This window comes from Hyperoodon ampullatus (genome assembly GCF_949752795.1).
Source record: "Hyperoodon ampullatus genome assembly, chromosome: 16".
Taxonomy (NCBI): domain Eukaryota; kingdom Metazoa; phylum Chordata; class Mammalia; order Artiodactyla; family Ziphiidae; genus Hyperoodon; species Hyperoodon ampullatus.
In genome coordinates, this window is record NC_136929.1 from 15,364,053 (window position 1) to 15,436,141 (window position 72,089).

The 72,089-nt window shown below is 42.8% G+C and overlaps 1 protein-coding gene across 1 annotated transcript; it reads left to right on the forward strand.

The window, feature by feature from the left end:
* Positions 1 to 33,437: 33,437 nt before the first annotated feature.
* Positions 33,438 to 34,268, forward strand: SOX21 (SRY-box transcription factor 21; the record flags this gene model as incomplete). The annotated part of the gene is made up of 1 exon (XM_079721669.1): positions 33,438 to 34,268. The coding sequence occupies one exon, from the start codon at positions 33,438 to 33,440 to the stop codon at positions 34,266 to 34,268; it is 831 nt and encodes a 276-aa protein (XP_079577795.1).
* Between the last annotated feature and the right edge of the window lie 37,821 nt (positions 34,269 to 72,089).

Sequence of the window (72,089 nt, forward strand, 5' to 3'; positions counted from 1 at the left end):
TTTTTAAAAAGATAGCATTTTGCCTATGAAATTAGTTTAAAATGTTTACAATTATAACAACAGTGTTGTCAAGGAAATAGGAAAAAGAGCATTCCTGTCAAAGTCAGTAAAATTGGCATATTTTGGAGGTAATATAGCAATATGTATAGATATGCTGAAAGACAACAAAAAATATTCTTTGACTTGGTAATCCTCTTAGCAATCTGTTCTAAGAATTTAATTACAAGTGCTTCCAAATTTTTATATAAAAGGTTATTCAACATATTTTTAACATAGCATTATTTTTAATAGAAAAAAATGGAAATTAAATGAATCATGGTCTGGAAATTATGGCCCACTCCTATGCAGATATGAAGAGTCGTGGTTTTTGAAGAATATTTTAAGATATAGGGAGATACACTTGCCCTAATGTTTATTGTGGGGAAGAAGGAACCCTATAATCAATGTGATCCTAATTTTTATAAATTGCCAAACTTTAAGAGATTTGTTGTTATCTACCACTGATTTCCCCCTTGCACGTTAAAGACATTCAATAATTTTTACTGAATTTCAAGAATATATGTGCAAGAAAAGGGAGTAAAATTAAACACAGAATACCAACATTAGTTTATTTTAGGTGACAGGATTATAGGTGATTCTTATTTTCTTCTGTATAATTTATTTTCAAGTTCTCTACAGGAAGTTTTATAACTATTATGAGTGAAGAAAGTAATTTTATTGACTTGAGTTATAAAAGATGTTCACAGAATATTTTAAAGGAGGCAAGAGAGAATTTTTGGTGGTTGTATGAATTTTTCTTTTTCTTTTTGTGGTACGCTGGTTTCTCACTGTTGTGGCCCCTCCTGTTGTGGAGCACAGGCTCCGCACGCGCAGGCTCAGCAGCCATGGCTCATGGACCCAGCCGCTCTGCGGCATGTGGGATCTTCCCGGACCGGGGCACGAACCCGTGTCCCTTGCATCAGCAGGCAGACTCTCAACCACTGTGCCACCAGGGAAGCCCGTATGAATTTTTAAGGGACAACTTTGTTAGACAAATCAGAATATTGTCTTTAAGATCATACAAGAAGATGACTCTCTGGGATGACGTGTTATAATGTGTCCTAGTGTCGGCAGCATCTTTACATTTGGTGAGTGGATGGGCAACAAAAATGGGAACAGGGAAGCAAGGTGAGTCTGTCCATTGTATTAAAGGCAACTTGAAACTGACCTATGAATCCATCCTGGGTCTTTATTTTCTCTTGACCCTTGACTAAGAAATAAAGAGAAATTGAGTGTAAAAACTGAGCATGCGGTTGAAGGTAAAGATGAGAGCCTTGTGTAGCCTGATCCCAGTTCTGGGTTATGCAGGCCATGTCACCCTGGCAATAACGTAATAGGGGCCATTATTTGGTATTTGTAAATAGTACAGCAGAGAAAATGGAGACAGAATCAAGAAGAACACATGTTGCGTGTACTGTGTACAGTATATGTTTATCAAGCCTGATTGTCCTACAATATTATGACCTCCACGGGGGCAGAAAGGTTTTCTTCCTTTTTATCTTCATCTACTTTATCACGGGGAATAACATGTAGTGAAGGAAGCCAGATGCAAAAAGCCACATATTGTATGACTCCATTTATGTGAAATGTCCAGGATAGGCAAATCCAGAGAAAGAACGAGGATTAGTGGTGGCCAGGGCTGGGAGTCGGGGGAAATGGGGAGTGACCAGTAACAGGTAAGGGTTTCTTTCTGGGGTGAAGAAAGTGTTCTGCAACTAGATAGTGATGAAGGCTGCATAGCTCTGTGAATATACAAAACTCACTGAACTGCAGGCTTGAAAGTGGTGAATTTGATGATACGTAAATTATACCTAGATTTTTTAAAAAATCATCTTTGAATAGAGTATGAGATCAGAAAGACCTATATGGAAGAGGTTTCATTGGGCAAAGGAGAGAAGAAGAGATCTGGCAGGATCTACCCAGTCTAACCATTCTTTAGTGACAAAACCTGGAGGAGTATTTTAACCTTGAAATTATGGAAACAACAGAAGGAATCATCCATAGCAAATGACTCAAGCTACAATGTATGTTGTAAGGACAAAGGATATTTTATTACATATATAATATTGTCATATCTATATGTGTACTTAGTATATAAGAATATATCTTAGTATCTAAAACTTGCAGAACTGATTCTGATGTTCACCTTCAGTTTCTCTTCACTGAAAGGCTGATGGGGAGATTGAGGAGGGCTGCTTAGAGAGAAGTTTCTGTTATAAAACACTCTGGATTCGTCTTCTCTCTATTCTTGTCCATCCTCTCCTATGTGTCACACTGTTAGTGTCTGCATGACATCTGCTCTGCAATCATTATGTCTACATCCTGCCCATTATTTTCTACATTTTAATGAGCGTGTTACACAAATCAGACATCTTTGCACCACCATTGATTGCCAACATTTGATCACAAACATTTATGTCTTCCTAAAGAACTAAATACCAGAATGAACTTAAAATGGATATGCTCATCAAAGCAAATGATTAAAAATATTGTGTCGGGCTTCCCTGGTGGCTCAGTGGTTGAGAGTCCGCCTGCTGATGCAGGGGACATGGGTTCGTGCCCCGGTCCGGGAAGATCCCACATGCCGCGGAGCGGCTGGGCCCGTGAGCCATGGCCGCTGAGCCTGCGCGTCCGGAACCTGTGCTCCGCAACGGGAGAGGCCACAACAGTGAGAGGCCCGCGTACTGCAAAAAAACAAACAAACAAACAAAAATATTGTGTCATTATAAGCACTTTTAGACACAATTTAATGGACTGCAAAACAATAAAATTTTTCAGGATTTTTGGATGCAAATAAATACTAAGGCAACTATAATTCACATTTCACTAAAGAATAATGAACAGCAGAAAGTTCACCAAACTGTGACATGGTTATTGAACCATGTCAAAAACCCATATCTTTTTTTTCTCCTCTTGTGATTTTTATTTCTTCTGCATGTTAGTAGCAAGGAAGTGAGGGGAAAAAAATAAGTTACTTTAAAGAAATGAAAATTATATAACAAATTTTTCACTCCAGTGCTTATTAAAGCTTTTAAACTGGTTAAAAATTCCATATGTGGAAACTGCACCTTAAATGTTTCTGTTAACTATGAGTGAAGTTTAAAATTCAGAACCAAGCAACAAGGATACATTGTACAGCACAGAGAAATATAGCCATTATTTTGTAAGAACTTTAAATGGAGTATAATTGATAAAAATATTGAATCACTGTGTTGTCCATCTGAAACTAATATAATATCGCAAATCAACTATACTTCAATACACAATAAATAAATAAAAATGAAATTCAGAACCAGTAGGCAAAAAAAAGAATCAAGGTCACATAGATGTGATTTTTTTAAAGCATCAATGAAATAAATTGTATATAAAAACAAATTTCAAATAAAATATAAATAAATGAAACAGATCACTTGCAAGACTGTAGTAACTGGCAATTGGTCCTATTAAATTCTAGTTTGTTCCGGAATGTACACATGCATATTTCTTTCCCCCGCATCAGGAACAAGACATTTATAAAAAGTCTTGACATAGACATCTTTTAATGGTGACTGAAGATTTAAGCATGAAGTCGATTCTAGAGATGCTTGCCAACCATTGTGGGGGGGATAAACCCTGCAAATAGTGCTTGGTACTCCCTAGCACCCAGTTTTCATGCGCTGTTATATTCTAAAGTCCTTACTACTTGGTGATGTATGTAGTCTAGTGTAACACCATTCCAGACTTGGTTCCTCTGCTTATGTAACTGATCGGTGGGCTGAAGTCCGCTAGTCCTCTATTCAGTTTGGTAAACAAGGGCTTGCCTGTCACCCTTCATTGTGCTTCTTCAAAGAACGGTTGCCACTTTATCTGGTAACAGCTTTCTTTATGAGTGCTATTCAGGTGAAATACACCAAGGCCGCTATTTCCTCAGCACAAGAAGAGACATTTATCTTGCCACTAATGGATAATTAATTTTAAAAATGTATATTATGACACAATTAGAAAAAAAGAAAAAAAGGCAAAAGCTGGACAATGGGACTAAATGTCCCTTCTTCAAATTGACTCCTATTTAGCTCTTCCAATGTCATCCCAAACACAGATAAGTTTTCTTTCATGAATTGTTCCCCTGAATGATTTATATGTGTCGTGTTATCTGAGGCTCTCTCCAGTCCCCCGGTGGATTTAGTCAGCCATCAGCTGCATAATTGTTAATTTTAACACTATAAAAGGTTCTGATGCAGAAGAGATAAGGTGTTGGTGGAAGAATTAATTGAAATGTATCTCCCAATCACACTAGTCTCCCACTACTGGTTTCCCACACACAAAAATTATACTTTAGATTTAAGGCTAAAATAAATTTACATCTTTGTTACTCATAAAGCTCGGGGTCTAGTTGTAAATGGAAATGTTAATTGTTTCTAACACTCATGAAGGTTTTTCACCCTGAGAACAATTCCAGGGACTATACAGGCCACGGTCCAATGCACATTTTCATAGGTAGGGAAGCTCCTGCAGGCAAAAGCAGACAAGAGATAGGGTGGGAAGGGAGGGTTATGGGACAGGAAATGAGGGAGAGAGGAGAAATGAGGAAGACTGAGAAGAAATCAAATAATATGGGTGATTTATGACTAAATGTGCAAACCTCTTTTTTATACCTCTCAATACTCCTTATAATTTTCCAGACTTTCTATGCAGCCAAGGAAAGCAGTATAAGCTAATTATACAGGCAACATTTTGATCCCTACACTTGCTTTCTAAGAATGTAAGTGTACCTAAGGGATGATCTAAAAGGCCTTTGTGACAATTATATTTGGATATTTGAAGTCATAGGGGAAAAAAGCATGTTAAATGTAAGTTATTGGTCACTTTTAGTTTCCAGTCTACAAATCTGAATGCTTGTGGATGCTTCTCTCAAGTCAATCAAGCAACAAACCTCTGAGTATTTGTGATGTGCTAGGAACAGTGAAGGGTTTGGTCCATGGAGCTCATAGATGGGAGTCTAAGAATATCTCAAGAGAAACTCGTTATATTCATTCCTTCACTCAACAAACATTTCATGAACACCTACTAAGTGCCAGGCACTGAGCCAACCACTGTGACTGGGCTACTTATAGAAACTGGGTCCTTGCCCCGAAGGAGCTCATAGAATAACAGGGCAGAGGGACAGTATGGAAACTATCACAGGGAGTAAGAAGCCCTGGCTACTAGGGGAAGCCCAGGGGAGGGACACCAGGAATATTTTAAACTCTTACTCTCGCTGTTTTCAAATGAAAATGACACTGGATTTTGTAAATCAGGCCAATCTCTAGGCATATTTTCCTACATACCCAAACTTTCCCCAGTGCCCATTTCTGCCCAGCTTGCAGTTCTAAACTGGCATATTCGGGTATGCCAATTTAGAACCCCAAAACTGTAAGGAAGCGCTTTCAAAGCCCCCTTACCTTTAGCTGGACTTAACCAGGCCTTCTAGTCTGTTTTTCTTAAACATGAAAGCCAGAAACTGTTCAGTGGTGAAGGGTATTATCACTTGAATGACATTTTATTGCTTAGTAAAATATTAACAGTTTGCTTTCATATTGCATATTGAGTCTTCAGCAAACAAAAAGGGCATGCTCACCTTTTTTTTTTTTTTTTTTTGGCCACACAGCAGATTCACGGATTATGTGCCTATAATTTTAGGACACAAAGGCTCAGTTTCTTGAAGCCCAAAGAAATGCCAACTGATCTGTGAACATACTTTTATATATTATGTGTTTTATTAAGACATAAGAGTATCATCCAAGTCTTTCTATAATGAGGCTCAAAGATGGCCTATCTGGGGTCAGGAATGGGGAAACTTTACTCATTACTGTCAGTAGAATATAATTCTTCCTTCACGGCAATCTGTGTCTTTAACTGCATTTTCTTTTTAAAGCTCAATGTAGGTAGGTAGATCTATAGACAGAATTACAATACAGCAATTGGGAACCAATGATTTTCTAAGCCAGCGATATTAGGTATTTAATTTTGCTTTTTAAATCCATGCTATGATGGGCTTTTATGAATGCAATAGAGAAGGAGTTATGTCCTAATCAGTTTATAAGATAGTATGGAGAAAATGGACACTAGACCAACCAGATGTATAAATACAATAATACGAAGAAACCGAATCTACTGCAAACCTATAATTTAATCCTTCTATAACACAAGAGTATTGAAAACTGGCTTATGATTAGCTCAAGAATGCGTAAACTGAACTTTATAGCCTTGGCTATGTTAAAAATGTTCAATTCTAACTTATAATTTATACAAATTATTATTTAATTTTTATGTAAAGAAGAAATCATGGAGTATACCTAAAGAAGAGATTATTTATAAATAGTATCCAAAATATTTAAAAATAGTGCAAGACCAAGTTCTTAAGGTCAGCAAGGTTGAAAATGACTTGCCCATGCATCAGGATCTGTGTGCATATGTATGTTTGTCTAACAAAAGGTGAAAATGAATGAATATAATGTGAAATAGCAAAACGTCACCTTTTAATATTTTGCTTTATTACTTGATGTGAATAACAATAGTAAAAGATAGCCAAGGTTGCATTTATAAAATAATATCTACAAAAGAAGGTGACCTTGTAACCAATGCAAGTACTACTTGACTTTTTTTCTTTTTAAGAATAATGAAGGGCTTCCCTGGTGGTGCAGTGGTTGGGAGTCTGCCTGCCGATGCAGGGGACGGGGGTTCGTGTCCCGGTCCGGGAAGATCCCACATGCCGCAGAGCGGCTGGGCCCGTGAGCCATGGCCGCTGGGCCTGCCCGTCCAGAGCCTGTGCTCCGCAACGGGAGAGGCCACAGCACTGAGAGGCCCGCGTACCAGAAAAAAAAAAAAAAAGAATAATGAAAAGCTGAGCTAGTGAACACAATGCAACTTTAAAATACTATAATAAAATAAAGAGAAGTCTGTTTACGATTTAGAAAAGATTATCTTCTAATCAAACCCAATATTTGCAATTTATGCAAACTTTTGTTAGTGAGCTTTTGAGTTCCTCTTTCTAAAGTTCAGCTCCACACTAACAGTATTTTCCTCGTGTTTCTTGTCTCCATTGGTTTTCTCATTATTTACACACAGTCTCTTGACCCTCCTCTTCTTCTTCTTCTTCTTTTTTTTTTTTTTTTTTTTTGCGATACGCGGGCCTCTCACTGTTGTGGCCTCTCCCGCCACGGAGCACAGGCTCCTGACGCGCAGGCTCAGCGGCCATGGCTCACGGGCCCAGCCGCTCCGCGGCATGTGGGATCTTCCCAGACCGGGGCACCAACCCGTGTCCCCTGCATCGGCAGGCGGACTCTCAACCACTGCGCCACCAGGGAAGGCCCCCTCCTCTTCTTTTTAGCCCTCCATTATTCTCTTTCATCCTTTAACCCCCCTGCCACCCCATAACTGAATGAAGTTGTAACAAACATCATCTCATCAGCTTTCAACAGCACTGCGCTTCCTAGTGTACAGGTTAAATCTCTTTGTCCTAACTTACTGGAAACACAAGAAGAGTAGATAAGGAGGAGAGTGCCGAAGAGAAAGATGCCTCTGAACTGCACCTCCTGGCTTTTCCACGATCTCTTTCTCAACTCCCTATAAATAAGGAAGTTCAGATATATTTTAAGTGTATATTGCCAGTAGCATATATATAGTATATACATTATAGTTATTTGATCAATAATGATATACCTAATGGAAGCCAATCGAGTGAAAGTAAAACATCTCAGCTGTTGCGTTGGTTTCCTTACTTTACTGGATAATATAACAGAAGGAAAAGTTCAGGGTCTGAAAACTTCTCAAATGAAATAAAAACATAGGTGCTAACTGCATCAGAGATAGATCCTGGCTATAAAAGTGGGAGTAAACACATACAGTACACATTGGAATGAAACAGTCACGTGTTTGTGATGGTGATGAAGGAAGTGCTAAATAAGGGTTTTGGTCTCTGCAGATCATGGTCATGTTTTGTGTTCAGCATATAAGTGACTCCTGACAATTTTTTAATCTCTCCATATCAAATCCAAATATATCATCAGTTTAGCAGGAGTTCCATTTGATACCTGTACACATGTATGTGTTTCAGAGACCATCTGCCTTGCAGTCTTATTTGCTTATAATATTTTTCTGAACAATCTGAAGAGGGACATCAATGTCATCAAATTAAGAAAATATAACACAGTGACCACTGCTATACCAAAATGCTTTGGTGGAATTTGGATCAATAAAGGGTAGCATGGTTAAAGGCTATTATTTGTGGGGTTTTTCCGTTAAATCTGAATACCCTCAGGGGAATTGAACAAAAGTGGGGTTATAAAGATGTGGCAATGTACCCAAATCACTTTACCAAAACTTTTTTGCAGAACGTAAAAAGTACCTTTCAAGCAGTTGTAACTGGGTGTCAAAAATAATACAACTATACTAACTGAAGTCTAATTAAAGTGGCTATATGATGGCAAAGTGCATAATATTTGGCATGTGAATAGGCAAAATAATTTTTTTAACAGACATTTAAAGATTTAAAATTAAAAATGGAAAAAGAACTTGGTTATTTCAGCAGGTTGTTTGGCTCTCATTTCCAGTCCCACTTCCTCTCCAAACAAACTAACCAAGAAATAAGCAGCATGAAAAAATAAATAAACAAGTAACATGAAAACAAGAGGGAAGGAAACTGTTTAGATTAAAAGATACTAAAGAAAAGCAATCATATGTAATATGCGAGGCTTGTCGGGATTCTGATTTGAGTAAATCCGCAACTAAAAAAAAATTTTTTAAGAGAAAATGGATATAGACTGAGTATTAGATTACACTGAATTATTATTGCAAATTTTGTTGAATGTGCTAAGATATTGTGGTTCTGCTGAGAAAAAAAAAGTATGTATCTTTTGGAGACACATCCTGAAGTATTATTACTTGAGAGATTTCATGATCTCTTGGATTTGCTTTAAAATACTATAGAAAAAAAACGTGGGATAACTAGATTAAAAAGACGGCAGAATGTTGATTTTTTTTTTTTTTTTTTTTTGCGGTACACGGGGCTCTCACTGTTGTGGCCTCTCCTGTTTCAGAGCACAGGCTCCGGACGTGCAGGCTCAGCGGCCATGGCTCACGGGCCCAGCCGCTCTGCGGCATGTGGGATCTTCCCGGACTGGGGCACGAGCCCATGTCCCCTGCATCGGCAGGCGGACTGTCAACCACTGCGCCATCAGGGAAGCCCATTGATAATTATTGAAGCTGATGATAGGCTCGTCGTGCTATTTTCTCTGCTTTTGTTTCTGTTTGAAGATTTTTGTAACACAAGAATGAAAAAGAAACAATAGCTAAAACTCTTGACAATCTTCCAGGCCAGAAGTAGAATCCCCATGGTGCTGGCAGGAAAGGTAGGACGGTGATGATTTCCAGGTCAATTATTAGGGGACAGAAGCACTAGGGTCACGTGGCTGCCATTCCTCAAGCCAGTTCTCAGCTTCTTCCTTTACTGGTACCATCACGGGGCACATGTCTAGCACTCCATCAGTTTCAGGACCGTGCACCTTAGCTTCCAAGCAACCAAAACTTTCCCCAGACATCTTGTTGGTAATGGATTAAACACACACTAGCTGTGGGGTTAAAGGTTAACACCTTCAATAGGTGTTCATGCCTGCAGCTCTCTCACACGCATGCGTGCACACCTAGGGACTGTTAGACCATCCTGAATCCTTGTGGATAGAACGTGAGATTATCTGTTCTATGGCTACTAATCCTCACTCCAGGCTTCCATACCCTTCCTTACAACAGTTTAACCTCTAAGTCCATGTGTCTGGTGTTTCTGTCTTTAAAAGTGTCTCAGCATTCAGTGTGTATCATTGTCTCTTCAAAGACAGGTCTGACTGCCAGTCTTTCCAGGGTGGAAGCTGTGGGCTGTACTGAAGAACGCTGTGATGTAACGCCTGGATTCACTTTCCCTGAGACGCCTCTGTACTGAGGAAGGAAAATTTCCCCACTGACCATCTGGTTCGTGCCCTGACAGTTTGTTTGCCTGTCTGGCCACACCCTGGTCAATAGTTCTGTCAAAGGAGTCAGCAAAGAATAATGACTGTAGCTCATTATCTAATTGTCAAGGCTTTGGTAGATGGGTGACCTTAGAGCTAACCTATGTAAACAGTATGAGCTGTGCTTTTCCTCTTGTCTTTTAGATTTTTTAACCTAAATTCTCAGTCTGGTTCTCCTTATCTGCAAAATGAAAAAAAAAAGTACAAAAAAGTACATACTTCCTAAAGTAGTTATGAGTATTAAATGAGCTCATTTGAGTACAACTTTTAGCACAGATTTCAACATGTAGTTCTCAATAATATAGAAGAAAGAGGAGGAGAAGAAGCGTGATACATGCCCTAAAATAAGTAGAAATAAATGATAACATCTGGTTGGCCATTAATAAGTGAAATTATCTTCTTCTTGCAAAAATATACTCATTATCTGAGTCAAAATAGCAGCACTGGTACCAGGGAAAATGTTGAGTTTTGATCCATGAGAAAAATTCTTAAGAATCACAAAAATCTGTAGATATCCATTGCCAGAAATCTGACAGTGGGATGGATGGTCATAAGAAGTTATTTTGGGGAACTAAACTTTAGGAAGCCTATCTGAGTATCTTTTAAATTCTTCTCTCTCCTCACCCTTATCTGTCTTCAATGCAATAAAAAGAAAGCCCTTTGCATTCATGACTTTAATTGAATCTTTGATGAATTCCCCTTGCTGATTGGTCTATGGTAGTGTATTTCTACGTATGGTTGTTATAAGAGAATACCTAGACTGGATGGCTTAAGCAAAAGACATTTACTTTTGGGACTTCCCTGGCAGTCCAGTGGTTAAGCCTCTGCTTCCACTGTTCAACCTAATTACCTACCCAAAGCCCCACCTCCAGATACTACCACACTGGGCATTAAGACTTCAACACAGGGATTTGGGAGGACATAAGCACTGTCCATAGCAGGTAGCTATTATTATTGTTGTTGTTGTAAAGACTGCTGAGAACTGGAAGTCAGAGAAGAACCAAAAGCAAAAAAAAAAAAAATAAAGGAATGAAATGGCTTTTAACGTTTGCCTAGGAGTAGAATTCATTCTAGACTCTGGAACTGACCTGAACCTACCGGTAGGGGGTTAAGTGGCCTAAGCTTCAAGTTAAAGGAATGGAAGGAGAGGAAGCCAGGTGGGCCCTTATGGGTGCTAGCACCAGTAATTCATTTTTTGAGTAGAGAGGCATCTGGATTTTTGTCCAAACTTTTAAGTATTTAACATTCTAAGGAGCAGAAAACTGTCTAGAAAATACAAGAAAGACAATTGGTTCAGATGTCACAATATCATAACAAAACTTAAGATATATGGCAACAGGATTTTTTCACTGTAATTTTCAGAGAAGCCAAAAGTTTTCAAGCCATTCGCATCAGTAGCCAGCTGTGCTGTCACATTCTCAATCAAGCACAAGACTAAGCTCTTTCTGTGCAGGGAACAGTGTGAATGTTCTCCACACCAGATACCCTTTCCTGTATCCAGTCACCATGGAAATGGTGCATATCCGTGCCAGTCATGTGACACAATGCTTTCCTATAAGCCACATGAGTGTAACAGAATGAACTTAAAAAAAATGCTTCCCAATAGCCAAACACTCCCCAAATCACACATTGATTATGGATAGTGCATTCTCTTTTTCTGATATTCTCTATGTTGTATTCCACGTACAATTTTAGATGGCATGATGATCAAGATGATTAGGACAAAGCCCAAGTTTTACTATTTTTCTCTGAGCCAACTCAGACCCTTTGAGCTGAGCAGAGCTTACCTTAAGAACATTTCTCTGTTCCTGGCTTAGCCCTGAACTATTTGCCATACCTACTCCATACTCTACGCCCCTCAACCTGCTCTCTCCTTCCTTGCAATCATCCACAGTAAATGTTATTATCCATTAGAACCAGAGCCTGAATCATTAACATCCGAAAGACTAGTTCTTCTTTCTAGGACGGATCTCCCAGGAGGTGAGGGTAAATGTTTGCATTCTATCCTCCTTACACAGAGAAGAAAAATAAAAACTAAGATGTTGCTCTATAATAAAGCAGAGCAGCCAACGAGGGCCACAGTCATAATTCTCACTGTGCTGGCCATGTTAACAATTGCCCTCAATGACACCCAAAGCTTATTTCCAGGAACCTGTGGATATGTTACCTTACATGGCAAAAGGGCCTTTGCAGACGTGATTACGTTAATGTCTTTGAGATACAAGGGTTATTCTGGATTATCTGGGTGGGCCCAACGTAATCACAACAGTCCTTCTAAGGACAGAAACAGAAGAGTCAGTGTCAGAGAAGGAGATGTGACCATGGACGCAGAAGTTGGAGGGATGCATGGACAAGAGTCAAGAAGTGCAGGTGGCCTCTAGAAACTGGAAAAAGGAAGGAAACAGACACTTTCCTAGGGATTTAAGAGACTTTGAAAAGCCAGTGGCAGAAAGGAGTCACCTCAGGTTGGGAGAGAGGATGGGCTGCATGTAAGAGAAGAACCCATGAGCCCTGGAGCAGCAAGAATGCCAGGGACATGGTCCCCTAGTAAGCCTGTTATTTACCTAATGATCTCAGCTCTGAATCACCCTTATATTTTTCTACCTGTGATACAGAAACTGGGATTCTGCAAATTTCATTTCCCAGACTCCTTTGTCATCTGGCCTCCTTGCTATGTTCTGCCATAGGAGGCTCTGGGGGCAGATTGAAAGATCGAAGGAGGGGGGGATAATCTCCCCCCGTCTTATTTTGATCTTGTCAACATGACCCCAGCAACAGCAGTTGGCCTCAGCTTTCATTTTCTTTCGATGCTACCAACACCAGCTTCATCATTCCACGTGGTACCTCCCACTCAGAAGTCTGAGAATAGACTCTGGACCCCTTCCAGGCTCCTAGATCCTGGTACCCCCCATTTCCCTTCTATTTTCCTAGTGCTAGGGGTAGTAGTGGCTTCCTATAGTAAGTATGTCTGTTTTCTCAGTGACCCCTGTTCACTCTTTCAGTCTTTCATCACTTGTGAAACAAATTCCATATCAAGTCCCTTCTATTTGAACAACCTAGTGTGGCTTCTGCTTTCCTGATGAGACCTGACTGATACCCAAGTCCCATACTTGACTCAGACCCCTGAGTCCCAGACACAGCATGGAAGTCACAGAGGGATCTGAGGGGTTGAATGGCACTGCATACAACCCAAGAATTTGATGAGACCCCCAGAACAACTGATGTTCACATTCTGCCACCCTGGCTGTCCTCAAAGCCGAGATCAAATTCATTCATGGAAAATAAAAAGAAGCAGCAGTTCCTTCACACCTGAGCATGCACACTGAGGTGAAACACAGCTATACTATTATTAAAAACCATCTCCTCAGGCAAATACATTTTCTTGCCTCTCAGCTCTTGAGATAATCATAAATATGCCCAAATTTCCCACATTTGGTATTCATTTCTTTAAAAAAAAATAGAAGTTTAGGGTTTTTATTTCAAGAACTAATCTTCCAGGCTGGTACATTTTTTATTCTTATTTTTCCTTGTCCTCATTTTAGAAACCATGTAAACATATATTGTCTGGTTAAGTTGTAAGCATCTTTATAAGGTGTATTAAATGATTTTAGGCATGAAGTAAAGTTTTAATTTATTAGTTATTAATTAGCTTCCCCATCATTCTATTAGCAAATATTATCCACTTAATTTTCTGTATATCTTTCAAATCATTCACTTCATTCCATCCTCACACACACCCAGTGCAGACCATCTAGATACTTCATAGACTTCCAGTTTACCCTCTGCTCCACAGCCAGTGTCATCATTTTAAAGACAAATCCAATTCAGCTTAGATAGCCTGCTATTGTCTGTAGGTGAAGTAACCATCTCTTTAAGCAACTGACATAAGGCTCTCTGTGGTCTCCCTCCCTCCCATCCAACCTCATTTCTATCCACTTTTGGCCTTGAATTCTGGCCATGTTGGACTTTTATAAGTTCCTCAAACCCCTTAGGCTATCTCTTGTCCCTGGGCTTCGAACATGTTTTTACCACTTTCTAGAACTTTCTTCCCATACCATCCCCTTTTACACGGTCTCTTTTCAGTTAACTCTTACTCATCCTTCAAGTAGCAGCATCGAGTTCACTTCCTCAGGAAAATCTTCTTTGAAAGATCTCCTATTCCACCAGGGTTGATTAGAAAATTCTGATTTATATCCTACAGCAGACTATGCTTTCCCTTTCATGAAAGCCATCAGTCTTTTTATTATTTGTTTACATGTATGATACTTTCATGAAGGCAGGAATTACGTCTACCATGTTCACTGTTTCTAAAACAATGCTTCACACCTAGTAGATAATCAAGAAATATTTGCTGAATTAATGAAGAAGTGATCACTTCAACTATGTCATTTAAAATCTTGGGATTTTAGGGCAGGAAAAATATCCTTAGAGATTACCAAATCCAATCCTTTCATTTTATGAATAAGAAGTTAAATAGTATGTCTAAGAAAAGTCATATAGTTCCTTATAGTTACAAAGTGTTTTAAGCATAATGAATAAAAAAATTGAGTGAAGAAATAATGGCAGAGGCAGATCTAGAATTTACCTCTAAGTTTGAAATATTATTCTTGGAGATTCCATATAATTCCATGGACACTGATAAATTACACCAGCACTAAGAAAATAATTGCATCTACTAATAATTTGAGTTCTTGTAGTTTTTTATAAATTATATGTCAGCTTTTCACAGACAAATATTCCTTCTTAAGTTAATTCTCAATGCATTCAATCATAATATTTTTAACCTTTAAGCAGAATTTCCTGTTTCATATAATAACATCTGTATTTCCTCTCTGCATTCTTTCATGCCATAGGAATAGTGCTCTCTCTTATTTATTATTTATCTAATAATATCTCCCTTTGTGTTGATAAAAATGCCTGAATAATTCACATAATAGTGGTGATAGATTTATACATATACCCTCTCTTAGCCCCATCCCAATAGGCAATTAATTTAAGGAATTAAAATGTTAAACTAGAAATATTCACATAGTGCAAAAGAAAGTAGTTAAGAAAGAATAGAGGAACAAAAGGGCAAGAGACATATAGAAAATAAAAAGTAATTTGGCAGACATAAATTCAAGTATATCAATAATAACATTAAGTTCTAATTGGTTAAATGATCTAATCAAAAGGCAGAGATTGTCAGACTGAATTAAAAAAAAAAGATCCAAGTATATGATGTATTTAGGCAATACATGTCAGATCCAAAGATTCGAATAGGTAACAAGTTAAAAGGATTGAAAAAGATACATCCTGCAAATAGCAACCATAAGAAAACTAGAGTGGATATATTAATATCAGACAAAATATACTTTAAAAATTTTTGATAGAAATATAAATAGAGATATAATATAATGATAAAAGAGTCAATAAATCAGGAAGATATAACAATTATAAATATGTATGTACCTAACAACAAAGCCCAAAATACATAAAGCAAAAAATGACAGAATTGAAGGAAAAGATAAACAATTCAACAATACTTGGAGACTTTAATACCCCACTTTCAATAATAGATAGAACAACTAAAAGATTAAGAAATATAAAACTTGAACAACACTATAAACTAACTAGACCAGATAGACATCTATAGAACACCCCACTCAGTAACAACAGAGTATATATTCTTTTCAAGTGCAAATGGAATATTCTCCAGGATACCATATGATAGGTCATGAAATAATCCAAAATAAATTTTAAAGTTTTGAAATTATACAAAGTATGCAAATCAAATCAAAACCACAATGACAAACTATTTCACACTAACTAGGATAATAGGATAACTGTAATCAAAAACACAGATAATAAGTTGACCAGAATGTGGAAAACTTGGAACCCTCATACACTGCTAATAGGAATTTACAATGATACAATTGCTTTGGAAAATAGACAGCTAAGACAGTTATTATTATTTTCATTTTGTGGATGAGGAGTTCATCAAAAGGTTAAACACAGAGTTACCGTATGACCAGCAAGTTCACTCCTAGGCATATATACAAGAAAAATTAAAATGTATGTCCACGCAAAAACTTCTACATAAATGTTCATAGCAACACTCTTCATAATAGCCAAATTATAGAAACAACCTAAATGTCTATCAAGTGATTAACTGATAAATAAAATATGGTATACTTATACAATGGAATATATTTAACAATAAAACTGAATAAACCATTGCTACATGCTACAACATGCTACAAGCATGAAAACAGTGTGCTAAGTGAAAGAAGCCTCTCACAAAACCCCACTTATTAAGTTACTATATTTATATGATATGTCCAGAATAGGCAAATCTATAGTGACAGAAAAGAGATTAGTGGTTGCCTAGGGCTGAGTGGAGGTGAGGCAGCTAGGGAATAATGGGAGTGATTCCTAATAAATATATGTTTTCTTTTTGTAGTGATAAAAATGTTCTAAAATTGAGTGTTGTAATGATTGCACAACTCTGTGACTATGCTAAAACCCATTGACGTGTACATCTCAAATGGGTGAATTTAGGTTTGTAGATTATATCTTAATAAAGAAGTTATTTTATCAAAATGGATTAAAGACCGAAATGGAAGACTGGATACTGTAAAACTGCTAGAGGAAAACATAGGCAGAACACTCTTTGACATGAATCGCAGTAATATTTTTTTGGATCCATCTCCTAAAGTAAAGGAAATAAACGCAAAAATAAACAAATGGGACCTAATTAAAGGATATAGCAAAGGCAACCATGGACAAAACAAAAAGACAACCTACCAAATAGGAGAAGATATTTGCAAATGATTGACTGATAAGAGATTAATATCCAACATATATAAACAGCTTATACAAGTCAACATCAAAAACAAACAACCCAATTTAAAAATGGGTAGAAGATAAAAAGACAACCTATGGACTGGGAGAAAATATTTGCAAACGATGCAATCACCAAGGGCTTAAATTCCAAAATATACAAACAGCTCATACAACTCAATAACAAAAAAACAAACAACCCAATCAAAAAATGGGCAGAAGACTTAAATAGATATATCTCCAAAGAAGACATACAGATGGCCAATAGGCACATGAAAAGATGCTCAACATCACTAATTATTAGAGAAATGCAAATCAAAAACACAATGCAAATCAAAACCTCATACCAGTCAGAATGGCATCATTAAAAAGTTTACAAATAACAAATGCTGGAGAGAGTGTGGAGAAAAGGGAACCCTCCTACACTCTCAGTGGGAATGTAAATTGGTGCAGCCAGTATGTAAAACAGTATGGAGGTTCCTCAAAAAACTAAAAATAGAGTTGCCATATAATGCAGCAATCCCACTCCTTGGCATATATCCAGAGAAAACTCTAATTCGAAAAGGTACATGCAACCCTATGTTCACAGCAGCGCTATTTACAATAGCCAAGACATGGAAACAGCCTAAATGTCCAATGTCAGATGAATGAGTAAAGAAGATGTGGTATATATACACAATGGAATACTACTCAGCCATAAAGAAGAATGAAACAACGTCATTTGCAGCAACATGGATGGACATAAAGATTATCATACTGAGGGAAGTGAGTCAGAATGAGAAAGACAAATACCATATGATAGGGGCTTTCCTGGTGGCACAGTGGTTAGGAGTCTGCCTGCCAATGCAGCGGATGGGTTTGAGCCCTGGTCCAGGAGGATCCCACATGCCGTGGAACAACTAGGCCATGTGCCACAACTACTGAGCCTGTGCTCTAGAGCCCATGCTCTGCAATAAGAGAAGCCACTGCAATGAGAAGCCCGGGCACTGCAATGAAGAGTAGCCCCCGCTCCCCACAACTAGAGAAAGCCCGCGTGCAGCAATGAAGACCCAATGCAGCCAAAAATAAATAAATAAAATTTAAAAAATACCATATGATATCACTTATATGTGGAATCTAAAATATGACACAAATGAACTTATTTATGAAACAGAAACAGACTCACAGACACAGAAAACAAACTTATGGTTACCAATTTTTCCAAAGAGGAAATGCAGATGGCCAACGGGCACATGAAAAGATTCTCAACATTGCTAATCATCAGAGAAATGCAAATCAAAACCACAATGAGATATCACCTCACACCTGTCTGTCATCAAAAAGAACACAAATAACAAATATTGGTGAGGATGCGAAGAAAAGGAACACCCATACACTGTTGGTGGGAATGTAAATTGGTGCAATCCCTGTGGGAAACGTTATAGAGGTTTCTCAAAAAACTAAAAATAGAACTACCATGTGACCCAGCAATTCCACTCCAAGCTATATATTTGAAAAAAACAAAAACACTAATTCGAAAAGATACATGCATTCAGTGTTCACAGCAGCATTATTTATAATTGTCAAGATATGGAAGCAACCTAAGTGTCTATCAACAAATGACTGGATAAAGAAGCTGTGATATATATATATATATAATTAAATATATATACACAATAGGATACTACTCAACCATAGAAAAACAAAATTTTGTCATTTGCAGCAACATGTATGGACTTGGAGGGCCCTATGCTAAGTGAAATAAGTCAGAGAAAGACAAATACTGTATGATATCACTTATATGTGAAATCTGAAAAATACAGCAAACTAGTGAATATAACATAAAAGAAGCAGACTCACAGATACAGAGAACAAACTAGTGGTTACCAGTGGGGAGAGGGAAGGGAGGAGGAAAATAGAGGGGTAGGGAAGTAAAAGGTATAAACTATGAGCTATAAAATAAGCTACAAAGATATATTGTATGACATGGGAAATATAGCCAATACTTTATAATAACTATAAATGGAGTTTAACCTTTAAAAATTGTGAATAACTATATTATACACCTGTCACATATAATATTGTACAGCAACCATACTTCAATTTTTTAAAAAGCTATTATAAAAAAAACCCATCCTCCTCCTATGACATGATAATTCACTTTGATAGATGACTGAGTTCTGGAGCTAGGGAAAGAGAAGGGTGTTGAGAATCAGTGAGTGTGGAGGAGATAGAGTAAACAAGCCTTATAATGTGCCTTAAAGTAAAAGCAAACATCCTGTGGGAAAAAGTAGCATGAACGGTTCTAGCCAACTCAACCTCAAGAGATTTCTCCTTATCAAGCTTCTTCCCTTACTCCCCCAGTTCAGCCAGATACACCTCTGATTCTACTCTTGGTTTGGCTAGGTAAGAGATATTTTATCTGAAAAAAATAACACTTTACTATTTATTTGCATTGCCTCATTTCATTCTAATCTTCACAACAACCTTATGAGTTAGCTAAGACAGGTATTACTATTTTCATTTTACAGACGAACAGACGGAGGCTCCAAACATTAAGCTAGCAGTGAGTACAAAGCCAATGTGGAACCCAAACAGGATCGCTGGATTCCCAGTTCAGTGTTCCTTATATTGTGCTGCTCCTATCTGCCTTTTAAACGCATATTGTTTATCCTGTATGATAGTGTCCTATTCAGAGTGTTTATAATTAAAAACTCATTAACTGCAGTATGTATTTTAATTGATGGACTCCGCTGATGTCAGAAACCACAAAGCCACTGATTCATCAGATTGAGTAGGAGTTCAGTCAGCTATGGAATTTATTAAACCATCTCTGCAGACATTACTAATATTTTCCTTAAGCAACATATCCTCGAAAAGAGATGAAAGCAAAAGATCATGGCTAAAGCAAAGGGAGTGGAACCCCACCAAAGAAATATCATTGAAATATATTGTTACATGTTAATTTTTTGGTAAAGCTTTTGTGTCCTCTAGCGATGTTTTCTGCTTCTATTTAAAAATATGTATATATCATTGTTAGATGTGTAATTGGCTCTCATAAAATATTATTTTCTCAGTTCAATGAAGAGGATTTATTCATATATATTTCAAAATAATAAAATTAGAAATTAAGAGCTTGAAAAGAAGAAGAAATGTAATCCTGAATATAACCTCTAAAACTGGAGCTATGTTGAGCGACTCTAGAATCTTCCTGACACTAGAATAATATTACCAAGGAATATACAATATTTGAAGTCTGTGTGTTCATCTTTATAATTTAGATATCCTAATACTCTAGATTTGGAGCATTGATTTTTTTAAAGGATTTCCTGTCAACTATAATCATACAGGTGAAAAGTGACATGTGGGTCATAGAACTAGTTGCTCTCTCTCCTTGTGAAAAGCAAAGGGTTTATGCCTGACTGGCTAATCCCAGAAAATCTGGAAGAGAATACTTAATTTGATCTAGGCAGTGACTGACGAAAGGCTAATTTTTTTTTTTCGGGATTGAAAATTAAGGTCCATTATTGGGAACCAGAAGAGATTACCACAGAGAGACCCCAGGTAGGCATAGGGGATCTTAGCTTCTCCCTCTTCCTCCCCCCAAAACTGGCTTTAATTTCATCAGGGTGGGGGCATGGGCTGTCAACTACAGAATTTCTCCAGCTGTTGAGCCATTCCCCTTGCACCAAGAAAAAGTCTTCTCCTGCAGGCTTCCTCCTTTGATTGTTATTGATTTATTAAATCTGGCTTCTCTGGGTTAAAGGGAACTAAGAAATATTCAGCAGAATCAACTTGTAAAGTAGTAAATTGGTTTGTTTAGTTAATTATGTACCTCTGGACTTTGATGTCCAGATGAAGGCCGTCCCAGTTATCCACTGCTGCATACAAGCTATCCCAAAACTTAGTGGCTTAATATAAGTATTTTATTATAAATCATGATATTGTACAATAGGTCAGATATTCGGGCAGGGCTCAGCTGGGTGATTCTTCTGTCCCACATGGTGTGGCATAGGTTGTTTGGTGGTATTCTGCTGGTGGATGAGCTGCTCTGGAGGATCCAAGAGTGTCCAGAAGGTTTGAATTGACAGGTACTGACTATCACAGAATATCTCTAAATAGGTGGTCTCAGACTAATGGGAATTTTCGCATGGCAGCTCAGGGCTCCCAGAGACCAAGCGACCCAGGTGGAAGCTGCAAGGCTTCTTACAACCAAGACTCAGAAGTCCCAGAATGACCCTTTTGCTGTTTCCTATTGACCAAGCAAGTTGCTAAGGTAAGCCTAAGTTCATAGGGTAAGTTATCAGACTTCACTTCTTAATGAAGGAGTAACAAAGAATTTGCCTCGATTTTTAATCTATCATAAAGTCTGTAGCCATTGAGCACAGGTTGCTGGAAACAGTCAATTAAGTTTCTGTGGTAACACAAAAATAAAGATTCACACACTTACTCCTCAGCCTGTCATCCCAACTCCATGTAGACTTAATTGCAATAATTCTTGAAAAGTAGTGCAGTGTGAATGAATGCTCATAGTAGCTTTCTTCACCCACCCCCATACAAACAAATTTTGCCTCTCTGATCATTACCTTAAGCATTGCAGAGTCACCCAAACACAGTCCTGCCTCAAAGACTATGCCTGTACTCCTAGATAGAGCCCCTCAGTCCCAGCTCAGAATCCCAGAACTCTACTTATCTAAGAAAGAAAGATCAAAAACATGACCGGTGTGGGGGGGGCTTCCCTGGTGGCGCAGTGGTTGGGAGTCTGCCTGCCGACGCAGGGGACACGGGTTCGTGCCCCGGCCTGGGAAGATCCCACATGCCGTGGAGCGGCTGGGCCCGTGAGCCATGGCCGCTGAGCCTGCATGTCCGGAGCCTGTGCTCTGCAACGGGAGAGGCCGCAACAGTGAGAGGCCCGCGTACCGCAAAAAAAAAAAAACATGACCAGGGTCTTCCCTGGTGGCGCAATGTTTAAGAATCTGCCTGTCAATGCAGGCGACATGGGTTTGAGCCCTGGTCCGGGAAGATCCCACATGACATGGAGCAACTAAGCCTGTGCGCCACAACTACTGAGCCTGCACTCTAGAGCCTGCAAGCCACAACTACTGAGTCTACATGCCACAACTACTGAAGCCCACACGCCATGCTCTGCCATGAGAAGCCACCACAATGAGAAGCCTGTGCACCACAACAAAGAGTAACCCCTGCTCATGCAACTAAAGAAAGCCTGGGCAGAGCAATGAAGAACCAACACAGCCAAAAATAAATAAATTTATTAAAAAAAAAAAAACATGACCAATTCTCAGTTTATGTCACTAAACTATTCTGTACTTATCAATGGAACCAGCATAATTTGAGGATAATGAAGGACATTCTCTACCCCAGAATGAGAACATTAATTTCTGGGGTGAGGAGAAGTTGTCAGTGGGTGGGAGTTTCATTTATTTTGTGTGTGTGTGACAAAAATAATACAAAAATAAAATTTTGATGTAAAATATCAAACATTACAGAAGCGTATATATAGAACCTAAGTTGGCTCAGGTTGCCATAACAAAATACCTCAGACTGGGTGGCTTAAAGAACAGAATTTTTTTTTCTACAGTTCTGGAGGCTGGGAAATCTAAGATCAAAGTTCCATCAGGGTTCTCTCCTCCTGGCCTGCAGACAGCCACTTTGTCCTCACATGGCCTTTCTTCGTTCAAAGTTCACTCAGAGAGAGTAAGGAAGCTCTCTGGTGTCTCTTCGTACAAGGACACTAAGCCTATGGGCTCAGGGCCCCACCTTTATGAGCATATTTAATTTTAATTACTTCCTTAGAGGACCCATCTCCAAATACAGCCATTCTGGGGGTTGGGGTTTCAACATATGAATTTGAGGAGGCTACGGCTCAATTCAGTCCATAGCAGAAGTTCAGAGCAAAAATCTTTGTCACCCTTCACCTGCCCCCTTTCCAAGCCCCTGTTTTGTGACTCAAATGTGGTATTGGAAAGGGGCTGCTCTTGGCACACCTGGGAGTCTGACATACTTAAGAGCTCCTTGAGGATTCATTGCCCCAGATCCAAATGCATTAAAAAAAATTTCTTTTAGCAAATCCAGTGTATTACATCAGATACAATCACCAGTCATTTAAGTAGTCCATTCATTTTATAAAAATATAAGAGTGTATGTTGATTTAATTCAACTGTAAATTTTCATTTTTATGGTCAAGGAACTTTAAAAACCAGAGGTGAAACAACTTCTATAGTCAAATTTAAAAGCTGTTGCCTTTGTTACAGACATGTCCTCAATAGCAATTTAAGATTAAGGACTTAAATAATGACCAAATTATTTGTGGGTGGGACAGAGATTATACTTGAAATATCCTGATGATAGAGGGTAAGTATGTGGGAGTTTCACTAGGGGTATCAAAAACATTACTTAAGTCATCTCACTTCCAGCACTACTCTAGACTTCATTAAGATTAATTAATTAAATAATTAATTAAGATCAGGTTAATAATCCTGGACCTGAATCATGCAGTTAAATCCTCAACCTCTCCTTGGCTGTGCACACACAGACTTAGAGCATGTGGCTGACTCATTCATTCAACAATTTACTGAGCACCTATTCAATACCAGGAGCCTCTCTATGTACTAAGGTATCAAGATCAAATAAGATATGGTCTTTGCCCTTAGTATGTTTAAAGTTAGGTAAGGAAGCACGTAATGAGTTAATAGTTGCACCACGAAGTACTGACACTAGAATAATAGTTGGTCCAGGGTATGGAGAAGCGTAAAGCTGGGTGTAGTCAATCAGCTTCTTGGAGATACATTTATAGAAAAAGCAACTTCAAATTATTATTAATGAATCCATCGGATAATATTTTCTTGTCAGGCTGTTGCCAGCCTCTTAACTCACTCCCATATGCCCCAATAATAGAGGCAGAGTTTTATTAAAAAGCAAGCCCTGTGACACAGTGAAAGCCCCCTTTGCCTCGAGTACATAAACAAAGACAAATTTTTATCAAACACAGAGCTTTGTTTAACAGCAATGGGTTTATTTGCTAGCAGACAATGTACAGGCATAAACGTCAAATACTGTTTTCAAAGTGCACTGAAAAGCGGCTCTGCAGGCATGCCTGTGACCGTAGGGCCCGGCCACTCCTGACTACGGCCTGGAATGTGAAATTGGAGGCTGATAGTGAACAAAAGGACACGTCAACTAGGAAGTTAGTGCATAGAAACACTTTAGTGCACAAACAAAGCATTAAAATACAATTCGGCTCTACAAATACCGGGGGGGCGATAAGTCCACTGAGGTCATGAGTCAACTTTTCAGGCAGCTGGAATGATCGGATGCCGATTGCTATCAGACAAACCACCACCCTTTAATGCTTCTGATTCCTACCTTGTGCCCTCTTACCACATTCAAGTCTCAAAAATTAGAAGGAATTATCACATTTGCTTGCTTCTGGGATATTTTACCCTGTCTCTAGGGAAAGGGAACATTATGCTGCTGAGTAAAGCAAACGTCCCCGTTTAGGAATGGACTATGTGGATGGATGGGGGGGGCGTGGCCTCTCCTACGCACACTGAGAGCTAAGGCTGGACCAAGCAGTCACCCTCCCCTTAGGTGGCACAAAAAACTAGGGGAAATTGGTCCCACAACCCAGCGCCTAGTGGTGCAGGTACAGAGGCTGCAGGTTTCCTAATGCAAGGAATGCAAAATAGCACAGTGGCATAAAAACAAGTTGGGGCAAATAGTCTAGCACGGCAATCTGGCAGGTGGTAAGCAACGATACTTGGCAAAAACCTCTGCTTGTCTGATAAAGGAATGGAGGGTGGAGAAATTTATACCAATGGAGTTATTCCTCTAGTATGCAGGGTTCGTGGACCCAAGCACATGGAGACCTTGTTCTAGAGAAAGACTGGATGGTTTGATTGGTCAAGTAACTGTCCAAACTAAGAAAAGCATAACCAAGTAGAATTCCAGGAAAATGTGTAGATGTGTGTGATTGGGTGGCAGTGTGACTAGCACTGAACTAGATCATTAAAAGACCCAAGCTCTGGGACTTCCCTGGTGGCACAGTGGTTAAGACTCCGTGCTCCCAATGCAGTGGGCTCGGGTTCAATCCCTGGTCAGGGAACTAGATCCCACATGCATGTCACAACTAAGGAGCCTGCCAGACACAACTAAGGAGCACATGTGCTGCAACTAAAGGAACCAGCGGGCTGCAACTAAAGAGCCCGCCTGCTGCAACTAAGACCTGGCTCAACCAAATAAATAAATTTAAAAATTAAATAATATAAGATAAATATTTTTTTTAAAAGATCAAATTCTTAAAAAAGAAGCCCCAAACTCTCTGAAAAGAGTTTGGAAACTCTCTCTCCCACTATACCATGCATTTGTCAGGAAAAAGATAAGATCACCTACTATTATAACTTATCGTTCAACAATGAACCGAAGAGTCTAGGCAGTGCAGAAAGGTAAGAAAAAGAAATAGTATGTATAAGAATTGGAAAGGAAGAAAGAAAACTCTCAATAGTCACAGATGATATGATTTTGTATGCATAAAGTCCAAAGTAAACTACAAATAAGTTACTTGAATTAAACATGGCTTCACAAGGTTGCCACCTGCAAAGCCAATACACAAAAATCAATTGTATTCTGTATACCAGCAACAAACAGAAAATAAAATTATTTTTTAAAAAGAAAATTATTTAAAAGACATTATCTTCTTATAATCTTAAAAACACACTATTCATATAGTATCAAAAAATAATTTTTAAAACCTAGGAATAGTAGATGAGTAAAAATTCTACCAGAAAATTGTAGGATGTTACTCAGAGAAATTAAAGAATAACAAAATTAACTGAAGGACACTAGGCTCATCGGTTAGAAGTGCTAAATTTGTAAAGATATCAGTTCTCCCTAAATCAACCTAGAGATTCATAACAATCTTAATTAAAAGGCTTTTTAAAAATATTTGGCTTTTAGTAAATCTTAAAAGTTCTCATCACAAGAAAAAAAATTTTAGAACTATATTCTGTGACGAATGTTAACTAGACTTATTGTAGTGATCATTCCACAATATATACAAGTATCAAATCATTATGTTTTCATCTGAAAAGAGTTTGGAGACCCTCCCTCCCATTATAATACAATGTTATATGTCAATTATACCTCAATTTAAATTTTTTAATAAAAAATTAAAGATATTTGGGTTTTTAAAGAATATTTAGAACCTGACAATCTTTTCTACAGTTTATATGGAAATGCAAAGGCCAAGAATAGCCATGATACTTTTGAATAGGAAGAAAATGAAAGTACTTGCTCTGCCAGAGTTAGGATAGTGCAAAAATTGAAAAATATGAAGCAAAGTAGAGAGCTCAGAAACCCAACTCACATCATATGGCAAAAGGACCACTAGTGAGCAGTATAAAAAAGCAGTCTTTACAATGAATGGTTCTAGAAAATTGAGTGTCCATATGGAAAGAAATCAAGTCTTATACTACACACAGAAGTCAATTTCAGATGGATTCTGGAAATGGAGAAATAGCTCCTATATGACCAAACTTCCCTTAGATAAGAACCATAAACTTTGGCCAAAATATTTTTCTAAGAAACCTCTCTGAATACCTGCAGAAAAACCAAAAGCAAACAGAAACACAAGGGAACACACTTGGGAAAAGGGTACAGTACTAAGTGAGTTTCCCATTTTTATAGTTTTTTGCTTGTAAAATATCTTGCATGTATACAACAGTAGACATGAACAAGAATGCCTATGGCAGCAAGTACACATGGTTAAAAACTGGAAACAACCCCCATGCTCATCAGCAGGAGAGTATAAGCAAATACACTGTGGTATATTTGCAACTCTTAAATATTAGACAGCAGATGAATAAACTCAGTGACATGCAGTAACAGTGAATCCAAACAACATGATTAAATGAAAAAAGTTAATCAATAAAGATTACATACAAAAGTTTAACTTATAATAACATTTAAAGTTAAAACAAAAAGAAAAACATGCATTTAAAGGATACACATAGATGAGAAAGGTTATATAGCTAAATTTAAAAATCAAGGGAATGAAAATTGTTACATTGGGTTAGGGAAGGCAAGTGTAGAGTTTTCTGGGGAGAGGATTTGATTTAATATAGGTTTACCAGCAGATTTTATTTTGGATGGTAGATTCATAGGTATTTATTACGTGATGAAAGAAAGAAAGAGAGGGAGGAAGGAAGGAAGAAAGTCACTGATGGAGCAGTTATGAGAGTGTATCATGCACACCAGCAATTGTGATTAAAACAATTCTGTGTACTTGGATCTTACAAAAGAAAGGTAGAAAGAGAGGGATGAGGGAAGGAAGGAAAGAGGGAAGGAGAGAGGGTGGGTTGGACAACTAGGGTTAGGGGAACATACAGACTGAGATTAGATATCATTGTTATAAGGTTCCCTTTTAGCAGCCCTTGGCTATCAGAAAAAAGGTAGAGATTGGGTTCTGTTTGGCGCTGGCAATTGTTCAGTGTTTGCAGTGGGAAGCCAGGGAGTGAGGGATAGTGAGTTACAGCTGAGACCAAACCTGTGCTGACAACCACAAGAGCCAGGGGGACCCTGGCTGCCCGGCACCAGAACTGGACGTTGGGGTGCTGTTGTTACGGGCTTGGAATGCATTACTGAAGAGATTACCATTGGGCACCCCACACAGAGGCTGCGCAGCACTGAGTGAGTCACAGAAGGCTTGAGGAAGTAGGTGGAACCGAGAATCTGAGCCAGGAAGGAGCTGAGCCTTCAGCTGGGACTCAGAGTGGTGGTGGTAAAGAGCATCAGCTTAGTTCAGATCCCATTTCTTCCACTTATGGTTGTGTGACTTTGGGTGAGTTGCTTATTCATCAGCTCTAAGGCTCTCTTCCCCAACTGCAAACTGAGGTAACTCTTACCTCCTAGGATTTTCCTAAAAATTAAAGAAGATAGTGTATGTAAAAGGGATAGTATCTCAGGAACTCAATAAATGAGAGTTATAATCAAACTGCTCAACCAAGCAGACTCATGCTTAGATAGGAGACTGAATCTGGGAGGGAGGAGCACACAGGCCAGAGCAATCTGGAAGCTGGAAAGCAGGACAGCCAGACCTCCTCATTCATTTCTGGTTTTGTTCACGGCTAGCTCTCTCCCACTTACAAAAAGCACTTATCCTAGAGGAAAGTCAATCCCTCCATAGCTTTTATAGGATTCTCAGAATCTGAAATCAGTACTTTGTGAAGCTGTCTGTCTTGCATTATTTGTATTGTCTTTTTTCCCTTAGGTGTTTTATTTGGGGGTGGGTGGGGGGGAGGGAAGGATGGGGTGAAAGGGAGCTGCTTTTTATTTTGTATTTCTTGCTCTGTCATCTAGGTAAAGCTCTTTTAGAAAATGCCAGCCTGGGGCTTCCCTGGTGGCGCAGTGGTTGAGAGTCCGCCTGCCGATGCAGGGGACGCGGGTTCGTGCCCCGGTCCGGGAAGATCCCACGTGCCGCGGAGCGGCTGGGCCCGTGAGCCATGGCCGCTGAGCCTGCGCGTCCGGGGCCTGTGCTCCGCAACGGGAGAGGCCACAACAGTGAGAGGCCCGCGTACAGCAAAAAAAAAAAAAAAAAAAAAAAGCCAGCCTGAGTGAGTACTGCTAAGGAGGAATGAAGAAAGGCATTCTCATAATTAATCTGTATAGTCCCAGCTTCCCAGTATGGCAGGAGCAGTGAGAATAAAGGGACAGAAACCTCACAAGGATGAAAACGTAGTAGTAACCAGTCAAGGGCCACTCTTGCAGCCATTCGCTCTAACCAGGACTGCCTGACCTAATTCCTCATCTCTTGGGCTTTATGTGGACCTGTGTTTGGGATCTTTTCCCCTTATGGAGGCTGATGGAGGTGGGGCTGATAGGAGTACAACTAGGGAACTAGTTGTAGTAACTAATCCTAGGAGCTGTGACAAAAGCCTGAGACTGGCTTTTGTCAGTTTGCTCATTTCCTCCTTAACAGGACAAACAGGCTGTATTACTTTTCTAGGCAGGTTTGAAAGCTTACGAATTCTTTCCGTGCACTTGCTTAAGACCAGGAGCCCGAAGCTCTCTAACTGCAGCTGTCTGTTCCCAGTGCTTCAGGTGCCACGACTTGGCCCCTGCACTTTGAAGGCATCACCTCTCCCACCCTGTCACTTCCACTTGGTCACTTCTCAGTACCCCACTGGTTTGCTTTCTTTGCTGTGGTTTCACCTCCATGGTTCTAGAAAAATGTGACAATGAGCCATCTGGGTGAAAATCCAGTGAGAAAATGGAGATGGAATGGATGGAGGAAAATGATTTAGTTCACTCTGATCCCTTGTCTTCTGTTGGGATCCAAATATTCTCCCCTCTTTTATGGACGAGAAAGAGAAAGAGGAAGAAAGCCAGTCAGTCTGGTGCTGCCAAGGTATTTTTTTTCAATTCCCCCAACAACCTCATTGCTGCCTCCTAGTGAAAGTTTTAGAATTGAAAAAAGACCATTTACAGGGAGGACCTAAGGGGAAAAGAAGAAACTGACTTTACACAGACGCCCAAACTTTTTCTGAGCGAGTGTCTGCCTCTCTGCTTCTGATTAGATATATTTGTGATCACGGGTATTCCTTGGCCACAAGGCAAATACGGAGCCCGCACAGACTCCACTGATCGACGTCCACTGTTCTTTGGGTGCTCACAATTGAGTTGGCAATATAAAGCCCATAGAACTTCTAATTCTCTTTCAATTTATTTTTCCTTCACTCTTCACTCACACAGACTACTCTCTTTCCGAAATCTTGGTATTTTTTCACTTTTAGATCAAAATGTACAAGAACAAATAGATAACATTGTATCAATTCAAACAGAAGGTCTGTGGACACTAAAATTGAACTGTCATTTCAGTATATAAGAAAGAGAACGGCAAGGAAACTTACTTGGTGAAAGGCTCAACCAGATTTGGGCAAGAGGTGTGAAGGCTGGTTAATAACAGCCATGCTTTGCTGCCTTCCCCTCACGCAGGGCTCATTGTGAAGGTCTCTCCCTGGACGGGAAGGCTGTAGGCCAAGAATACTGATCCCCCAAAAACCAAATCTCTCCTATTTTGAAGTTTCATTTGTTGAAGAACAAACAAGCACACAAACAGCCGTTTTCTTCTTAGGTATGGGAACACCTTTTCCCCCCCACAGTTCAACATTCATGGACTTAAGAACTTTCAGATTTGGTTCATTTAATAACACTAAACAGGCGATACTGCACAATTTATGAAACTATATCCCAGGAAGCTTACGCATTTTATTTTTATAAGATATTGCACAAACAAGCATACATTTCAATCATATATGCAAACATTTCTTTTCATGGTAATAATTTATTGCAACTGATTTTTAAACTTAAATTTGAAAAGAATGCATAATAATTTAACTCACCAATATAACATTTTTTCTCAATCCTTATCCTTTTGTATATATCAAAATAATTTTCGGGATTAGACTCAACTTGATTCACAATGTTTTTAATGAATAACAGTTTTCATAACTTGCATCCTTATACATATGCTCTTTGTATGACAGTGTGTAATATTTTTGTGTCAAACCTATCTTACAAGTTAGTAGGCTAAAAGCTGAGGGATGATACTTTTCTAGTTTATCATCACAAAACAGTATATTTAATATTCTAGTCTATGTAATTGCACCTGCCAGGGTTTTAACATTGCTCCACCCAGAGTCTGTGAGCCACAGAGAGTCTTTATAGAGCCTGTAAAGGAATATGGTTCTAAAGAAATCAGTCCAATTGTTTTAGCAATACAAGGGCTGATACAAAGTAAACATTTGCAGTGTGGTATCTTAAGAAAGATAGCCACTCCCATACATTTCACTGCTGATTTGCATTTCTATAGGTCCTCACAGCAGCTAAAAAAAAGAAAAGCAATAATCACTATTCTTTTATTAAAATGAGCAATAAAACGAACCTAACTTTAAACTAAAACTGATGGCCTAACAACTTTTTATTTAAGTTCAATCAGTACTTTGTGTCTGCATATGTGTCTGTGTATGAATTGAACGTGAAGTGCTGGGAAGACTTAAAGAGTTAACTGATTATAGAACTTCCTGCTTGTACACACCACATGGCTAGGTCAGATCCAAACTGCCAAAGAAAGAAGGCAAGCAAGTTGTCCCTGAAGGGCAGGCCAACCGGTGAATGGAATCTCCAGACTGAGCATGCTATAAGTGAGCTGCAGCATGCCAAGAAGTCCGGAAAATATGCGAACAAAATCATGCTGCTTGATTTTTGCATGATGTCAAATATAAAGAAAAAAACTGCTCTTACTAAAGAAAATTGTGCTTAACAGCATAAAAATATTCCAATGTAGAGTGATTAGTATGTTTCACTTTTGTCTTTCAGAGAAACGTTTTATACTTCTTACTGATTTTGAACACCTCACCCTATCCGTGCATTTAAGTGAGATACTGTGAGTTAACTGTACCTTGAAGAGATCGGCATAGGGATGGCTGATGACTAGAACAGAAACAAAACAAACCCCCAGAATTTTAAAAGATCGGAATAGTCAGCCAAGGATGCCTGGGCTAGGTCCTTTTCGAAAGGGTTGCCAAGAGCACGCTCAGTCCCGCCTCAGTTATTTTTCACTCCACTACCTCTGACTGGATGCATCACCAGTGCAAGAAAATTCGGGAAGCATCTGCTGCAAGCAACATCTGGACCTCCAAGGAAAATGAGCCCTTTCTTGCTAGGAAAAGTCTCCAGCGTTTTTTAGGGTGGGTCCCCTCTTCCTCCGAAGCTCGTGAGACTCCCCTCCCCGTGCGCGCCTCCTTCCTCCTGGCAGAGGCTCCCACAGCCGCGACCAGTGCTGCTCCAGCCGGCCAGGGTAGCCGGGATGACGCTAGGGGGTTGCCAACGCCAAACAGTGCGCAAACTCGGCGGCGCGCTCCGGACTCTCCACTCGCCTAAACCTGCTCTCAAGTGAAAAGGGGTGGGAGGAGGAGTGTGAGGGGGGCGGAGGGGATCCTGTTTAATTCGCGGTCCTGGGGGTGTGGGAGCGGAAGGAGGCTCCGCGGGGCCCTCCTCCCTCCTGGAGTCCTGGGCTCCACCTCCTTCTCATGGCCCCAGATATACACACACTCAGCCGCGGCTGGACATGCACACCCAGCGCCGGCTCCGGGCGCGTGCACACGCAGGTAGCGACACTCACCTGAGCCCGTGCACAGGGCTCCTGTCGCCTCTGGAGCGGCGGACTGGCGGCCTGGGCCGCGGAGGGGCCCCCTGTGCTGCGGGACTGCGGGAATCGGGAGCAGCCCCAGCGCGGACCTGCGAACTGAGGTGATGGCGCGTCTTCCTTAAATCCCTCCCCCACCCCGCACCTCCGCCCTCTAGGCTCTCGCCGGGGAAGCCAGGAGAGAGGGGCCCCGGGCGCGGAGCACACGCGGGCGCACGCCCCGAGGCGAGCGCGCCGAGAGGGGCGCCGCGGCGCCGGCGCAGGAAACTTGGGCGAAGTTAGTTGCAAGTCCCGGGCGGAGGCCCAGAGGACCGAGGAGGGGACGCGGCCGGTGCTGGGCCCGCCGCGCTGCCCGGAAGCCGGGCCGCGCTCCACGCCCGGTGCGCTCCGGGAGCCCGAGTCGGCCGGAGAGCCAGGAGGGGCTTGGAGCGAGCGGAGCCGGCATGGCTCGAGGGACAGCGAGACGCGGCGCTTCGGCGAGCCACGAGGATCTCCTTTGAGGCCCGGAGATCCTAGGCTCGCTCAAGCCTCATCCAACCTCCTTCCCCGACCGGCAGCCGTAGAGGAAGACCCACGAGGCAGGTGCTGGGGCGCGGACAGCTCCCCCCGCAAAACCCCAGCTCACTAGGGGTGTTCCCGTCAGCGCGCCCTGCCTGCCCCGAGTGAGGAAGACCGGCTGGTGCTGCAGTATTTGTATTTATATCCATTGCTGCGCTCTGCGTTCCCTTGGTGCGCCCGGACCCTCCTCCGTCTCCCCCCTCCTCTTCCTCCTCCGGGGCCACCTCCCCTCCTCCCCCCACCCCCATCTGCTACTGTCAAATGAGAAAGTCACCGAGGAGAACCCAAACACTCCAGCCGCCGAGAGCCCCCTTTGGCACTTGGCAGCGCGCGGCGGCTGACTCCTCTGCTCAACCTGGTGGAGCCTCCGCGACGCAAGTTTCCCGGCTGCTGTGCCTTTAACAGAGAAAAGACCGAGGACGGGGACAGCGCTGCCCGGTGGCGGCTACCTGCGGGGAGTTCGCGAGCGAACGCAACTGGAGAGGAAGGACAAAAAGAAAGCAAAGGGCAGGCTGCCCCCGTGGGGTGGGGACACCGCCGAGAAGTTATCGCGCCCCGGAGAGGATTTTCCCGAGCGCCTGGCCGGAGAGAGCAGGGCGGCTAGGGGAGCGGCGCGGCCCGGGGCTGGTCCCCCGGCCCCCTCCTCCCGGGCGGGAGCGACGCCGGGGTGCGAAGTGGGGCGCAGCGAGCGCGGCGGGCCGAAAGGGTCCCCGCGGACGGCCAACATTGATTTCCTCCGGGCCGACGGCGACAGCGCGGGCGGCGGCGGCGGCGGGCGGCAGCCGCGGCACGGCGAGAGCATGTCCAAGCCGGTGGACCACGTCAAGCGGCCCATGAATGCCTTCATGGTCTGGTCGCGGGCTCAGCGGCGCAAGATGGCCCAGGAGAACCCCAAGATGCACAACTCGGAGATCAGCAAGCGCCTGGGCGCCGAGTGGAAGCTGCTCACCGAATCGGAGAAGCGGCCGTTCATCGACGAGGCGAAGCGCCTGCGCGCCATGCACATGAAGGAGCACCCAGACTACAAGTACCGGCCGAGGCGCAAGCCCAAGACGCTGCTCAAGAAGGACAAGTTCGCCTTCCCTGTGCCCTACGGCCTGGGCGGCGTGACCGACGCCGAGCACCCGGCACTCAAGGCGGGCGCCGGGCTGCACGCGGGCGCGGGTGGCGGCCTGGTGCCCGAGTCGCTGCTCGCCAACCCCGAGAAGGCGGCCGCCGCCGCCGCCGCGGCTGCCGCCCGCGTCTTCTTCCCGCAGTCGGCCGCCGCCGCCGCCGCAGCCGCCGCCGCCGCCGCCGCCGGCAGCCCCTACTCGCTGCTCGACCTGGGCTCCAAGATGGCAGAGATCTCGTCCTCCTCGTCCGGCCTCCCGTACGCGTCGTCGCTGGGCTACCCGACCGCGGGCGCGGGCGCCTTCCACGGCGCGGCGGCGGCGGCTGCAGCGGCGGCCGCGGCCGCCGGGGGGCACACGCACTCGCACCCCAGCCCGGGCAACCCGGGCTATATGATCCCGTGCAACTGCAGCGCGTGGCCCAGCCCCGGGTTGCAGCCGCCGCTCGCCTACATCCTACTGCCCGGCATGGGCAAGCCTCAGCTGGACCCCTACCCCGCGGCCTACGCCGCCGCGCTATGACCCCGCGGGGCCGCCTCGCGAGGACCGGTGTGCGCACGTGTACATATGTATAGGTACGAGCTCTGCGGCCTCCCCGAGCGCCCTCCCGCGACGGGGGCCCCGGTTTGTATGTACATAAGATGTATAGGTGCCAGGCGGAGGCAGAGAGACCAGTCGGGGCGCGAGTGGCCGAGCGCGCGAGTGCGCGGGCGAGTGTGCGTGTGAATTCACAGGGTCATTTCAGACCTGCACCCCCGGCAGACAACTTTAAAGAGGGCAGTTGTATCTCGCAGCAGTTGATGTTTGCTTTGCACTTCGGAACCTGTTGCGTTATGGCCCACAGAGGTGGAGGAGTAACTTTTGGATATGTTGGGCTCTCCAGCTTTCTTTGTTGGAAGTTTATTGTCGGTTTTGTTTTTGTTTCCCATTATCTTTCTTTTATTGTCATTATTCTTTTCTCCTGGTCGCTGTTGCATGCACTCTGTTCAAATGTTGGGTCTGAAATGGTTGGCACAAGGGAAAAGCTGATCTGTGTTATTAGTTTCTCGGAGCGGGATGGCTCTGAACAGCCTTGCTCCCTATTTGTACCATTTGAACTTTGCAAATCTCTGTTCTCTCAAGCAGAACCCCCAGGCCGGATCCATTCTTGACCAGTGACCGGCTCGAATCTGGCCTTTTGTGTGTGAGATGATCACGGTTTCTTTTGTTTATCATAGCATATGCAAATCAGAGCAAGAGCTCTTTCTCAAGAGCAAGGACGGCAAACAAGAAATATGTGTGAGATGAAAAGTTGTCAATTGGATTTTCTCCCTTAAAAAACAAACAAACAAACAAACAAACAAACAAAAAACCGCTAGAAGTCTCCCTGAGTCCACTCGCTTGGATTTTTGACACAGTTTACACAGAAAGAGAAAAGGCATTATTCCTATTTCCCCCTTATGACTTGAGTTTCACTTTAAGATTGTAAATGTGTATATGTCCTTGAAAACATTAAGTCTGAAAATGTGTTATTTGCGTTGCCCTAAATCTGAGTCGGTTTTAGACTCTAAAACATTTTGAACAAATGTCAGTTAACTTTTAAAAATTGCGGGACTATTTCAGAACCGCAATTTTATCTAAGATTAAATCAGACTTTTTTTGTCTGAGTGGTAATTATATATTTATTATTTAGCAAAACAAAACAAAAACCAGAATTGTTTTGACAGATGCCTCTCTGTTTCAGCTAGCATTTCTCCAACTCAAACCGTTTAAATGTGTTTTGGACTTCCCTCCCTAACTAGCTTATTTTTTAGATCACCTGCAATTCATTTGCAAAATATGATAAAACACATTTTAGAGAAAAGAACCTCATTTGTAGCTTTTTTTCTTTTTAAATGTATATATTTTGACTAATGTTTGTGAATGAAGTTGGCTAACATGTATTTAGTCTCATTTTGGCTTTATGTAATATAAAGTTTTAAAAAGTTTAAGTATTGGTTTTAACCTTTATGTGTAAATGGTTTTCTTGTGTGATCTTCTAATTTAATATTAGACGTCTAAGCTATATCTGTAAATTAGAATCCGACTATCACTCTGTTCATTTTTTTTGAACAAAGAGTTTAAATAAAGCCTGAACCAGGGAAAAGAGAAAATCCTTTATTTCTTGTTGAGTTCCTAACAAGATTTTTATCTGAATTGCCCTTACGTGCCTGGTCCAGGTGAAGTGTAAGGTATCCTCCAAAGGCAGCCTTTGTTTCACTTTTGAATAGATTTACTAGGAAATCTAAATCAAGCCATTGTTATTCAGAGCCAAAAACCTGATTTATCACATTTTTAATCGTGAATAGGAAAGAAGATAAAAAAAAAAAAAACCAAGTAGTTGTATTATCTTGGGGGGCCGGCGGGGGGGCAGGGAAGGCATTCATGAACCAGTAGAACGGAGCCCATTGAAAACATCCAGACCGTTTAAAGCATTTCACTAGTTTCCAGTAACATTTTAAGAGGAGAAAGTTGCCTGACCACTTTATCCTGTTAGTTGGAGAGCTCCACCGCTTAAATCAGTGTAATTTGTTCGTGTATCTCTGGCATATTCCTTATTTACACCTTAAGAGTTTAGTTGTAAGGATAATCACTGCTAACGACATTTTACAACTCTGGGCCTCTTTAAGGCTTTATTCTGTCATGCTAGTGGCATTAAAAATAGAAATATAACAAATTCTAATGGAGAGGGTTGAATTTCCAAGGCTGGACAAGTTTCCACTGGAGAAAGGTTTGAAATCGTAAAGGATTTTAATATTAGAAAAGAAATTATAGGGCGCCAGGAAGAATATCAGAGAGAAAAAAAAATTAACTGTAGGGACATCTTTATTTTCGCCCCACCAAGCTAGAAATTCTCAAGATACGAGACTCAACTAGTCCTAAACTAGTTTCTCTACAGACAGAGACCGTCTCCGGAGCTCCACGTCTTTATAAGCGATCCAACTCTTTAAAGTCATTGTTTTCCCCCAACGGAATAATATCTTAAGAACCATGAAAAGTTTTGGAAATGTGAAAAATAGGCTCTGCTGGTTTGACCCTGATTCACTAATTAAAACGATCCCTCTCCTGTTATTCCCCGAGCTCTTTGCAATATTATAAGTTAATTCATATGGTTCTGAGCGATTATGCAAAACTAATTTGGACTGTCCAGGGGTAATTATCCCTGACACGGTTAATTAAATCCTTTCAAGGCTTCGTCTTTCCCTTTTGTAGCAGCCCATCACTTCTCAACACGGAACTTCCTGCGGCTCGCTGGAAATCACCCCAGTCCTAAATCTTTAGTCACCTCCCAGAGCCTTCCAGCTCGGCCCCGCCGGCCGAAGATTCCCCGCCCCCTCCCGTCCCCTCCCCTTTTCCCTAATGATCGGCGTTTTCTGGGAGCAACGCTCCGGAGTGTTGATGAACGAGAACAGGGCTAGAAAGACGGATGAGGGAGGGGGGGGAGGATGCCGCGGGTGAGCACACGGGGTCACACAGCCAACAGACTGCGCGGCTGTCTGAGTAGTCCTACCGGGGGGACTGGTTTATCCCCCCCACCCCGACTCCAGTGGTCTTGCTAACAAGTTGCGCCTGGAGAAAGTCTCCCTCCGAGTTAGACTGTGCAGAAGTAAGGGGGCGCGACTCGGGGGCAAGAGGGCGTGGAGAAAGGGCCGGGTGTGTGTGTGAGGGTCACAAAGTGACCCGTAAATACAGCCCTCGGACTAGGCAAAGAGCTGCTGCGTGCTCGAGATCTGTCTCTCTCTGTCCATCTCTATCTCTTTCCCCTCTTCTCTCCTCTCCTTCTTCCCTTCCTTCCCTTCCTTCTTTTTGCTCTTCTACATTTTCGTTCCTCTTTAAGGTTTAAAAAAGCTACGACATTCCTTAAGTAGTCTCTCGGTTGCCTAACGGCTTTAAACAACCCTCACACCCGAGGGGCCAGGGGTGTTGCCCTCGGGCTTTGAGCAAACAGGTGGAATTGTTCTGTTGCAGCCGTAAGGACCAGAGCTGGGGGACGCTGCCGTGCGAGGGATGGCTTCCAGGGAGCAGTGGGGCTGGCTGCCGTTGTCACTTCATTTGACAATTTCCTCCTCCTCTTCTCGCCCCCCCCCCCCGAAGAAAGTAGAACGAAACAGCATGGATCTCTCTCTCCCTCCCCGGCTCGGGGTAGCCTAGGCGTGGGGCGCAGAAGATGGAGAGAAGATTCGACCATCTTCCCTGAGAGGAGAGGGACCCGCGCGCCAGCCAATCAGAGCGCGGCTCGGCCGCTCCCCGCCGCCGCCGCCGCACCCTCGGGGAGAGTGAAGTTCCCGCAACTGGCCCGCCCGAAGGATGCGTGTCTTTCTTGTGCTCACAGCCCAGCGGAGGCAGAGAGAGCGCCAACCAAACTTTATTAATCTCTCCCCGTTCTTTCTCTCTCAGCCCAGTGCATCTCAAAGGTCAGCCCTCTTCTTTTAAAAGACTGATATCATTAATTCACTGACAATCCCTCCCCCCCATTCTTTTTTTCTCTCTTGCAGGAAAAAGAAACGGGGGAGGGGGGAATAGTGAAAAGAGGTTTTTTTTTTTATCCTTTTTTTTTTTTTTTTTTTGTCCTTCAGTGGGAGCGTTTAGACAGTCGAGGGGGTTTTGTCCAGGAACAAAACGCAGGGTTGGGAGGTTTTGTGAGAGCGTTGTTTGTTGAAGTGGAGCTAAGAAAAAGCGGCGGCTTTCTCCTCATTGTGAAGAAACCAATCAGTGGTATTTGGAAAACTGTTAGCATTGTGCACTTCTTCTGTGTCCATTGTGAGGCGTTTCTTTTCACAAGGTTTTTTTTTCAGCCGATCCAGCTGGCCGGAATGAATAGCGGTGCAATGTGTACACGCTTTGTCCCTCCGGCCTTCAAGTAGCCCCCATTGAATAGACTAAGTTGACACTGCGTGACAGTGAAACAACATAATAAAAAATACATGAGCCCCTGAATAGGAGCAGGCGCATAAATAAATAAAATGGGTGACCAAAACTGGATAAACTGAATGACAAAACGGTGAAAGGGGAACAAAAAGATATTTAACACGCTACATTAGCATTAGAATGCGATCTACAAGGCAGAACAATTGATGAATAGGTTTACCGGCCAAGAAAGAAATGGACTAAATGCCCTTTGAATAGATATGCTTTTTGCAAGGGCTTTGAATAGATATGCTTTTTTTTTTTTTTTTTTTTTTTTTTTTGCAAGGACTGAATGGGAAAAGGTAAAGATGAAGCTATGCAAATGAGCGGGGGAACTTTTTATATATATTCTTTAAACACACACACACACACACTGCGGGAGGACAGTGCTGCCTCGGGGTGTTTATAGAAGCAATAATTGCCATTATTAGCATTGTCTGCAACAGATAGAAATTGAACAGGTTGGGATAATATAGGGTAGCAGTAATTATTCTTCTAATTAATGGTCCTTTGCTACTTTAAAAAAAGAAAAAAAGGAAAGAAGTAAAAGTTATGCAGAAGTTATGTGTCCTGTGTCCCTTCGCCCAGCGTTGGAATCCGTGGAGCGGCGAGTCTGGCCATTCCAAGATGCATTCTGATTTTAGAACATTCCAGGGAGCCAATCCTTAGACTCAGGGTTTGGGGCCTGCTTTCCATTTATACTGCGTTTTTTGAGAGTCTCATACAGTGTCTGGTACATGGTAGGTGCCGAATGAATAGTTGCGGAATGAATGAACGCATGTAAGTTTGATGGAGGAACCCTGGCCTCCTATGGATGTCGGGGAGGAGTCATACAAAGGATGGCTTTCGCATTTCACCGCCCCTAACCTCCACCTTCTCTGGGGGAGCGGTCCAAATCCTGAGGGCTTTTGTCTTCAGCCTACCTGGGCCGCTGGAAAAGATGTGAAGACCAAACAAGTGACGAGCAACTACTGCCCCCCCATTCCCCACTCTGTCTTCACCCCCAAATCCGCCCCAAAGCTTGTGAGGGGTCCCATCTGGCTGCGTAGAACATTGGACCCACCCCCTTAAAGAATCAGAATACACTTAAAGCTTAGCTCTTTCTCGCGGGCTTCTCCCCTTGGCTCCTACCCGCCTTTCCCCTCCTGGCTTGTAAGCCTTTGACTGAACCCCACACAACAGGGAACCTCCTGCCTGAATTGCTGGCGGAGGCAGGGCGCGAACCCGCGGAGATCTGCGCTGTCCTCAGGCTCCCTTCGCTGCCCCGGAGGCGAGCGTCGGTAACCTTGTCAGTTGTTTTATGTTCAATGGGTGACCGCCAAGCCTGCCCGGCTGCTGGGCCACCCAGCCGTCGAACTTTCTAGCGGCTTTCAGCGCTGCGCAAACTTAAATGAATACTGCAAATTATAGACGGCCCAGCTGACACGTCCCTGCGAACGCGCGTAGGTTCAGAGGGCGCTCTGAGTAGCAGCTCTCCCGACCTCCCCGACGGCCGGCGGGAAGCTGGGTTCTGAGAAGCAGTGACAACTGCTTCTGAGTTGTTGAGACAAAAGGGGGGGGGGTGTCCCGAGCTTTAAAAGCAGTGTTCTCCCCACCCCCCCGCTTCTTCTTTATAAAGAAGCAGTTGAGCCTTACCAAGTGACGGGGGTCGCGCGGAAGCCTCGCATATTTTAAAGTGTAACCCGAGCCTTCGCGGTTTCGGCTCTACTTAAAACATGCAAGTTCCTAGAAACCGACAAATTTGAAAAACTTGCGAAGGGCTCTATCCGGATAAACCCGTTGGGAGTCACTTTGAGGAGATAAAAAGCACAGAGACTGGGGTGATGGGCAGTTGTGGGAGGCAGTGTCCTGTTGTTCCAGGTTCCAGGTGGCCACTGGGCCTTTGGAAACGGCCTCGGCGCAGAGCAGGGAAGTGGTACCCACTAGGCAACGACTTCAACGCCTCCGTTTTTGTGACCGCCCCCCGGCACTCTCCCCAGCCCCTCGCTGCACGCTTTGTCAGGTAGACTCCACCACCCCTGCCGAGGCTGCCCCATCGTTCACACTTGACTGGAGGAAATAAAATCGTCTTTGGTTTTTTAATTCCTTTTGAAGATTTCTCTACCTGATTTCTACCTCCTCTGGGCTCCTTGCTTGATTGGGGGAGGAGTTATTTAGGGACTTTTTGACAAACAGAAGTAGTTTAGGTCCTAATTGTAAACACCCCGTTGCTCTCCTTGAATGTATTTATTATCATATTAGCCGAAGACTTGGAGACACATGGCCTATTACTCATTTCAAGGTTCTAGGCAAAGAATTCTCCTACTGAGATCGACCAGTAAAACCAGATTTCTTAAGGGAAATTACGAGGACGTCTTCAGTCTCTCTTCACAAAATGATATTACTGGATTGTCAGTTTCATTTGAGCACCCTCCTCTCTACCCACCTCACCCCAGCATTTTATTTTGGGATCACCCCAAGGTAATTAGCCACTCGCAGAAAGCTGGAAATCCCGAAAGGAGAGGCACAGCTGAGGATAACAGAGACCAAGTGAGGCTTTTCAGATCGGTTGCTCCACGGGGGCCATCTTTTCACAAGGTCAGGAGTGGAGAGAAGTATGTTTGCAGAAGACGGAGTACCTTTAAAAGGGCTCTCAGGGGGTGGGGGGTAAGCTTTTTGCTTCCTACAATGTCACCACGGTGACATCCCCAGGGAACCCAGCCTGTCCTCCATGGAGTCCCCTGCAGGTACTGCCACTGAGCTCAGGGGACTCTTTAGTTCCTTTCCCATTTGCCCTGTGGGTATTTCATGTCCAAAGCTCATGCACGCGCACATGCTAAGAACACGCACACACACACACACACACCTGGTTTGGAGCGGACCCCGGTTTATGTATCACCAGATGGTAAACCCCGAGCTTGGGAGTAGTCTCCGAGATTCCGGCAGACTGAAGGTCTATGAGGGCATCAGGAGTCGGGGGAAATTGTGTGGGATTAGAACCGCGCTCAAACACACGCGAAGTCTTCTTAAATTATTATTATTAATATTTTAAAAATTAACTGTATTTCTAGAACACACGCGAATTCTGCCCAACAATCGTTTGCGCATCCGCTCTCCCTCGCTCTCTCCCACTTGGCCGAAGTTTTGGTAATGGTGTTTGTTTTGAACTGGATCATCTCAATGGCCTAGACGGCCTCCCTCTGCCTGCACAGACCGCCTCAGGCACGGGGAGTGAGACAACGCACGTAGAGCCTGGGAGGGACATGGAGAACCTCTTCAGGGAAGCATAGGAAAAGCGGGTGCCGGGTGAAACGGAAGGAAGGAAGGAAAGGGAGGATAAAAGAAAAAATCAGGACGAGAGAAAGAACTGCCTTACTACTGACGCTCCCTCTTGCCCTCAGGTTCAACACCTGGGGAAGGTGCTGCCAGGGCTGATGAGCGACGGGACACGCCGAACGGCAGGAGGAGGTGAAGGACCGCGGACCTCAGCCGCCCCCGACCCTACCTCCCCCGCAAAGCCCCTGCTGGCTCAGCCCCAACTGGGAAAAGAGACTGCCCCCTCGGGGAGGGAAGGCACCGGGAGGCGATGATCACGCGGGCTCTGGAAGCTTCCGCGTGGCACGGGGGGATCCGGAAGCAGGGGAGGGTCCTGAAAGTGTCCTCACCCAGACTCGGTGACCCCTCCTACAGATGGAGGGAGTCACGTTAGAAAGACGAATCTCGAAAATTGGGGCCAGCCTCTCCCCCACGATATTAACTCCCGCGAGCCCACGGTGGGAAACTGACTCCCTGCAGCCTGAAACTTACTTAAGGAAATTAAATCACAATTACGAGGCGACTTTAGAAGAGGGGTCGGTGCCAGCGAGGGACTGTGAAACTCAAGCTCCTTTTCCTTCCCGGGAAATCTGCCCCCGATAGACCCTCAGGACTACCAAGGAGCTCGTCCCCAGCTCCATCGGTGAGACAAGAGCCAGCGGCAGAAAAGAGGCCCTTAGCTAATGGCCCACCGGCTCCTCAGCCACCGCCCCGCCTCCGGCTGCTCGCCGCGAGGGCCAGGGGGACACAGGCGCCCACAGCTTTGCCCCAGACCGAGGCTTCTTTGCGCTTCTGGATGCCCACTTGCTATTCCTCCTTTTCAGGGGCTCGTTTTTCTCCTGCAAACCTAGCCCTGAGTAAGTAGTTAGAGCGGCTGATTAATATGTATTCAAACGGGCTGTTTAAGGCGGCGTGAATAAACATGAGCCCGCGGCGGCGGCGCCCAGCCGCTCGCGCTTGCCTCTTCGGACGCAGAGAGCTGGAACAGGCGAGGCTCGCGTTCATGATCCGGCGGGGACAGAGGTCGCCCGAGCCAGCCCGTCATTCTGCGTCCCCACGCCCGGGACACGCCCCCCACCTGGGTGCCCGATGCACGGCGGACGGCACAGACCGGCGCGCACCCACTCCCCGGGGGCTTGGCATACCGTTTCCTCTCTTTCTAGAAAGCTGCCTCGACCTCTGTTACAGAGGTGCGTACTTTGAGAACCTGGAGGTGGGGGACGCGAAGGGTGCTCGCCTCACCCCTCAAGTTTTGGGCCAGGGTTACCCAACGCGAGTCTCTGCCCAAAACCGGGGGGCCCTGACCGTGACCTCGGGTGAGCAGGATGGAGGTCGTGACCCACTGCGGGAAGGAAGACGTCGAGCTGCGGATTCGAGGGAGGGGACCTCTCGCAGAAGATGGTGGATTTCTGATGTTCGCGAGCGGATGCGCGGCCGCGGGGAGTAATCACCCACCCAGTGCACTTCCAAAGCCCCCGCCATCTCCCGCTCGGAAAACTCGCCCTTGGGCCTCTTTGTTTCCCCGGAGCCGGGGCGTCTTGCCCTGGCCAGCTGTGAGACGTGCCGGAGCTGAGTGTGCAAGTAGGCCTCGCAGCCCACGGCACCAGGTCCGTCTCCTTGCCTGCACACACTGGGCCGCAGGCCTGGGCCGGGCCTGAATCGGCGCCCCCGGCCCAGAGCAGCCCCGCGGCTCAGGAGGAGGAGGCTGGGCGTGCCCCTGGCCCAGGCCCCGGGGATTTAGCCGGATCCAGGCCTCGGTGGGCCTTAGGCCTTCCTCCAGCCTCAGACTCACGCAGCTGCGGAAACGCCAGCGCCCCACGTCGCACCCAGGCTGCCACCTTCGTCCCGACCCCCGAGCAAAGAAAAGTCAACTTCCGCACCCCCCAGGGCCACGCGCTCCGGGCGCTGTCTCTGCGGGGCGCAGAGAAGCGCTGGAGGGTGAGAGGCGCCCTTCGCGCGACAAGGACGCGCAGGTGGTTTCCGTGGGTGGGGTGCGCTCCCACCCAGAGCGAGCGCGCTCCTTGGGGTTTTTTTTCCCCTAGAGCTTGTCCGAGGTCAAGAGAATGAGGCCCATAAGAGCAGGGTTTACCTTCCTGCTAAAGCTTGGGGAGATCAAGCCCCAGTTCCCACCCCATCACAGGGCCCGCGGCTTTCTCGAAAAGTGTTCGTGAAAATGACTTGTCCGCTGCTACAGGCTTGGGGCATCTATTTACCACTCGCCCCAGCCTAGGTCCTGGGCCAACTTCACCAGTGAAGTGAATGTAAAGGACACTCTAGTCCGCGACTGGAAGCTCTTTTTCTGCAGGAAGAACAGGGTCTGGCAGCTCTGGGAGGTAGAACAAGACTTGGAGGAGGTCTGGAGAATTCTGGATGGTTCTGTCGGCTAAGGAGTGCTCCCTGCTGGGAAAGCTCTCTTAGGAGAAGGTCTGGAGTGGGTGAGAAGTAGGCACTTGGGGTCCTGGACTAAAAGATGGGGAGCGGAGCCAGACAGAATACATGTGGGAGAAATTTCGTCTGTATAAGAGCGAGGCAGAGAACCCTAAGTCATCCGGGGATGGGAATGAGCCCCCAGTAACAACTGCTGTTCCAGAGCTCCTGCTTTGTGCCAGTGAGCCTCTCAGATGTCCAGGGTCAGGAAGCACCGTCTTCGTGTGAATGGCGCCCCCTGGGAGCCATTTCCCCAGTTTCTCTCTAAAACCTTCCAGTACTTCCTATGTACAGACGGGAAGCGAGGGGGCGCGGGGTGGAGTTTTCCCACGGTAAGTAGTGGAGCTGGGCTTCTAGACCGTATTTGGCGGCCCCAGAGCCTAAACGCTTTTATTCACCTTGCTGCCTCCCAGTATAGAGCTAAGGAAGAAACCTTCCATATTCTTAGCAACAATAAGATTTCCTCCCCTGACAGCCTTGACAATCAAAACCGAAGCCCTCGATAATTTGCTGTTTCCGGTGTACCCCACTCTCCAAGTTGAAATCCACTCTGTCATGACTGCCAGCAGATCGGTCTGGGGATGCTGTCAGTGAAGATAAAATGTTTGTCTCACTTTTCTGCTTTAACAAAACAAACCATCAAAAAGCCTTTCCCCTTGAACCACAAATGTTCAATGGCAAAAAGGCTTCTGGTTTAATATGACTTTTGAAAATGGGAGAAACCCATGCCTGAAAACCCAGCTAGGGAGTGGGTCGCTCAGATGATGCCTCACCTTTTCTTCTCTCCCCATCTCCTCTGTGCTTCCTTCTCCTGCTCATAGTTCCTTGTGGGTTTTCTGACATTCTTCTGAGTTCAGGTAAGTAAAACTCTTAGCACATCCTGGTGTGATGCTTTAAATGCTTCGTTGTTAAGGATGTGAGAGGGTAGAGAGCTGTGTTGTGCTGGATTGAGAATCCTTCTGGCTCTGCTCAAGGATACAACAGAGGAACAAAGGAAAAGGAGCCCTGGCTCCTCATGTCATCTCCTGCCATTTTCCAAGGTGCTCAGTGCTACCGAGCAAATACTTTCACCCCCACCCTCACAGTTACCTACTTACGAGCTTCTGTGTGCCTTCAAAAGCTTCCTTCTCTCCTGTGACCATGGGATGAATAATCCTCGCTCCCAGTGGGGGCTGCCTTCTCTACTTGGGCACAAATCTCATCCCCTCTCTGGTAGGCAGCCTTTCAAATGCCCCCAGTGATCCCCACATCCTGGAATTCATGCCTCTGCGTAAACCTCTCCCTTTGAGTGTAGCCTAGAGCTAGTGAATTGCTCCTAACAAATAAATAAGGCAAAGTGATGGGATGGCACTTCCTGGTTAAGTTGCAAAACAATGACTTCCCCTTCTTTCTTTCTCTTAGCTCTTGTTCTGAGGGAAGCCAGCTGCCATTTCGTGAGCTGCTCCATGGAGAGGCCCTTGTGTCTCTGGCCAAAGGCCAGCAAGGACCTGAAATCTGTCACCAGTAGACTTGAGTGACATAGAAATGGCTTCTCACTTGGTTGAGCCTTGAGATGATAGCAGCCATGGCTGACACCTTGACTGTAGCCTGGGGAGAGACACTGAGCCAGGGGACCTCAACAGGTGCTCCTGGAACCCTAACCCACAGAAATCATGAGATAATCAACGTGTGTTGTTTTAAGCCATCAGGTTTGGGGATGATTTGTTATTCAGCATGAGATAACTAATACACCACATAACATACTAGATATGGCTCCAGAAAATCTCTCCCCTTTCCTCTTGCAATGTCAAAAATTTCCCTCTACTAAATCATTCTTGTCAGTATATCCTCTCATTAAAAAACAAAGAAACAAAAAACCTCTCATGACCCCATCTTTCCCTCTAGCTACCACTTCTCTGCTCCCCTTTACAGTGAGTTGATTAAAAAACAAAAGATAACTATATTCCCTATCTATAATTCCCTGTTTCCTCTTTTCTCTTAAACTCTCTCTAGTTGGGGTTTGTCCCCCTCCTCCAACACCACTCCAACAAAATCTGCTCTCATCCAGGTCACCTATGACTTCCTAAATCAAACGGTCAGTTCTCATCTACCTTGATCTACAGCACTTGACAGAGTTGGTCACTCTCTCCTCCTAAAAGCTACTTGGCTGCATGGGCACCACGCTCACCTGGTTTTTCTACTTCCTCGCTGGATACTCTGCCATTTTCCCTCCCTGGTTCTACTTCTCTCCAACCTCTTATCAAGTTTTATCAGGAAAGATAGGACCTCTTTCACTATTCTCTGCTATAGACTGAATGTTTCTTTCCCTCCCAAGATCATAGGTTAAATCCTGATGCCCAGTGGGAAGTGATTAGTTTATGACGGTGGAGCCCTCATGAATGGGATTAGGGCCAAGAGATTCCAGAGAGCTCCCTTGCCCCTTCTGCTATGTGAGGACACAGCCAGAAGACGGCTCTCTGTGAACCAGAAAGTGGACCCTCACCAGCTGCTGAGTCCGCTGGCATCTTAATCTTGGACTTCCCAGCCTCCAGATCTGTGAGAAATAAATTTCTGTTATTTATAAGCCACTCAGTGTATGATATTTTGTTATAGCAGCTGGAACTGATTAAAACATTCTTCAATCTGCCAACAAACTGCAGTTCTCTTCTTTTTTTTTGAATCTTATTTTATTTAATTTTTATACAGCAGGTTATTATTAGTCATCAATTTTATACACATCAGTGTATACATGTCAATCCCAATCGCCCAATTCATCACACCACCACCACCACCCCCTCGCTGCTTTCCCCCCTTGGTGTTCCATATGTTTGTTCTCTACATCTGTGTCTCAATTTCTACCACCCCCTCGCTGCTTTCCCCCCTTGGTGTTCCATATGTTTGTTCTCTACATCTGTGTCTCAATTTCTACCCTGCAGACTGGTTCATCTGTACCATTTTTCTACGTTCCACATATATGCGTTAATATACGATATTTGTTTTTCTCTTTCTGACTTACTTCACTCTGTATGACAGTCTCTAGATCCATCCACATCTCAACAAGTGACCCAATTTCATTCCTTTTTATGGCTGAGTAATATTCCATTGTATATATGTACCACAGCTTCTTTATCCATTCATCTGTCGATGGGCATTTAGGTTGCTTCCATGACCTGGCTATTGAAAACAGTGCTGCAACGAACATTGGGGTGCATGTGTCATTTTGAATTATGGTTTTCTCTGGGTATATGACCAGTAGTGGGATTGCTGGGTCATATGGTAATTCTATTTTTAGTTTTTTAAGGAACCTCCATACTGTTTTCCATAGTGGCTGTATCAATTGACGTTCCCACCAACAGTGCAAGAGGGTTCCCTTTTCTCCACACCCTCTCCAGCATTTATTGTTTGTAGATTTTCTGATGACGGCCATTCTAACTGGTGTGAGGTGATACCTCATAGTTTTGATTTGCATTTCTCTAATAATTAGTGATGTTGAGCAGCTTTTCATGCGCTTCTTGGCCATCTATATGTCTTCTTTGAAGAAATGTCTATTTAGGTCTTCTGCCCATTTTCGGATTGGGTTGTCTGTTTCTTTAGTATTGAGCTGCATGAGCTGTTTATATATTTTGGAGATTAATCCTTTGTCCATTGATTCGTTTGCAAATATTTTCTCCCATTCTGAGGGTTGCCTTTTCATCTTGTTTATGGTTTCCTTTGCTTTGCAAAGCTTTTAAGTTTCATTAGGTCCCATTTGTTTATTTTTGTTTTTATTTCCATTACTCTAGGAGGTGGATCAAAAATGATCTTGCTGTGATTTATGTCAAAGAGTGTTCTTCCTATGTTTTCCTCGAAGAGTTTTATAGTGTCTGGTCTTACATTTAGCTCTTTAATCCATTTTGAGTTTATTTTTGTGTATGGTGTTAGGGAGTGTTCTAATTTCATTCTTTTACATGTAGCTGTCCAGTTTTCCCAGCACCACTTATTCAAGAGACTGTCTTTTCTCCATTGTATATCCTTGCCTCCTTTGTCATAGATTAGTTGACTGTAGGTGCATCTCAGGGCTTTCTATCTTGTTCCATTGATCTATGTTTCTGTTTTTGTGCCACTACCATATTGTCTTGATTACTGTAGCTTTGTAGTATAGTCTGAAGTCAGGGAGTCTGATTCCTCCAGCTCCTTTTTTTTCCCTCAAGACTGCTTTGGCTATTCAGGGTCTTTTGTGTCTCCGTACAAATTTTAAGATTATTTGTTCTAGTTCCGTAAAAAATGCCATTGGTAATTTGATAGGGATTGCATTGAATCTGTAGATTGCTTTGGGTAGTATAGTCATTTTCACAATGTTGATTCTTCCAATCCAAGAACATGGTATATCTCTCCATCTGTTGGTATCATCTTTAATTTCTTTCATCAGTGTCTTATAGTTTTCTGCATATAGGTCTTTTTTCTCCCTAGGTAGGTTTATTCCTAGGTATTTTATTCTTTTTGTTGCAATGGTAAATGGGAGTGTTTCCTTAATCTCTCTTTCAGATTTCTCATCATTAGTGTATAGGAATGCAAGAGATTTCTGTGCATTAATTTTGTATCCTGCAACTTTACCAAATTCATTGATTACCTCTAGCAGTTTTCTGGTGGCATTCTTTAGGATTCTCTATGTATAGTATCCTGTCATATGCAAACAGTGACAGTTTTACTTCTTCTTTTCCAATTTGTATTCCTTTTATTTCTTTTTCTTTTCTGATTGCGTGGCTAGGACTTCTAAAACTATGTTGAATAATAGTGGTGAGAGTGATCATCCTTGCCTTGTTCCTGATCTTAGAGGAAATGCTTTCAGTTTTTCACCATTGAGAATGATGTTTGCTGTGGCTTTGTCATATATGGCCTTTATTATGTTGAGGTAGGTTCCCTCTATGCCCACTTTCTGGAGAGTTTTTATCATAAATGGGTGTTGAATTTTGTCAAAAGCTTTTTCTGCATCTATTGAGATGATCATATGGTTTTTATTCTTCAATTGGTATTCTTCAATTGGTATACACCATATTCTTAATATGGTGTATCACATTGATTGATGTGCGTATATTGAAGAATCCTTGCATCCCTGGGATAAATCCCACTTGATCATGGTGTATGATCCTTTTAATGTGTTGATCGATTCTGTTTTCTAGTATTTTGTTGAGGATTTTTGCATGTGCATTCATCAGTGATATTGGCCTTTAATTTTCTTTTTTTGTAGTATCTTTGTCTGGGTTTGGTATCAGGGTGATGGTGGCCTCATAGAATGAGTTTGGGAGTGTTCCTTCCTCCGCAATTTTTTGGAAGAGTTGGAGAAGGATGGGTGTTAGCTCTTCTCTAAATGTTTGATAGAATTCACTTGTGAAGCCATCTGGTCCTGGACTTTTGTTTGTTGGAAGATTTTTAATCACAGTTTCAGTTTCATTACTTGCGATTGGTCTGTTTATATTTTCTATTTCTTCCTGGTTCAGCCTTGGAAGGTTATACCTTTCTAAGAGTTTGTCCATTTCTTCCAGGTTGTCCATTTTATTGGCATAGATTTGCTTGTAGTAGTCTCTTAGAATGCTTGGTATTTCTGTGGTGTCCGTTATAACTTCTCCTTTTTCGTTTCTAATTTTATTGATTTGAGTCCTCTCCCTCTTTTTCTTGATGAGTCTGGCTAATGGTTTATCAATTTTGTTTATCTTCTCAAAGAAGCAGCTTTTAGTTTTATTGATCTTTGCTATTGCTTTCTTTTTTTCTATTCCATTTATTTCTGCTCTGATCTTTATGATTTCTTTCCTTCTACTAATGTTGGGTTTTCTTTGTTCTTCTTTCTCTAGTTCCTTTAGGTGTAAAGTTAGATTGTTTATGTGAGATTTTTTGTCCTTCTTGCAGTAGAATTGTATTGCTATAAAATTCCCTCTTAGAACTGCTTTTGCTGCATCCCAATGGTTTTGGATTATTGTTTGTTTGTTGTCATTTGTCTCTAGGTACTTTTTGATTTCCTGTTTGATTTCTTCAGTGATCTCTTGGTTATTTAGTAATGTATTGTTTAGCTTCCATGTGTTTGTGTTTTTTTACATTTTTTCCCTGTAATTGATTTCTAATCTCATCGTGTTGTGGTTGGAAAAGCTGCTTCATATGATGTAAATTTTCTGCAGTTTGATTTGTGACCCAAGATGTGATCTATCCTGGAGAATGTTCCATGTGCACTTGAGAAGAAAGTGTGATCTGCTGTTTTTGGATGGAATGTCCTGTAAATATCAGTTAAATCTATCTGGTCTGTTGTGTCATTTAAAGCTTGTGTTTCCTTACTAATTTTCTTTCTGGATGATCTGTCCATTGGTGTAAGTGAGGTTTTAAAGTCCCCCATTATTATTGTGTTACTGTCGATTTCCTCTTTTGTAGCTGTTAGAAGTTGCCTTATGTATTGAAGTGCTCCTATGTTGGGTGCATATATATTTATAATTGTTATATCCTCTTCTTGGATTGATCCCTTTATCATTATGTAGTGTCCTTCCTTGTCTCTTGTAACATTCTTTATTTTAAAGTTTATTTTATCTGATATGAGTATTGCTCCTGCAGCTTTCTTTTGATTTCCATTTGCATGGAATATCACTTTCCATCCCCTCACTTTCCATCTGTATGTGTCCCTAGGTCTGAAGTGGGTCTCTTGTAGACGGCATATATATGGGTCTTGTTTCTGTATCCATTCAGCGATCCTGTGTCTTTTGGTTGGAGCATTTAATCCATTCATGTTTAAGGTAATTATTGATATGTTTGTTCCTATTACCATTTCTTAATTGTTATGGGTTTGTTTTTGTAGGTCGTTTTCTTCTCCTGTGTTTCCCACTTAGAGAAGTTCCTTTAGCATTTGTTGTAGAGCTGGTTTGATGGTGCTAAATTCTCTTAGCTTTTGCTTGTCTGTAAAGCTTTTGATTTCTCCAACAAAATCCTTGAAAAATCCTTGCCGGGTAGAGTAATCTTGGTTGTAGGTTCTTCCCTTTCCTCACTTTAAATATATCATGCCACTCTCTTCTGGCTTTTAGAGTTTCTGCTGAGAAATCAGCTGTTAACCTTATGGGAGTTCCCTTGTATGTTATCTGTCGTTTTTCCCTTGTTGCTTTCAATAATTTTTCTTTGTCTCTAATTTTTGTCAGTTTGATTACTATGTGTCTCAGCATGTTTCTCCTTGGGTTTATCCTGCCTGGGACTCTCTGTGCTTCCTGGACTTGGGTGGCTATTTCCTTTCCAATGTTAGGGAAGTTTTCAACTATAATCTCTTCCAATATTTTCTCGAGTCCTTTCTCTCTCTCTTCTCCTTCTGGGACCTTTATAATGTGAATGTTGGTGCATTTAATGTTGTGCCAGAGGTCTCTTAGGCTGTCTTCATTTCTTTTCATTCTTTTTTCTTTATTCTGTTCCACAGCAATGAATTCCACCATTCTGTCTGCCAGGTCACTTGTCCATTCTTCTGCTTCAGTTATTGTGCTACTGATTCCTTCTAGTGTATTTTTCATTTCAGTTATTGTATTGTTCATCTCTGTTTATTTGTTCTTTAATTCTTCTAGGTGTTTGTTCTTTAATTCTTCTAAGTCTTTGTTAAACATTTCTTGCATCTTCTCTGTCTTTGCCTCCTTTCTTTTTCTGAGGTCCTGGATCATCTTCACTGTCATTATTCTGAATTCTTTTTCTGGAAGGTTGCCTATCTCCACTTCATTTCGTTTTTTTTCCAGGGTTTTATCTTGTTCCTTCATCTGGTACATAGTCCTCTGCCTTTTCATTTTGTCTATCTTTCTGTGAATGTGGTTTTCCATCCACAGGCTGCAGAACTATCGCTCTTGCTTCTGCTGTCTGCCCTCTGGTGGATGAGGCTATCTAAGAGGCTTGTGCAAGCTTCCTGGTGGGAGGGACTGGTGGTGTGTAGAGCTGGGTCTTGCTCTGGTGGCCAGAGCTCAGTAAAACTTTAATCCGCATGTCTGCTGATGAGTGGGGCTGGGTTCCCTCCCTGTTGCTTGTTTGGCCTGAGGCAACCGAGCACTGGAGCCTAACCAGCTCTTTGGTGGGGATAATGGCAGACTCTGGGAAGGTTCACACCAAGGAGTACTTCCCAGAACTTCTGCTGCCAGTGTCCTTGTCCCCACAGTGAGCCAGAGACACCCCTCACCTCTGAAGGAAACCCTTCAACATTAGCAGGTAGGTCTGGTTCAGTCTCCTATGCGGTCCCTGGGTCCCAATGCGCACACTACTTCTTTGTGTGTGCCCTCAAAGAGTGGAGTCTCTGTTTCCCCCAGTCCTGTCGAAGTCCTGCAGTCAAATCCCACTAGCCCTCAAAGTCTGAGTCTCTAGGAATTCTTCCTCCCGTTGCCGGACTCCCAGCTTGGGAACCTGATGTGTGGCTCAGAACCTTCACTCCAGTGCGTGGACTTCTGTGGTATAAGTATTCTCCAGTTTGTGAGTCACCCACCCAACCGTTATGGGATTTGATTTTATTGTGATTGCGCCCCTCCTACCATCTCACTGCGGCTTCTCCTTTGTCTTTGGATGTGGGGTATCTTTTCTGGTGAGTTCCAGTGTCTTCCTGTCGATGATTGTTCAGCAGTTAGTTTTGATTCCGGTGCTCTCGCCTGTAGTATACTCTTATGAATTTGTCTTGGAAAATAAATAAACAAATGGAACACAAGTATCTTGCCTCTCAATTCAATTTAATTTAAAAAAATTTTCAAAAACTATATGGATGAAGACAACATGGTATGAATGGAAGAGAACAAAACTAGAAGCCAGAGATCTGGTTCCACAAATTTCCATTTATGTTACCTTGGGCAAGTCACTTGCCTGCTCAGAGTTTTTGTTTTCTTATCTATAAAGTGTTGACCTTTCTTGACCTTGACATTTCACTGATCCTCAGAATAGACTAGTATTCTCTCCCCTCCCAGAAACACTTTCTTCAACTTGCCCCCAGGACTCTGCTGTCTCTTGGCTTTCCTCCTGTCCACTCCTTTCTGTCTCTCTTTTTTTTTTTCTTTTCTGGCTTTTCCTCTTTTAGCTAGCTTTAAACATTACAGTGCCCCAGGGCTCAAGTCTTGAGCCTCTCCTGGTCTCTGTCTACACTCACTGCCTTGGTGATTATACTAGTTTTTTAAAATTACAGCATAATAAACTACCACAAACTAAATGGCTTATAAGGACACACATTTCCAGCTCAGAAATCCAGGTATGGTGTGGCTGGGTCCTCTGCTCAAGTCTCAAAAACTGAAATCAAGGGGTCAGTTGCTCTGAGTTCTCATCTAGAGGCTCCAGAGAAGAATCTGCTTCCAAGCTCAGTCAGGTTGTTGGCAGGATTCAGTTGCATGAGACTGTGGGACTGAGGCCCGGTTCTCCTGCAAGCTGTCAGAGGGGAGCTGCTCTCAGCTCCTAGAGGCTGCTCATACTTCTTGCCACATGGCTCCGTCCTCCAACTTCAAAGCTGGCAATGGAGAATTTCTTATGCATGCAATCCCTCCTACTTCAGATTTCTCTCTTCAAAGGACTTATGGGATTAGGTCAAGCCCATTTGATTATCTCCCTTGATTTAACTAAAAGTCAACTGATTAGTAACTGTTATTGACTGAATGTTTGTGCCCCACCCCTTCATATGTTGAATCCCTAACCTCTAATGTGATGGTATTTGAAGATGGGGCTTTTGGGAGGTAATTAGGATTAGAGGAAGTCATGAGGATGGGGCCCTCATGATGGTATTAGTGCCCTTATAGAAAGGGATGCTAGAAGTCTTTCTCTCCCACAACCCCTCCACCTCTCTCACTGCCATGTAAGGATACAGGGAGAAGGTGGCCATCTATAAGCCAGGAAGGAGCTCTTCCCATGTTGGCACTCTGATCTCAGACTTATTTCCTCCAGGGCCTTGATAAAATTGATGAGAAAATAAATTTCTTTTGTTTAAGCCACCCAGTCCATGGTATTTTGTTATGGCAACCCAAGCAGACTAATAAAGTAACATTCATTACACTTACAAGATCTGTTTTGACATACACCATAACATAAGCACAGGAGTGAAATCTCATTTCACAGCTTCCATCCACAGTCAAGAGGAGGAGACTTTAAAAGGGCTATAGTATTGGGGTGACGTTAGAATTCCATTTACCACAGTAATCTCATCTAGTCTTATGGCTTTAAAAATCAGCTACATGCTCATGATTCTCAAATTTATTTCTCCAATCTAGACCTGTCCAATACTTAGACTAATCTATCTAACTACCTCCTAGACATTTCCACTTGGATGTTTACAGGCCCCTCAAACTTCACATAGATGCAACCAAACTCTCCATCCTCCCACCCAGACTTGCCCCTCCCACAATCTTTCTCATCTCAGTTAATGACATCTCCTTCCTTCCAGCTGTGCAGGCCCAAACCCTTAGAATCATCCTTGATTCCTCCCTTTCTCTAATGCCCTACATGTCACCCATCAGGAAATCCTCTGGGATCTAGCTTCAGAAGTCCAAACCATCATCATATCTCATGTGAATTACTGCAACAACTCCTGCCTTAATTTTCTAGTGCTGCCCTAATCACCCCAATGTATCAACTTAAGGCAACATGCATTTATTATCTCATAGTTGCATAAGTCAGGGGTCTTGGGGTTTGGCTGGGTTCTCTGCTCAGGGTCCCCCAAGGCTGAAATCAAGAAGTCAACTGACTTGGACTCTCATCTTCCAGCTCCCTTAAGATTGTTGCAGGATTCAGTTGCTTCTCATGGTTTCCCATCAACAACAGATGATCAAGTCCACCTCATGGGCTGTATCTCCTTGACTTCTCTTTCTGCCACATCTCTCTGACTCCCGCTGAAGAAAACTCTGCTTTTAAGGGCTCATGTGTTTAGACGGGGCTCATCTGGACAGTTCAGGACAATTTCCCTATTTTAAAGTCCATAACCTCAGGACTTCCCTGGTTGTCCAGTGGGTAAGACTCCGACCTCCCAATGCAAGATGCCCGGGTTCGATCCCTGGTCAGGGAACTAGATCCCACATGCATGCTACAACTAAAGATCCCGCATGCGTCAACGAAGATCCCATGTGTCACAACTAAGATCCAGCACAGCCAAAATAAATGAATAAATAAATACTAAAAAACTAAAAGTTCATAACCTTAATTGCATCTGCCAAGTTCCTTTGGCCATTTAATATATATATAACATATTCCCACTTTCCAGGGATTAGGGGGTGAACATGGCGGGATCCTTCTACCTGTCCTGGCTCCTAAACTTCCTGCTCATACCCTTGTTCCCTTACAGCCTGTTCTCCAGACAGCGGACAGAGCTGCAATGATGTCCCATCTCACTCAGAGCAAATCCACATCTTCATAATGCCTCACCTGCCCTACACAGTTTGGCTCCCCATTACCTTTCTGACCTCATCCCCCTCACACCTAGCATGCTCCGCCTTCTGGGCGTTTGCCCTGGGCCTTCCTCAACTGCACGTTCTCTTTCCTTCAATATCTGCATGGCTCACCCTTCATCTCCTCAAAGTTAGTGCCAAGATTCAAACTTAGTGAGGTCCTTCCTGACCACCTATTTAAAATGGCAACCTCCAAATTCCCCAGGACTCTCTTATTCCCTTTCCAAGCTTTATTTTTCTTCATAGCATTTTCCACTTTTGAATGTAGTATTTTATCTATATTTGTTTATTGTAAGCACCAAAGCAAGCCCCATAAAATAGAGATTTTTTTTGTCCATTTTGTTCACTGCTTTATCTCCAATGCCTAAAACAGTGTCTAACACACAGAAGCCACCCAGTAAAATTTGCCAGTTGATTGAATACAGGAGTATAAAATGAGGATAGTAGCCTGCCCTGCATAGAGGGTTGGGGACTGGGGGAAAGGGGTTGGACCTTACATATTATGGTGTGCCCTCTGTCAGACAAAACTGTAAGCTCCATGGGGACCATGCTGGTGTCACATCTGAGGACCTGGTGCAAAGCAGATCCTCAGTAAATGCTTGCTGACTAATGCTGATGTCACTATGCTAGATTCTGCAAGTACTTTATCTCAAATGACCCGTACTCCTGTGGATTATTATTAATTTCATTTTACCACTTTAACCATCTTCATAGAGTGAGCCAAATGAGACAGTGTGAGAGTATGCTGTGAGGGGTCAAAGTATCTGGGTCATCCAGTCCACCTCTACATCACATGCAGGCTTCCTCTCCACAAATGTGCACATTTTTGAAAGCATTAACTGTTGAGAAGACAGCATGGCATGGTAGCAGGAGTGTGGAGTCAGCCAGGGAAAGGTCTGACCATTGTCTCAGCCACTGACCACCTGTGTGACCTTCGGGTGGTTACATAACCTTGCTAAGCCTCCATTTCCACTTCTTTAAGTACAAGTACCTTGTAGGGATACTGTGAGGATTAAATGAGGTAACACAGGTGAAATACCCAGCAGAATGCCTGCTATTAAGCAGGTACACAACAACGTGAGTTTTCTTCCTTCCTTTACGAGCCCAAATCCACCTCTCTGTAACGTTTACCCTCTGACGCGAGCACTGCTCTTGGGAGCAGTGGAGAATGAAACAGCTCTCTTCCAAATGGCTTTTGAAGGCAGTTATCATGTTCTTCCTCAATCTTCTCTTTCTAAAGGTGAAAATACTCAGTTCATTCAACCATTCCTTCTGAAAACTGGTTCTGACTTCTAAATGTGTACTAGTTTGACAACACAGCTTCTAAAATGTCCTAGGGAAGTCTAGGGAAGACTTACGTTAGAATCTAAGTTCCATGGAGGCAGGACTTTTTTTGCCTGTTTAGTTCCTAATGTACCCCCAGCACTGGGAAAAGTGCCTGGCACACAGTAGGCCCTCAATAAATATTCATTTATTTAAATGATGGACCTCCAGAGGTGGTCTCTATGGCCCTGTTCTGAGCATCATTCTGCTTTTAATGCCAGCTGTGCTTCTCAAGTCTCAGTGGGCTCTAAGTAAGTGGGAATCCACTTCAAACTAGTTTTTTAAAGATAATTTCTTGGACAACACCCTCAAGGTTTATCAGTTAGAAAACGTGAAGTTTGTACCACATGATTCTCAGGGACCCTACTAATTCTAGGTTTGGTGGTGACCTCTTTTTTAAAAATTGAAATATAATTCCCATAACATAGAATTCACCATTTAAAGTGTACAATTCAGTGGTATTTAGTATATTCAAGGAGTTGTACAACCATCACCACTATCTAATTCCAGAACATTTCCATCACCTCAAAAAGAAACCCTGTACCTATGAGCAGTAGGTCTCAGTTACCTCATCCTTCCATCCCCTGGGCACCACTAATCTACTTTCTGTTTCTCTGGATTTGCTTATTATGTCCATTTTATATAAATGAAATAATGCAATACATGGCCTTTTGTGTCTGGCTTATTTCGTCTAGCATAATGCTTTCAAGGTTCATCCCTGTCACATGTTTTCCTTTTTATGGCTCAATAATATTCCATTGTATGTATATATCATATTTTATTTATCCACTCATCTATTGATGGACATTTGGGTTGTTTCCACTTTGGGGCTTTATTAATAATGCTTTTATGAACATGTATGTACAAATTTTTGTGTGGATTTATGTTTTCAATTTTCTTGGGTATCTCGGAATGGCATTGATGGGTGATAAGGTAACTAACTATATGTTTAACCTTTTGAGGAACTGCCAAACTGTTTTCCACAGTGACTGCACCACTTTGAATTCCCACCAGCAATATATGAAGGTTCCAATTTCTCCACAGCTTTGTCAACACTTGTTATTTTCAGTTTCTTTGATTCTAGCCATCCTAGTGAGTGTGAAATGGTATCTCACTGTGACATTTGATTTGGTTGTCTCTTCTAAGTCCAAAAGTTTAAAGAAGCTCCCTCCAGGGGCTTTCCTGGTGGTGCAGTGGTTAAGAATCCGCCTGCCAATGCGGGGAAGACAGGTTCAAGCCCTGCTCTGGGAAGATCCCACATGCCTTGGAGCAGCTAAGCCCGTGTGCCACAACTCCTGAGCCTGTGCTCTGGAGCCCGCGAGCCACCACTACTGAGCCCGCGTGCCTAGAGCCTGTGCTCCGCAACAAGACAGGCCACCACAGTGAGAAGCCCACATACCACAATGAAGAGTAGCCCCTGCTCGCCGCAACTGGAGAAGCCCTCGCACAGCAACGAAGACCCAACACAGCTAAAAATTAATTAATTAATTAAGTTTTTAAAAAGATTCTGATTTCAAACTCCACATGATAAAAAAAAAAACAAGATGCTCCTTCCAAATGTCCATATTTTCCTCTTTGCCTTAATAGTAGTCACACTTTTGTTCAACAATTTTTTTTTTTTTTTCAGTACGCGGACCTCTCACTGTTGTGGCCTCTCCCGTTGCAGAGCACAGGCTCCGGAAGCGCAGGCTCAGCGGCCGTGGCTCACGGGCCCAGCCGCTCCACGGCATGTGGGATCCTCCCGGACCGGGGCACAAACCCGTGTCTCCTGCATCGGCAGGAGGACCCTCAACCACTGCGCCACCAGGGAAGCCCACAACAATTCTTAAAGTTAATTTATGTTTTTAACCTGCACCACTTCTTAGAGTGACAAGTTTGTTAAATGTATTCTCTGCCTAAAATAATGCTTGCTTTTGTCACTAAAAAAAAAAAAAAGAATTAGTTCAACTTTCACCAGTTATGCCTTAGTCTTAATCATCCATTAGTTGAGGGTTTTATACTCAACACCTCCTTACTCGTCAAGGTTCTGGGGATCTAATGTGTCCCTCTAGGGTTTGTCTACCAAGAACTCTCAGTTTTTCAGTGCGCTGTGGACTCTGGCTGCAGGGAGAGGTTCTAGGTCAAAACTGAGATGCGAAGAGGGCAAAGAGGTGCCTTTCATCCCTACATAACTTCTTGTTGAGATAAAAGCCAGGCCTCAGCCAAATAATCCCAGACCACAAATTCACAGCAGGGAAAGAGCAACCCAAGACCACACACGATTAGTGTGACACAGTGGCTTTCAGCTGGGACAACTATGCTCCCCCCACACACCCGGGAGCATTTGGCAATGTCTAGAGACATTTTTGGTTGTCTACTGGCATCTAGTGGGCAGAAGACAGGGATGTCGCTAAACATCCTGCAATGCACAAGTCAGCTTCGGACAACCAAGAGCTACCTGGCCCCAAAGGTCAACAGTGTAAGGTTGAGAAACCCTGGTGTAATAGGATATCAAAGAGGACTTCTCCTAGCTTTGATTTTCAGTGTATTTTGTAGGCTTTGGTTGACCTATTTGGTTCAGCCTCTCTAGTTGAGGCCCCAGGTGACAGTGGAAAACAGATTTTTATACTCTTATTAACAAGCAGTACTCAAAATCCTGTCAGTAAAATTAAAAGAAAAGAAGAAAAAGAAATCCTACCAGTGACTGCAGTGAGCTCTGGCCATCTATTGATAGGCTCTACAGGGTAAGTAGAGAGGTTTACTTGTGTGTGTGTGTGTGTGTGTGCGCGCGTGTGTGTGTGCATGCTATGTAAAAATCACTATCACGTAAAGAAGTGTATCTAGACAAAAAAAGAAGGAAAAATATTATAGAGATGCACCTGGCATTTAATTAATAAAAATGTTCTTTTTCTGTATTTTGTTGTGCATGGGATTTGTCAGACTTTTAAACTTATAACTTATTTTATGATTTCTCATTCTAAATAGATATTTACATTCACACCTACTTTGTATTAACTCTGCATGATTTTTCTTGAAAAGAGCCCCCAGTGGTAGGGCCCTCAGGTCCCACAGTGATCTTCACCACCACAACGCTCTGCCTTCCCCCCGCCACCGGCCACTGACTTGCTTATAATTAAACCTGATCCTCCCCTGCTTGAGCTCACTGCACGCCAGCTGTCCTCCCCACACCACAGATGCTGCTCCAAGGACTACCAACAACCTCAACTTGGCAACTGCAAGCAATGGTCAGCTGCCAGTCCTCGTGCTGCTCAACCCTCTGTGGCATTGTACACGTTGCCCGCTCCCTCCTCCTGGACCCTCTCCTCTTGGCTTTCAGACACCACACCCTGCTGGTTTCCTTTCTCCCTCTCCATCAGCCTCGGAGGCTGCGGCTCCTCCCTCACACCTCTACTGCATCTTCTTATCCCCTCCCTCTGCCATCCCTGTCCGGATGATCTCATCCAGGCCCATGGCTGCAGGAATCCACACAGATTCCTGCAGTCCTCAAGTCACCAGCCGTGACGTGTCCCCAGAACTTAGACTTGTTTATCCAGTGTTCTGCCTGACATTTCTCTCTCTTTGCACAGCTCATAGGCATCTCAAGCATCATGTCCAAACTGAACCTTTGATGCTCTCTCCCACTTTGACCTGCTCTTCCCCTCCAGTCCTCCTCATGACAATAAAAGAAACTACCATCTACAGTACCTGGATGCTCAAGCCCCAAATCCTAGGGGTCTCCCTTTCTTTTAATCTCTAGATCCAAATCCCTTAACGACTTCTCCTGACTCTTCTTCCCAAACGTATCCAGGATCTACCCACTTCCCTCCAGCTTCTCTCTCCTCTTACCTGGGTCACTGCTGCAGTCTCTGGACTAGTCTCTCTGCTTCCACTCTTTCCCTGCCGCGATCCATTCTCCACATGGCACAGTCAGTGTAAATCAGATCATGGTTTCCATCATACTCAGAGTCAAATGCCCTGATCTGCCAGACACTAGCATCCCCATCTGAGGCCCAGCTTCCGCATCTCTCCTGCTTGCCCACGTGCCCCAGGCACACTGGCCCTTCTCTAAGTGGGACACACCAAACTCATTCTGCTTTAGAGTCTGCACTTGCTGTTCCCTCTTCCTGGAAAGCTCTTGCCCATGATCTTCTCATGGCTGACTTCTTCTCACTCTGGTCATCTCTTCAGAGAGGCCTTTGCCAAGCAGCCATTTGACCCTCTGCCACGTAAACCTATTTTAATTCTCTTCAATGCACCTATTACTATCTGACACATCGTTATTTATTTGTTTATTTATTTGTTTGTCTTTCTCCCTACTATAATGCAAACTCCATAAGAGCAGAGACTTTGTATGTTTTATTCACCCTGTGCCTAGTACATTCAATAAACATTTGAAAAAACCAATGAATGGGACTTCCCTGGTGACGCAGTGGTTAAGAATCCGCTTGCTAATGCAGGGGACAGGGGTTCCAGCCCTGGTCTGGGAAGATCCCACATGCTGTGGAGCAACTAAACCCGTGCGCCACAACTACTGAGCCTGCACTCTGGAGCTCTCGAGCCACAACTACTGAAGCCCGCGTGCCTAGAGCCCGTGCTCCACAACAAGAGAAGCCACCGCAATGAGAAGCCTTCGCACCAAAACGAAGAGTAGACCCCGCTCTCCGCAACTTGAGAAAGCCCACGCGCAGCAACAAAGACCCAACGCAGCCAAAAATAAATAAATTAATTAATTTTTTTAAAAAAGTGAATGAATGAATGAATCCCGGTTTTACAGATGGGAAAACTGAGGCACAGGGTTAAGTCCCAAGGTAATGGTACCACGACTATAGGCGGTAGAGCCAGGGTTAGAACCCAGGCAGTCAGTCTTCAGAGTCCATGATCTTAACCACTAGAACATCCTGCTTTTCACCACCCACTAGGCCCAGACCTGGTTATAGAGACCAGGAGGGCAGGAGGACACAGGGTGGGTCTTCTGTCTTGGAACCAAGGGAGACACTTCCTGGAACACAAGGAGATGAAACAACCTAGTGGGGTCTCTTCTTAAATACTAGAAGGTGGAATATGAGTGAATTTACAGAGCCATGTGCAATCCACTCCTGTCCTGCTAGAACCGTAAAACCTGCGGCTGACTTTGACAAACCTGCTCATCAAGGCTTCCCAGGGATTCTGAGCAGACACGAAAGTCACCCTCATCTTCATCAAACTCAAAACGAAATAAAGTCCGCTTCACAGCAGCAGTGTAAAGTCGCCTTCGGGAGCCAGCTGGGCCTGCCTAGAGGCTGCCGGTTTGGGATTTCTAAGGTCGCCTCCCAAGGTGAGTGTGAGGCAGCTGGGAAGCCAGGGGCCCGTTCCCTGCTACACGCCCTGCACCACCGTTCCCTGAGGAAGGAATTTCCTTCCCCTTCGAGCAGCACACACTTTCAGAAAGTGGTCTCAGGGTTCCTGAGTCTGAGGTAATTTGTTTTTGCTGTATTTGATGAAATATTGTGGCCTATTCTTCCCAGGGCCTAAGTCACTTCCTGAAGTTAAATTTGCCCGTGGAGCAGCTTTCTCATAGAGTTAATGTATAGAGGCTCCACTGGGGAATGAACTTTTGTTAATTTAAGTACTTCACAGTATCTTCATCCCACTCCACCTCCAATGTCCCTCCTGCCCCCTGCCTGCTAGTAACTAGCTGGTTGGGTTTTTTTTTTTTCCTTTTTTTTTGCCGATACCTAATAAAGTAGAATGCTTTTCATGCGTTGTAGACATTCTCCTTGTGTGTTCTGCTCAGCGTTTGACAATAGTAAGGAAGAATGAAGGGTTATATAGATCCTTGGAATTGAGTATTTTCAAGCTCATGGCTTGGAGAAATTACTAATCATTTTAGCAAAGGTTATGTATTTGGAATCTTTTGATTTAAATGTAATTTCTGTGAAATGATAATAATTCAGCAGTTAGTAGAAAGAGCAGTAAAGCCATATATCAAGATTACATTCCAGCCCTCTATGATTCCTATTTCTGACATACAATAAAGGGCAACATATTAATAAAAGAAATTCAGAATTTATTTTCAACCAAGAACTACTGAAAAAAGGTTATTTTTTGACCTTTGTCTTTTTTTTTTTTTTTTTTTTTTTTTTGCTGAAGGAGAACTAAGACCAAACTATCAACCTTGGTAAACTTGAATGTCTTCTATATGTTGCTTAGGAATGATTATTATTAGAAATGATAATAATAATATTACTATTATTATTAGAAAGCTAAAACATATACAGGTGTATGTACTTTAATACTGGAATTTAAAAGTCAATATTTAAATATGGAGAAAGTTAAATCTTAGGCATATCAGAAAATTTGGGATCAACTGAGATAAATTTAAACTAAATGTGTGTGTGTGTGCAAGTTTCCCCTATTTTTTGAAGGTTGGAGCATCCAGCATACATTTACTGATAAGGGCTTGCAAAAATCAAGGGCTGAGGTCATTACTGGGAAGGTCAGAGGCAGTGTTTCAGTTGAGTAGAGAGACCCACGGAACAGTGCACAATGTGTAACTATATTCATCTCAGTCAAAAGACAACATCAGATTTCAGACTTGGAAGGGCCCTTAAAAGTCATCTAATCTCACCACCTTGTATTCAGAAAAAGGCTCTACTGATAATGTGTTATCTTATGAGGGTGGAGGAAGGAGTGACTCCCGAGCTGATCCAGTCTGGCTGGGTTGTGTGGTAAACTTCTTGATTACTTAATATTATCTGTTATCTGCCAGCGAAAAGGTCTGATCACAAATAAAGCAGAATTCCTAGATGGGATCCTTTGTTAACTGCTTCAATTTAATGCATAGAATTGAGGAATTTGAGTGTTTGCTACATTCAGATGCTTCTTGAGTCAGGAGGGGTAGGGGGTGGGCAGGTGGTGCGGCCATAGAGATCTCAATGTTCCCTTCCAGGTTTCCTGCGGGTCTTGGGCAGCTGAGCTCAGTTAAAAGCTCACATCATCATTTCCCTAGTCCAACTAGAAATGACTCAAAATGCTGACATTCTCCTGGAGCATCAGTGGAGTGTACCTCTGCACGAGGGCAGGTACAAGCTCTGCGGTGGAATCAACAGAAGTGGACAGGAGTTCAAGCTCTTTGTGGCCAGATAATAACCAGATATGGTGGTCGTAACTCCCCTGATATACAAGGATCCTGCTTGTGAAATGCCCTCACATTAAAAATGCCATGGGGCTCCTAAATTCATAGATGGCAGCAGACACTTCAAATCCCCCCTTGTTAAGTCTCACGCAAGTCTCATGCAAGCACTACTCAAATAAATGCATTTGTGAATTAAGAGGAGTCATTCTTCTGGACTTGGAAGCCAATTGTTTACCAGTTATCAGGTTAAAAAAATGTCTTTCCCTTGATTTTCAGATAGTGGCTGATCTGATTGACTTGTTCAGTCCCTTGAATTTCATAGCCAAACTCAAACAATGACCACTAACGTCTGAATTGTGTGGGGAGGATTTTGGCAGCTGAGTCCACACACCCAAGAGCGAAGTCCAAAGCTGTTTTATTTCCACACTGGTCACATTTTTATCCATAACGTCCTACTTTTTAAAGGAAAGGGCCAGTTGGCATTTAGTCTGGTGGAACTCCAGGTGGCCACGTGCCACTGCTTATGTAGCACACATTAAAGGACGTGTGTACCTCCTCTTTCTGATTCCTTTTGCCAGAAGGATGCACTTTCCTGGTAAATGAAATTTGGGAACCTCTCTTCCCTCTAATTTGCATGAGAGAATTAGGCAAAGGGCCTACGAGGATCATGAGGGCTCTTGTGCCATTCACCTGGAGTCACAGAGCAGCTACAGAGCTCCATGCAGATAGCGCAATCGCCACCACGTTCGACATGGAAATTACTCTGTAATTGAACTCTATTAGACACTAAGGCTGAGCCTCCCTGAAGGAAGAAATCTGAACATTTGGGAATATTATCTGGGAAATTTAGCTTTAAAAAATATTCATTTGCAATACTGGAGTGATTTATTTAAAAGTACTTTCCCAGAAGTTTAAAATATTCAAAGGATGACCTGGATTCTTCCTTCCTGTTGATATGTAGGGACACATCTTATAATACACACATTCTATCCTAATTGCTTAGTCACTGAATTTCAGTTCTCTCTGGAGAAAGAAGTCAGCCTGCATCATAAAAGAGGAAAGTCTAGGTTCCTAGCCTGGCTGCTCTCCAGAGCCTCAGTGTTGCATCTCCACCTGCCTGCTGGACATTTGAACTTGGACGCCCTGTAGATATCGCAAGGCTTGGCTGACTCAGAGCCCCAACCTGCCCTCTGCTCCCAAATGGCTCCCCCTCCCAATTCAATGCTCACTGCCACCTTCCTTCCTTTTGTCCTGAAGAGCCATGAGCCCCCAAGGCTCACTGGGCATTCCCTTGCACTATCTCTCACACTCCACCCTTCCTTTCAATTCCCATTGCCCCCAGACCCCTGCTGCTTCAAGCCTGGATGATTATAATAGCCTCCTAACTAATCGCTTACTTGTTTCTCCCCCTCCAATTCACTGCTGCCACAGTAATCTCCCTAAAACACCACTTAATCATGCCAAACCCTTAATTAAAAATCTTCATTATCTCTTCATTACCACCAGGATAAAGTCCAAGCGCCTTAGTTTCCTTCCACTATCTGGCCTCAATCCACATTTCCAGTTTATTGCCCACTATTTCCCCACAGTCTTCGTAGACTCCACTAAAACCTGTCTAGTCACACCATTCATCCACCTGGAATGGTTTTTCCAGCCTGTCACTGAGATTTGTGTTCATTCTTTGAGGCCCATGTCAAGTTCTCCTGCCTTTCTGTGAGGTTTCTTCCCTGGGCGACTGTGTCCTCCTGAGTTCCTAGAACACTCAATGTCCCAAGTCACAGCATACTATGAGTCATTATTTAGTTCTACTTTGACTATATGTGTCTTAAAATCAGGAATAGTTCCAGATACATATTTACATCTCCCTCTCATTAGAATCACCACCACCACTTACTGCCTGCCATCCCCAATAAATACCAATTATAGTGTGATCTGGTTATAAGATATTTGTAGTTTGATGGCCAAAGGAAATAACTGTTGTAGTGTGTCCATTGTGGTTCTTTATATTTGGGACAGCCCATATGGGTGACTGGCATGCTAGATTATAAAGGGAATTTATTTGGTGTGGACGGGGGCTCAGTTAAATTCAACCAATCCCAAAGAGATATAGTAAAGAAGGAAAAACGCTGGGGAAATCATTTTCAGGGAAAAATTGCACTCCTCTCCACCTGTAAGGACTAAAGGATACAATGGAGGAGACCCTCATGCACAGCTGTAGAATGCAAGAGGCTGAAGGGAAAGCAGGTACAGTTGTGTCCAGAAATGTGCAGCTCTGCCTTTCCTTGCATTTGTGCTAGACTCACCAGAGGAAGGCACAGTACACCAGGCATGGAGAAGCATCAGGTGATTCTCCGGATTCTCTTCTGCATTTTAGTTCTGATTACAATATAGATACCTTGTCCTGAAGAGGCTTTAGTGGCTTTTTAAAAAACAACCATATCGTGTCTTCCCTGCTCTGTGCAGCCAGGGGTGCATTTCATCTCAAGGGCCTTTCCCTCTTATGCTTCACCTCAACTCACTGTATCCCTGCAGGAGTGAAGTGTTCTCCTTGTCTCCGTGGAGTCCTGAGAATGGGCACTCAAAATCTCCCATGCCAGCATCACAGGAGTGAAAATTTTCCTTAGAGTCATTTGAATAGAGAATGCCTCCTTCCTGTCTTTTCTCACTTTCCTCCCACTTTTCACAGGGAAGAACCATGGGGAAAAAAAAAAAAAAACACTTCACAAGGAAAGCAACACCAGATAGTTGAGGATGTTGGATCTTCTTTTTTCTTTTCTTTTTCTATCTCCACCCCAGCCTTTCTTCTTCTTAAACACATTTCACTGGGGAAAAGGAATCTGGGCAACTTGGGCATTAGCACTGTTTCTGGAAGCCAGAGGTGCAAATGATCACCTCTACAATTGGCATGATCCTGTGGGCACTAGCCAGAAGCTTTCCCATGTCATCTGTGTCTCTATGGACAGCTGTCACTCAAAGGGGCCCCCAAGGATGAGTTGATGCCCTCTGATCCACTTGTCCCATGTTTCCCAAAGGGTCTTAGAACAGACTTTTTCTGTTTCTTTGTCTCTCCTAATAAAACATCAAAAATGGTATTTCAGTCAATGAGATCTGAGGTCACATTATGTGTGCAAAAGACCCAGAAGACATCATTTTCAAGAGCTTGAAATCATTTCAAGCAGGTGAACTGACACTCTCATGACTTGTCCCCAGGTTAAGGTGACTATAAACACTTTTACAAATTACAAATACAATAAAGTATGTGGCTTATGGAAGTAATCTGTGTTAGAAGGTGTCTTAAAAGAGGTAAGTTTGAGTGAGATTTTGATGTAGATGAGAGAAAGTGGGAGAGAGTGGTGTATGAAAAGATAATGTGGCTGAGTCAGAGTAATTCCTATAAGGATGACGAGAGTTTGATTTAGACGAAATTCTGGATGAAAGTTCAATTTCTTATCAGGCTTAAAACACAGATTTAGTCTAATCTATCTTTACATCCGTGGTGACCAGCACAGTGCCAGGCACAATAAATGGGCAGCAAATGTCTGGTAAATTAATGTATGAAAAATTAATTATTGCAGGATTAAATACATGTAGTAAAAAGTTAACTAGAATATTTCTAACTTTCTTCTATCTTGGTGTAAGGTTTTTTTTCCTTCCCCTATTGCCTGCTGCTGAACTTTTTGACTTTATGACAGGGTTGAGTGGCAAACAGAAATGCCCAGATTACTACTATATGCACATCCATAATGTTCTACTTGACTCATGGAAGGTGTGTAACCAGAATGCATAATGCACTTTGATCCCTTCATAGTAGAGAGGCTATGTTAATGCTTAAGAGAGATAATAACACCACTAAAGCATGTTTAAAAGCTTTTTGTTATTGGACGGAACTTCCAGGCATCTTCCAGATCATTTATGTTCTATAGGGAACTTCTCCGTAAAAATTCAACTTAGGGACTTCCCTGGTGGCTCAGTGGATAAGAATCTGCCTGCCAATGCAGGGGACACGGGTTCGAGCTCTGGTCCGGGAAGATCCCACATGCCGCGGAACAACTAAGCCCGTGCGCCACAACTACTGAGCCTGCGCTCTAGAGCCTACGAGCCACAACTCCTGAAGCCTGTGCGCCTAGAGCCCGTGTTCTGCAACAAGAGAAGCCCGCACACCGCAACGAAGAGTAGCCCCCGCTCGCTGCAACTAGAGAAAGCCTGCGTGCAGCAACGAAGACCCAAAGCAGCCGAAAATAAATGAATAAATACATTTTTAAAAAATTAAAAAAAAAATCATCTTACCCAGGGTTTTTTCCCAAGTCAAAGTAACAGTTGTCATGACCCTTTCTTGTCTGGGTACAAACTTTATATAACGTAACCTCCCAGTTTAAAGAGAAAACTACAACAATTTCACTCCACTTGGAAGGTCATACATAGGGTCCAGAAAAGAAGTATGAATAGAACAATCATTAATTAGAGGGGAGACAATATGGAGGCCTTTCCCTCTGTGTGACCTTGGAGGTATCCATAGTAACTGTGTGCTAATTGGCAAACTGCATCTGCAGGTGAGGGGCGGCTGCCCCCTGACCTCCAGGAACACGAGCGCCACCTAGTGAGGAAATCCCACTTCAAAACTTTCAATTCTAACTTTATTCACTTCCCCTTGAAAATGATTACTAAGTTCACACAGACAGGTATATAATTTTAAATATTTTTAACAAAGAATCCTAACTCCGGAGTCAAAAGACTGAGAGTCAGGAAGTTTAAAAATCCAACCCAACACTTTGTATCACGATTTAAGATTTCTTTTCACCCATGTATACTTTCAAAAGTGCTGATATGCTGTTTCTCAAATCTAAAGAACACTTTCAAAACTCTGGAAGAAAACAAAAGAGGCATGGATGAGTGGGTGATAATAGGGTGCTGGGTGGCAGAAACGAGGCCTTTGACTATAGACTATGTTGTTTGTTTTCAAACCACATGAATGTATTGCTAATCAACAAATTAGGTTTAAAAAGAACAGTCAGTGTATATTCATGTTACAAGCATCTGTGTAGTTTCAGCAAAAACAGTATTACTTAGTTACATTAAATTTATTTGCTAATTTGCAAAGAAAAATAATGCCTCCTCAAAAAAAAAAAATAATGCCTCCTCGTCATGAGGTTAAAGAATTTTCTCCACGTAAAAGTACTTGCCTGCTAAATGTAGGAGGTACTCATAGAAACTTCATCTCAATCACACACACACACACACACACACACACACACACACACACACACACACACCTACCTCCTCAGAGTTTCTTACATCTTACATAGGCACACATCTCAGCTACTGATTTTTTTTAAAAACACTTGTGTCAATGGTATTCAACTTTCTTGAACAAGCTCTACCAAGTACTTTACCTAACTTGATCCTTGGACATACTAACTAAAAAAGTAAACGGATGTTAAAAGTTACAAAGCAAAGTTCAAAGGACATGTCCTTCAGGTGGCCACAATGGCTGAAAGAAGACTTCCATTTATCTCCTGCAACTTGGAGAGAAAAGACGCAAGGAATCTTGAGCCAAAAGTGGCTTATTGTCATGACAAAGACGGGAACCCAGAAACATAAGGTTGGCCTTGTCAATGTTCCTGTGATACCAGGCCACCATCAGTGTGTTCAGGATGGCAGACCACTGTAATGTCTTCCATCATGCCTCTAAAAGTATGACAGCTTACTCTGAGGTTATTTTATAAAAACCAGAACTGTCTGGTTAAAAAAATGTGAAAAATATCACATAGTCCTGAAGGTTTTTTGTCTCTATTTGTGATTTAATTTTTTCTGTCTACAGACCACTTTATGATTAGGTGAAAGACCCTGGAGACTCCACAATTGTTTCCACAAAATTAAAACAAAGCAATATACAAGCAAACTCAACAGCTTCTGCTAAGCAACTGGGTGCAATTTTTTCAAGTTCATTTTGGAATTCTGAACCAGATCTTCAGTGAATAAAAACCACAGAACCACTATATTTTAGTATATTTTGCATCTTAGATGAATATTTGGGGAAAAATGCATTTCTGTCCTATTTAAAGCATAATAATAGAAAATAAAAATACAGGTTTGGGATTTTGCATATTTTAACTATATGGACCACATATTATGGCCTAAACATAATCTAATTTTTTTCTTAAATTAATTTTTTATTGGAGTATAGGTGATTTACAATGTTGTGTTAGTTTCTGCTGTACAGCAAAGTGAATCAGTTCATAATCCAATCTTAATAGCATTTGTTGGTATACCTAATGCCAAGTTTAAGTACTATCTTTATATATATATATATATATATATATATATATATATAAACTATAGAAAATATTAATTAACTTCAGCAATTATTATGTGATATATGTTCACAATTTTTCCTTACTCATATTTCCTTCAGGAATTACACTGAATAGAGGCTGATAGCTACAAAAAAAAAGTTGAAGTAAAGGTGTTTGGAGATTTTAGATACACGCATTTCTGTCTTGTACTGTATAAGCTAGTGATTTTAGCAAAAACTATAAAATGGGTAGAATCAGTGATGAGGCCATTATCCTGTAAAAATGGACTAAAATGAGAAATGTTTTATTTAACTGACAGTTATGGCATTATTTTAAAAAGGGAAAATATGTACAACGGCAACCGTTGAATGATATCCAATTTATAGCCCTAGTCACACAGCTACAAAGCTAAAAAGAAGTGAAATTGAACCATCTTCCAGTAAATTAAACTCATGCCAATATCCCATGGCAACTGCTGGCCCAGCCATTCTCTTCATTCCATCTGAGTTGATCCAGCCCTAAACCTGTCTTGTTCTAAAATTGTTCTTACAGCAAGAACCACAATCCAATATTTGGTAATGAGTCATTAAGAAGGGAAAAAAAACTCACAAAACAGTCAGAACTTTTATTGGATTCTCAATTAGAAAATATTCGTCTTCTACACAGATCTACTAGAGACTGGACTTGAGGACACGGGGAGGGGGAAGGGTAAGCTGGGACAAAGTGAGAGAGTGGCATGGACATATATACACTATCAAATGTAAAACAGATAGCTAGTGGGAAGCAGCCTCATAGCACAGGGAGATCAGCTCGGTACTTTGTGACCACCTAGAGGGGTGGGATAAGGAGGGTGGGAGGGAGGGAGACGCAAGAGGGAGGAGATATGGGGGTATATGTATATATATAGCTGATTCACTTTGTTATACAGCAGAAATTAACACACCATTGTAAAGTAATTATACTCCAATAAAGATGTAAAAAAAAAAGAACATATTCATCTTCTAGAGCTATTGGCAATATGGGAAAATCTATGCTATTTTTGTATATATGTGATTTTGAAGTTATTTCTCTAAAAGTGCAAGGCATTTTGGTCTCTTAGTTCTTACAGCTGAGGAGAACCTAACATTCTCCATGAAACATTACACCTAGTTTCTTTTAAAAAATTACTGTATGTTATAAGACATATTTTACCACTTACTAGATGGGTTTACATGTCCAACTGAACGAACTATTTGCAGCTCACTCTCCAATTAATGGATAGGAATGGTGATTGTTTCAATTTGACCATTTTAACAACTGGATTGGAGCTAATAACCTTTCTATTCAGAATTTTACCTTAAACAAACAGCAGAGCTATTACCAAGATTATCTGAATGAGATAAATCTCTGGTTCATATATAATTCTTTGAACATCTACTTTCTAACATGTAATTACATACTATGTGATCTGAGATACTTCAACACTACTCTCAACATATTCTGTGAAAATTCCATTAACTTCCTAAAGCATCTCATTTTTCTCTGTAAACTTGTTTAAACCGTTAGCTATTCTATCATACAAATTAACTAGAAATAAGCAAGACAAGGACATTTTCTGTTTAACTTTCCCTTCCTCATTCATTTATTCATT